This window comes from Lissotriton helveticus, chromosome 6, assembly GCF_964261635.1.
Source record: "Lissotriton helveticus chromosome 6, aLisHel1.1, whole genome shotgun sequence".
NCBI lineage: Eukaryota > Metazoa > Chordata > Amphibia > Caudata > Salamandridae > Lissotriton > Lissotriton helveticus.
Window position 1 is genome coordinate 1,245,724,350 of NC_136067.1, and position 72,089 is coordinate 1,245,796,438.

Genomic DNA, 72,089 nt, shown 5'->3' on the forward strand with positions numbered 1-72,089 from the left:
CCGGAAGCTTGTTTCCTTTCCAGTAAAGAATTGGCTTGGTAGTTTGGTCTGCCCTGTTCCCATGATGCACTGGGCCAGGGTCAGACTAGTTTGCATGTAGCCAGGTTCTGAACTGGGATGGTGCAGTGAGCTAAAAAACTGTGATGGATCAAGCCCTGATCTTTTGACTGGGTAGGAGTGTTCTGCTTAATTCAGATACTCTGTCCATCACCACCCCCCTTTTTGAATCGTTTTGGCCACCACAAGTGTGGAAGGGTATGCTCAGATGTGAGTCCCTTGCTCACTGCACCATCAGGATTCAAGCAAGCCGGGCCGAAGACGGCTGTAATGCCAGAAACCGGTCCCCGGAAGCTTGTTTCCTTTCCAGTAAAGAATTGGCTTGGTAGTTTGGTCTGCCCTGTTCCCATGATGCACTGGGCCAGGGTCAGACTAATTTGCATGTAGCCAGGTTCTGAACTGGGATGGTGCAGTGAGCTAAAAAACGGTGATGGATCAAGCCCTGATCTTTTGACTGGGTAGGAGTGTTCTGCTTAATTCAGATACTCTGTCCATCACCACCCCCCTTTTTGAATCGTTTTTGCCACCACAAGTGTGGAAGGGTATGCTCAGAAGTGAGTCCCTTGCTCACTGCACCATCAGGATTCAAGCAAGCCGGGCCGAAGACGGCTGTAATGCCAGAAACCGGTCCCCGGAAGCTTGTTTCCTTTCCAGTAAAGAATTGGCTTGGTAGTTTGGTCTGCCCTGTTCCCATGATGCACTGGGCCAGGGTCAGACTAATTTGCATGTAGCCAGGTTCTGAACTGGGATGGTGCAGTGAGCTAAAAAACGGTGATGGATCAAGCCCTGATCTTTTGACTGGGTAGGAGTGTTCTGCTTAATTCAGATACTCTGTCCATCACCACCCCCCTTTTTGAATCGTTTTGGCCACCACAAGTGTGGAAGGGTATGCACAGATGGGAGTCCCTTGCTCACTGCACCATCAGGATTCAAGCAAGCCGGGCCGAAGACGGCTGTATTGCCAGAAACCGGTCCCCGGAAGCTTGTTTCCTTTCCAGTAAAGAATTGGCTTGGTAGTTTGGTCTGCCCTGTTCCCATGATGCACTGGGCCAAGGTCAGACTAATTTGCATGTAGCCAGGTTCTGAACTGGGATGGTGCAGTGAGCTAAAAAACGGTGATGGATCAAGCCCTGATCTTTTGACTGGGTAGGAGTGTTCTGCTTAATTCAGATACTCTGTCCATCACCACCCCCCTTTTTGAATCGTTTTGGCCACCACAAGTGTGGAAGGGTATGCTCAGATGTGAGTCCCTTGCTCACTGCACCATCAGGATTCAAGCAAGCCGGGCCGAAGACGGCTGTAATGCCAGAAACCGGTCCCCGGAAGCTTGTTTCCTTTCCAGTAAAGAATTGGCTTGGTAGTTTGGTCTGCCCTGTTCCCATGATGCACTGGGCCAGGGTCAGACTAATTTGCATTTAGCCAGGTTCTGAACTGGGATGGTGCAGTGAGCTAAAAAACGGTGATGGATCAAGCCCTGATCTTTTGACTGGGTAGGAGTGTTCTGCTTAATTCAGATACTCTGTCCATCACCACCCCCCTTTTTGAATCGTTTTGGCCACCACAAGTGTGGAAGGGTATGCTCAGATGTGAGTCCCTTGCTCACTGCACCATCAGGATTCAAGCAAGCCGGGCCGAAGACGGCTGTAATGCCAGAAACCGGTCCCTGGAAGCTTGTTTCTTTTCCAGTAAAGAATTGGCTTGGTAGTTTGGTCTGCCCTGTTCCCATGATGCACTGGGCCAGGGTCAGACTAATTTGCATGTAGCCAGGTTCTGAACTGGGATGGTGCAGTGAGCTAAAAAACGGTGATGGATCAAGCCCTGATCTTTTGACTGGGTAGGAGTGTTCTGCTTAATTCAGATACTCTGTCTATCACCACCCCCCTTTTTGAATCGTTTTGGCCACCACAAGTGTGGAAGGGTATGCTCAGATGTGAGTCCCTTGCTCACTGCACCATCAGGATTCAAGCAAGCCGGGCCGAAGACGGCTGTAATGCCAGAAACCGGTCCCTGGAAGCTTGTTTCTTTTCCAGTAAAGAATTGGCTTGGTAGTTTGGTCTGCCCTGTTCCCATGATGCACTGGGCCAGGGTCAGACTAATTTGCATGTAGCCAGGTTCTGAACTGGGATGGTGCAGTGAGCTAAAAAACGGTGCTGGATCAAGCCCTGATCTTTTGACTGGGTAGGAGTGTTCTGCTTAATTCAGATACTCTGTCCATCACCACCCCCCTTTTTGAATCGTTTTGGCCACCACAAGTGTGGAAGGGTATGCACAGATGGGAGTCCCTTGCTCACTGCACCATCAGGATTCAAGCAAGCCGGGCCGAAGACGGCTGTATTGCCAGAAACCGGTCCCTGGAAGCTTGTTTCCTTTCCAGTAAAGAATTGGCTTGGTAGTTTGGTCTGCCCTGTTCCCATGATGCACTGGGCCACGGTCAGACTAATTTGCATGTAGCCAGGTTCTGAACTGGGATGGTGCAGTGAGCTAAAAAACGGTGATGGATCAAGCCCTGATCTTTTGACTGGGTAGGAGTGTTCTGCTTAATTCAGATACTCTGTCCATCACCACCCCCCTTTTTGAATCGTTTTGGCCACCACAAGTGTGGAAGGGTATGCTCAGATGTGAGTCCCTTGCTCACTGCACCATCAGGATTCAAGCAAGCCGGGCCGAAGACGGCTGTAATGCCAGAAACCGGTCCCCGGAAGCTTGTTTCCTTTCCAGTAAAGAATTGGCTTGGTAGTTTGGTCTGCCCTGTTCCCATGATGCACTGGGCCAGGGTCAGACTAATTTGCATTTAGCCAGGTTCTGAACTGGGATGGTGCAGTGAGCTAAAAAACGGTGATGGATCAAGCCCTGATCTTTTGACTGGGTAGGAGTGTTCTGCTTAATTCAGATACTCTGTCCATCACCACCCCCCTTTTTGAATCGTTTTGGCCACCACAAGTGTGGAAGGGTATGCTCAGATGTGAGTCCCTTGCTCACTGCACCATCAGGATTCAAGCAAGCCGGGCCGAAGACGGCTGTAATGCCAGAAACCGGTCCCTGGAAGCTTGTTTCTTTTCCAGTAAAGAATTGGCTTGGTAGTTTGGTCTGCCCTGTTCCCATGATGCACTGGGCCAGGGTCAGACTAATTTGCATGTAGCCAGGTTCTGAACTGGGATGGTGCAGTGAGCTAAAAAACGGTGATGGATCAAGCCCTGATCTTTTGACTAGGTAGGAGTGTTCTGCTTAATTCAGATACTCTGTCCATCACCACCCCCCTTTTTGAATCGTTTTGGCCACCACAAGTGTGGAAGGGTATGCTCAGAAGTGAGTCCCTTGCTCACTGCACCATCAGGATTCAAGCAAGCCGGGCCGAAGACGGCTGTAATGCCAGAAACCGGTCCCCGGAAGCTTGTTTCCTTTCCAGTAAAGAATTGGCTTGGTAGTTTGGTCTGCCCTGTTCCCATGATGCACTGGGCCAGGGTCAGACTAATTTGCATGTAGCCAGGTTCTGAACTGGGATGGTGCAGTGAGCTAAAAAACGGTGATGGATCAAGCCCTGATCTTTTGACTGGGTAGGAGTGTTCTGCTTAATTCAGATACTCTGTCCATCACCACCCCCCTTTTTGAATCGTTTTGGCCACCACAAGTGTGGAAGGGTATGCTCAGATGTGAGTCGCTTGCTCACTGCACCATCAGGATTCAAGCAAGCCGGGCCGAAGACGGCTGTAATGCCAGAAACCGGTCCCCGGAAGCTTGTTTCCTTTCCAGTAAAGAATTGGCTTGGTAGTTTGGTCTGCCCTGTTCCCATGATGCACTGGGCCAGGGTCAGTCTAATTTGCATGTAGCCAGGTTCTGAACTGGGATGGTGCAGTGAGCTAAAAAACGGTGATGGATCAAGCCCTGATCTTTTGACTGGGTAGGAGTGTTCTGCTTAATTCAGATACTCTGTCCATCACCACCCCCCTTTTTGAATCGTTTTGGCCACCACAAGTGTGGAAGGGTATGCACAGATGGGAGTCCCTTGCTCACTGCACCATCAGGATTCAAGCAAGCCGGGCCGAAGACGGCTGTATTGCCAGAAACCGGTCCCCGGAAGCTTGTTTCCTTTCCAGTAAAGAATTGGCTTGGTAGTTTGGTCTGCCCTGTTCCCATGATGCACTGGGCCAGGGTCAGACTAATTTGCATGTAGCCAGGTTCTGAACTGGGATGGTGCAGTGAGCTAAAAAACGGTGATGGATCAAGCCCTGATCTTTTGACTGGGTAGGAGTGTTCTGCTTAATTCAGATACTCTGTCCATCACCACCCCCCTTTTTGAATCGTTTTGGCCACCACAAGTGTGGAAGGGTATGCTCAGATGTGAGTCCCTTGCTCACTGCACCATCAGGATTCAAGCAAGCCGGGCCGAAGACGGCTGTAATGCCAGAAACCGGTCCCTGGAAGCTTGTTTCCTTTCCAGTAAAGAATTGGCTTGGTAGTTTGGTCTGCCCTGTTCCCATGATGCACTGGGCCAGGGTCAGACTAATTTGCATGTAGCCAGGTTCTGAACTGGGATGGTGCAGTGAGCTAAAAAACGGTGATGGATCAAGCCCTGATCTTTTGACTGGGTAGGAGTGTTCTGCTTAATTCAGATACTCTGTCCATCACCACCCCCCTTTTTGAATCGTTTTGGCCACCAGAGTGTGGAAGGGTATGCTCAGATGTGAGTCCCTTGCTCACTGCACCATCAGGATTCAAGCAAGCCGGGCCGAAGACGGCTGTAATGCCAGAAACCGGTCCCTGGAAGCTTGTTTCTTTTCCAGTAAAGAATTGGCTTGGTAGTTTGGTCTGCCCTGTTCCCATGATGCACTGGGCCAGGGTCAGACTAATTTGCATGTAGCCAGGTTCTGAACTGGGATGGTGCAGTGAGCTAAAAAACGGTGATGGATCAAGCCCTGATCTTTTGACTAGGTAGGAGTGTTCTGCTTAATTCAGATACTCTGTCCATCACCACCCCCCTTTTTGAATCGTTTTGGCCACCACAAGTGTGGAAGGGTATGCTCAGATGTGAGTCCCTTGCTCACTGCACCATCAGGATTCAAGCAAGCCGGGCCGAAGACGGCTGTAATGCCAGAAACCGGTCCCCGGAAGCTTGTTTCCTTTCCAGTAAAGAATTGGCTTGGTAGTTTGGTCTGCCCTGTTCCCATGATGCACTGGGCCAGGGTCAGACTAATTTGCATGTAGCCAGGTTCTGAACTGGGATGGTGCAGTGAGCTAAAAAACGGTGATGGATCAAGCCCTGATCTTTTGACTGGGTAGGAGTGTTCTGCTTAATTCAGATACTCTGTCCATCACCACCCCCCTTTTTGAATCGTTTTGGCCACCACAAGTGTGGAAGGGTATGCTCAGATGTGAGTCGCTTGCTCACTGCACCATCAGGATTCAAGCAAGCCGGGCAGAAGACGGCTGTAATGCCAGAAACCGGTCCCCGGAAGCTTGTTTCCTTTCCAGTAAAGAATTGGCTTGGTAGTTTGGTCTGCCCTGTTCCCATGATGCACTGGGCCAGGGTCAGTCTAATTTGCCTGTAGCCAGGTTCTGAACTGGGATGGTGCAGTGAGCTAAAAAATGGTGCTGGATCAAGCCCTGATCTTTTGACTGGGTAGGAGTGTTCTGCTTAATTCAGATACTCTGTCCATCACCAACCCCCTTTTTTAATTCATTCATCCAAGCACCCATTTGTTCATCCATCTATTTGCCTACCAAGCTCCATTTGTCAGCCTGCCTATTCATCCATCCAGCCAACACCCAAGAGCCATCCACTCATCCACTTATAACCACATCTATCCATCCAACCATCCATTTATTCATCCAATGACCTACACCTTCTTTATTCATTCGCACACTCCCTGTCCATCCACACCCTCTTCATTCATCTGGGCAGTGTGCAACCATCCACCATCTACAATTTCACTCACCCCCACAATCTCCAGCCATTCATTTACACCCTCTGATTTAATCTTCACACTCTTCAATCCATCCATTTACACCCTCTTCACTCAATCATAAACTCCCCATCATCCAGCCATCCATATGCCCAAATAATACAGCTATCCATTCACCAATCCACATTTTGTCCAGAGTAAAATGTTCAAGGAACTGTTCCTTGTTTACAGGCCATTTGAGGTTTGGAAGATATCAAACATTGTGAAATATTTTAGAGCTGGCTAAGAAATAATGGAGCATTTCTTTTAATTTCTTTTATTTGTTTATTTATTTTGTAAACAACTCCAATACAAAAGAAAAAAGGCATATACTTTACACACTAATACGCAATAGTAACATCATACGAAGCAAAAAATAAGAATCAACAAGAAAGCATGAAAATAAATGCAAAAACGCAATATTGCAACATTGTCAAAAGCTTAGAGGAACAGCAGGAGGGAAAGGAAAGCAGAAAAGAAGAAAAAAGGCTACAGTAATAAATACTTTCCAAAATACCAGAAACTTGAAAAATAGAGAATAGTGAAGAAGTCAGATAAGGTCAAACATACAATTTGCTGACTAAAGATTTAACCCTTCAGTTTGAAATGGCAGTGGCAGACCAAGTTGTGATAGGGGACCAGATTGTTTTCCCCTTGTCTCTTAGATTTCAAACCCCTGGTGGCATAGATTGCTGTCTCGTGGTTATAGACGCCCAAGAGGCGGGCTAGTCACATTTGGAAGCTCGGGGGGTCACTATCTTTCCAGCGTGCGGCAAGTATAATTCGGTGGACAGCAGCTCCGATGAAAAGCATAGCTTCCTCACTAGGATTCAGATTTAGTGTACCATCATACCCGAGCATGCAGATGGTGGGTGATTCAGGCAAAACTCGCCCAAAGACCTCCTCCCAGAATTCCCATATCATTTTCTTATAAAGTATAAGCTTGTCGCAATCATAAAACATATGTAGTAGGGTGGCCGGTCCACACTGACACCTAGGGCAGTGATCGTTGCTGCTTTTCCCCCATGAGTACAGTTTTGCTGGGGTGTAATACAGATTGTAAATTGTATTGTAGAGTTGTGCTTTTAGATTAGTGGAGAGCAATAATTGTGATGTCAGTGCCAGAACCTTGTCAATGTCTATGTCTGGGTGTTCAAGCCTATTTGCCCACGATACTTCAGTAGATTCCAAGTCATTTAGAGTTTTTTGGTGCAGGGAGGTATAGATAGTTCCAATTCTGGCGGAGGGCCTAATGATGTCTTCAATAAGAGGTATTTTATTGCAGCTTATACAGGGTAGATTAGTGTTTAAAATATTTCTTACTTGGGGGCGTGGCTAGCAGCCGAACATGGCGGCAGCATAGTCGTGAGGCTCCGGGAGTAAGGCGCCCTTCCCCGAATCATCCGCACACTAATCCGTTACCCGACAGCCTCGGAAGAGAGGGACCTGGGTTCAGGGCCGAGCGGCGTCCAACCAGAGCAATTTTGAATTGTGTCGCAGTCCGGGAGACGATAATCACAGTTCCCGATCGGTGAGGGCCTGAGAGTGATGAACAGCACCGAGCTACAGTGGTTCCTGACGCCGGGCGGAAGTGGCTGGAAAGCGGGAGGAGTGAAGCCGGAAGTCCCCCGGAAAAAATCACCTGCAACACATCGGCGGCGGAGGGAAGCAGAAGACGCTGACCCTACCCGTGTGGTGTCCTCAACACGCCGGCATCGGCGGGGACCGTCTGGAGGAGGAGACAGCGGTGAGGCGCTCTGAACAGAGGCGGGCACGAAGTCACGGGTACGCGCTACATAACGCTCCCGACTGCGGCGGCTCCAACGACTCCCTTGGCACACGATCCGAAGGAGCAGACTAGCGGAGCTCACGGGAGCTGCAGCAGAGGCATAGCACGGTCCCCCGACGGTGCGGTAAGGGCTGAACACGCACTGGAACAGCGTGCAGGCCTGCAGTTGACTCAGGGGGCCGGAGCACAACGTCAGGGAGAGGCCCCCATGCATCGCAAGAACAGGCGGCCTCATACCCACAGGCGGCAATCCTTTGGATCCCCCTGAGCATTGGGGGCCTCGGAATAAGGCACACGAATGGCTGGGCAAGCAGTGGGTGCTAACCGCACACAACATAGCGCCTAATCGCCAACCGCCCGTCTTTCAGCAAGCCAGAAAGGAGAAGTGGCGCAGGTACTGAAAAGCGCGAATTGGGACCAGACGGGGGCGTGAGTACCAAGGGACAGCACCTCGGCGGCGGGGGGGGGCACTACTGACGGGAACTATGGCAGGCAGAGGCCCAAAGCATAACTCGACGCAATCCAGATTAGACAAATTTGCATACGACAAACACCCCCCCCCCCAGGGTATAAGCGTGAGAGGACACTGAAACTAACCAAATTAGAATTGGCACTACACGAAGCAGACGTCGTCCATACGGCAGACCCGATGCCAGATACGTCTCACACGTTACTCCTATGTCAACAGCAGCATAAGGAACACCTACAACATCAGACGTCTGAGCGACTCACTGCAACTACGCATAGAGTATATGACGTTGGAGACAAGGCTGGGAAAATGCTGGCCTGGCTGGACAAGAGAGGGGAAGCACTAAGCACTAAGCACTAAGGGGATACAGCAAGTGTACGATAAGGAGGGAGTAGCGCACACATGCCCGGAAGAGGTAGTAAGGGCCCTTGCAGAACATTTTGAGGCTGTATACACCCCGGACATAGTAGTGACGCGGACATGGCACGCGCTTCGCTTAGTCACATTGTCACGCACACGCTACCGTTGGAGGCGGTCACGGAGCTAGAGGCAGATATTACGACAGAGGAAGTACGACGGCCATACATGAGGTAAGGGCAGGGAAAGCACCGGGACCTAACAGCATCCCAATAGAATGGTATCAATCTATGTCTGAACAACTCAGTGGGCCCCTATTGGCCATGTACACTGAAAGTTTGCAAACGGCCGAACTTCCGTTGGATCAACGGACGGCCACAATTGTGGCTATCCCCAAGCCCGGAAAACCACCTGTGGAGTGTACGTCTTACCGCCCCATCTCCCTTCTTAATGAGGAAGTTAAAATTTTGGCGAAGCTTCTGGCTACCAGGTTAATCTCCCACCTCCCGCAACTGATACATCCAGACCAATCGGGCTTTATGCCCCACAGAAATACCGCCCTCAACCTGGGACGGGTGCATGGGGTGTTGGCTAACGCACCGTCACACTCCGCCCCAGCAGTCATCTTGGCACTTGATGCGAAGATGGCCTTCGATTTGGTGGAATGGCAATACCTCTTTGAGGTTCTGTCCCATATGGGGTTTGGTCCTAAATTCGTAGCCTGGGTTCGGTTGCTGTACGCTAATCCCATAGCGCAGGTAGTGGCGAATGGCCACATTTCCCCTACGTTCCCCTTGGCACGAGGCACCCGGCAGGGATGCCTCCTTTCCCCGCTACTCTTTGCAATAGCGCTGGAGCTCCTAGCAACACTGATACGCTCGACTCCACTACTGAGAGGGATCACCTGGGCTGAGGGATGGGAGGATCGTCTCTCACTCTACGCTGATGATATGCTCGTCTACCTAACAGATCCGGACCGTAGTATACCGGAACTGCTGGCTTTGTGTGATGCGCAAGGGAAAGTCTCGGGATACACCATAAACTGGGCAAAGTCCAAACTGTATGTCCTGCGGGGACCGCCCCCCCGTCCTAGAGGCTGACTGTCCCTTACGACTAGTGGGGTCCTCCTTTAAATACCTCGGCATATACGTCACAAGAGACCCAACGGAATTCTTCGACAAGAATCTGAAACCGCCGTTAGAACGGTTGAAGCACGATGTCAAATACTGGGCGACATTGCCATTGACACTATTGGGCAGAGCGGCGCTCTACAAAATGATGTCGTTACCTAGATTTCTTTACGTCCTAGATAATACACCCTACCCGATATCGCCCGGATACTTCAGGCGGGTATCAGCGTTGGTATCCAACCTGCTATGGAGCAATCGCCCAGCACGTATAGCACAGGCTAAAATGAACAGGAGTTGGTACGATGGAGGGATTGCACTGCCGAATCTCCTATTATATTATTGGGCGGCCCAATTGAAGCCCATCAACCAGTGGTTGCACGCTCCCCAGGATGACCCTGCTTACAGGGTCGACAGAGCGCAGTTAGGTACCAATAGTATGCTAGCAGCCCTCTACGATAAACACCTCGTAAACAAGATGGTGGGACCCACAAGACTTACGACGGCACTATGGCATACAGCACAGGCTAAATTAGGGTGGAAGGGGTGAATGACTAAGCTCACCCCACTGTGGGATGCCAGAGCTTTGGGGAACCTGAGACAGTGCAAAGGCTTCACACAGTGGGACAACATTGGTATATCAGCGGTGGGAGACCTGTGGGACAAAGGTACAGTAATCCCCTTCACACAGCTACAACAGCAATATGAGCTAGGAGTGACGGAATCCTATAGATATGTGTAAATTCGACACGCACTGCTTTCAGCCATACCACCAGACTCGGAGGTCCCGGAGGCATCCCCCCTTGAGGACTGTCTCCTCACAGACTACATGCAGCAAAGGGCCACGTCACTCACTTACCGTAAACTGCTTAACAACCTACCGGACCCTACACTGATACTGAGAGAAAAATGGGTATCAGAAGTGGGAGACAAGATGATTCAGAATGGAATGAGGCACTAGCCTCACCGAAGGAGGTGGTCATATCGGCCAGGCTCCGTTTAGTGCAGCTTAAGGTATTGCACAGGGTATATTATATGAGAACAACACTACACACAATACAGCGGGCACACCATCCTTACTGTCTACGCGGGTGCGGGGAGGAGGGTACATTTCTACATACTATATGGCATTGCCCTCGTATAGTGGAGTATTGGAGACAAATAATGCGCACCATGTCTCAAGCGATGGGGCAGTCCCTGGTCCCTGAGCCGCGCAAATGCCTGTTGAATATCTGGGACCCGAACGATCTCACCAGGCAAGGCCAAACGTGGTCCACGATAGGCATGATAATAGCGAAACGAGATATAGCTCAGAAGTGGGGTGCGGCAGAGGCCCCCACGTTGGCACACTGGTGTACAAACATGGATAGGGTGATGATCACGGAGAGGGCAGTCTACACAGCAAGGGCTTTCCCACGCAAATGGAACAAGATATGAACCCAATGGAATGTATATAGGGGGAGATCTGCGAACCACTGCAGGAGGACGAGCAATTGACATCAGACGAAGAGGAGGAGGTAGAGTGAGACGGGAGGGGGAGGGGTGGGCGGACTCCGGGACCATATAATCCAACAATGAACTGCGACAAGGTTGGGGAAGAGGGCGGGGCCTGTTTGTTCGACCCACTACAGCGCTTGATTTGGGTCATCTGCCCGAGGGTGGGTTGAACACTAATTCAGTTGGAGTCGGAGTTTTCCGTTTACCCAAGGATAGTAACTATCGTAAGCAGGTCAGTACAGATGATGTGTGCTAACCAAGGTGTCTGCCTTACGGTGTGTATTTTTTTGGGTTTTTATTTACTTTAGATGGTTTCTACAAAACAGAAAACATGGACCTATATGTAATCCGGTATGAACATGTAGGTTCTGTACGCAAGATACTCCACCACACCGCCGGACCTCAGGGTTGTCGGCTGAAGGGCTGTGTAGATCCGACAGAATTGAACAGATTATATGCTTGTTGCGGCCGGCCCCCGGGGTTGTAGGCCATATGCTGTGTAAGTTCAGAAGTGTACAATAGAGGTCCTATAAAAAAAATAAAAAAATAAAAATATTTCTTACTTGATAAAACTTTACATAATCTGTGGCAGGTATATTAAACTGGTTCTGAAGGGTGGTGAAGCTAGCTTTCATATCTGTGCCAAGGAAGTCAAGAAGGGAGATAATACCCCGTCTTTCCCAGCTAGCGGAAATCGTATCATTCACATTTAGAGGAAGCAGAGTTGAGTGCCAGAGTGGAGTGTAGCGGTTTAATTTGGGAATTTGCATATGTTTAGTAATCTTTGCCCATACTTTCCATGCCCCAGTAACAGTTTTAAACGTAACTTTTTTAAATTAACTGGGCTCTAGTTGTCTTAAAAGTAATCCTCTAGCTTTATGGCCAAGGGCTAATTCATAAACTGATGGTATTTCCAACTCCTCCCCGTTTGATACCGGGTTGACCAGCGGGGCGAATTGTTGTAGAAAGGCTGCCTAAAAATATAAATGTATTTGCGGAATAGCGAGTCCACCTCTGTCAATGGCAGGGATAAGAATTTCAGCGATCCCCTAATGTTGCCGTATTGCCAGATAAATTTAGAGATCTGGGCGTCGAGGATTTTAATAAAATTGTCTTCAACTAATAAGGGGATTGACCGGAATAGATATAGTATCTTGGGAAAGATAGTCATTTTAACATAATTCCCTCTCCCTATAATAGATAAATGAAGGCTGTTTACTCTCGTTAGATCTTGTTTAATAGAGTAAATAAGTGGTTCATAGTTAATTTTGGTTATATCATGAATATCGGATATGCAAACCCCTAGATAAGTTGCTTTTTCTGTTCTCCTGACATCTATGCAATGAATATTCTCTGTACATAGTATGACAGTTTTACTTTTGTTAAGAGAGTAGCCTGAGTGAGATCCGAATTGATGTGTAATTGCCTCAATCTCAGTTATAGCTAGATCGGGGTCTGGTGTTAAAATTGCTACATCGTCAGCGTAGGCTAACACTTTTGTTTCAAATAATCCTGTCACAACTGGTTTGATTCTGGTGTTGTCGAGGAGTTTTAATATCAGAGGGTTAATGTAAAGGGCAAATAAAATCGGGGAGCAAGGGCAGCCCTGCCTCGTTCCTCTTGAGATGTTAATACTGCCTGATTCGTGCCCCATAATTTGGAGTTTAGCCTTTGGATCGATATACATAGCTTTACCTGACTTAATAAAACTGTGCCCAAAATTTAAGTGCTCTAAAATAGCCCACATGAATTCCCATGAGACTCTATCGAATGCCTTTTCGGCGTCGAGAAGAATCATTGACATCTGGCCGACGGTTGCTGATATAACATCAAATAATGAAATTGCTCTAAGGATATGATCGGTGGTACCTTTTCCTGGAATAAAACCGTGCTGCCATGGGCTAACCAGATGTGCAATGATCCCTTAACCGATTAGCCAGAATTTTTTCGTATAATTTTGAATCTGAGTTAATCAGTGAGATCGTGCGGTATGATGACGGGGAGTCGGTGGGCTTCCCCTTTTCGGCAAAGATAATATTATTGGTATCTTTCCAAGATGCAGGAGTATTTCCATTCCACTGTACCCCTTGAAACAAATCTAGTAGTAATGGTAGTATAAATTTGCCTAGAATTTGGTATATTTCCAGCGGAATCTTATCGGGACCTGCCGCTTTCCCCGGGGCTAGTTCTGCAAGTGCAAGTTCGATCTCTGATATTGATATCTCTTTATCCATATCGTCTTTTGTGGTATTATCTAGGCTACTGTCTGAACAGGTTAAAAAATCATTGAGAAATTCCTTAATATCTTCCTTGCTTGAGGCGACATCATCCTGATATAAATTCTGATAGTAGCCTTGAAAGACCTCCACTATATCCTCTATTTGCATGTACTCTAGGTCGTTCACTTTATTGGATGAAATTGCATTGCAGGAGGCCCTTTGTCTTGTATGTAGAGCTAGTTGCTTGCCAACCTTTTCCCCATTCTCATAAAGGTTCCTTTGATGAGTTCTAAATGTTTCTGCAGATTTCTGAGTGAGTCCTCTATTCAGGTCGGTTTTAAGAATTACGATCTGACGAAGTAAGCTTGACCCGTCTGTTTTTTGAGCAATTGATGTTGTATGAGCGGCTTCTAATCTCGCTAGGTCCCTTAACTTCTTGGTATATTCAGCGGTCTGCTGCTTCTTGAGTCTAGCTACATAACTAATGGTGACTCAACACGCTCTTGAACGGCCGCCACTTCGGCCTCGTTAGCTAGGGTTCTTGCCTCAACCTCCGTCAGTCGATCCCCAAATGAACCACAAGTTTTGACCAGTTTCCGCACTTCTCCTTGTACTTTGCGGAGGGCTGCTTGTGCCCTGCGTTTATCCTGCGCAGTTTCCTCGCGATGTGCAGCTATTGCCTGCAAGACCGCGTCTAAAGATGCAGGTGCTGGAGTTGTAGGAGCAATTGGAGTTGCTGGGGTTAGCTGCTTGGTATGAGTATGGTCCTAATCTAGACCTGCCCCATGAGGCTTGTTCCCCCGCTTGCTGACAACTTTTTGTTTAGGTTTAACAGTACGTGGTTCTGCGCCTGCATCAGTCAGGCTATCTGATTCATCCGTTAGATATGAGGCTGAGGAGTCCCCTCAATCGACTTCGAGTTCTGCCTCATCGGAAAATGAAAAAAAATCGCTAGCTTCCTTTTCGTGGTCATTGTGAGCAGCACTGTCTTTGTCGGGGATACATAGAGTGTTAGTAGTTATGCCCCCCTCGGTATTGGACAAGTCTTGATCATAATTCAAGTCGGGGATATGATCATTGGCTGTACCCCCTGATGGGTTCGACCTGCCTTGCTCCCTTGTACCTGGACCAGCCTGTGGCAATGTTGTGGTGCTGGTTGACCCACAGTCTGCGCCAGCGCCAGCTTCAGAAATTGCACCAAAACCAGAGTCTACCGCTATTATTGGGGGTGTCTCATTGCCATACTTCTCGACAATGTTACTGTTAGTGCTAAGTATTGTTGAGGGGCTCACCTCGGTGATAGCCGGAGTCTGTGTTGAAGTCAGGCTGCCTGCAGCGTTATCCTCGCTCCTGGAGGCTCCTTCATCGACGTTGGCAGGTGTAGTCTCAATCAGCGCCGTTCGGGGGGCCGGGCTGTTAGGCAGACTCGGAGCCGGGCTGCTTGTGCTACCGGCTTGTGAAACCTGACGCTTCCCCCTTTGGCCCGGAAGCGTATTGCGTCCCCGCTGCATGAGCTCCACAACTGACGGCCCTCCGGCGTCCTTCCGCATATCCTTCTTCTTCCGGGTCACGGCCCCCGACTTGGCAGAGTCGAGCTTTGCTGTGGTCTCAATCTTGTAGAGCCGTGTGGATGCACCAGCCTTCTCCGCTTTCTCCTGAGCGGCCGTCAATCTTTCGGCCCCACGACTTTCGGCTGCCTCGCATTGCGTTTGTCTCGCGGCCCTTGCACGGGTGGCTGCCGACAGGACGGGCGTAGCGGCGATCCTGGGAACTAGATCTGAAGCTTGCATCCCGGCGCCCTGGGTCTCTGTGGACACTGCGGGGTGAGTACAGCTGACTTCCAGGTCAGATTTGTTTTGCGGTGTTGCCGATCTTTGAAGGATATGTTTGATGACAGCCCAGCCTATGTAGGAGTAGCAGACCCAAATCGTATAGTGAGTGGAGGAGTTGAGATCCATTCACTTGCGCTCAACTACATTTGATTGCCCTGTGTCAGCATAAGGGTCTCCGATCACTCCATGGACAGGAGTATTTCAAGTGGTGATTTTAGCGGGGTCGCTTACTCCATAACTGCTCATTGTGTTAGAGCTCCTTCGGCATAGCTGGTCAGGAACCTGGAGCGTGAGCACTGCGATCCTAGTCAGATCGCCATCTTGCCTCCCAAATGACACCCCCGAAATAATGGAGCATTTCAATGCAGAAATTAGTGTTTATTTGTACTTTAAGTACAACGCAAAAAAGAGAGGATCTCGTTTTCTTAACAAAAATGTATAATGTAATACAAGGCAAAGCCAGACATCAGAAGCCTAACCTAACTAAGCGAAAAATGGACGCCTTTATGTAAAATGAATACATCATTTAGTGGAGTTAGCGCGCAGAAATAAAAAAGGCTTAAATGAAAATGTTTTTTTCTCGGGAAATAAAGAACACATCGAGATTTGCGATTTAGTGGAAACTTTCAGATCATTTTGGAAAAGTAGAAATTTGCCCACAAATTTGAATGAACATCTGACTTCGGTCAGTAGTACATTTTCTGAGGGAGAGTTTGCACAGGTCAAGGAGCCTGCTATATTTTTAAGTGTTAATAGGGTGTCTACATGCATCTCTTCACAGGGAGGGATGTGTGTCCAGCTCTCTGAAGACGACTTACCATGCCTTGCTTCAGTTCCTTATGTGGGGGTCGGGTTGAAGAGAGGAACAAGTGGCTCATCCACTCCTTCCCATTCTCTCGCTTCAGCTATCTGAACATAAAGGAACTCAGACAGCAGTCAACACTCTTTAAGGAGCTTTTAAAATGTTTTAAACCTTAAGCAACCTCTATATTTGTAACAGGTGCAGTACTGAGGTTGGGACTTTACAGCATCTGCTGAGGACTCCATTCAAAACCTTTTAAAAAAAGTTTGCACCTGTGTTCCTGTCTGGAGCACAATTACTTAGGCTGAAGCTAGGCTCCTCCAAATACAGTGCTTGAGCCGGGGGTTTCCGGTGCTCAGCACGGGCACGTAATCATCAACACCAGTGCTTGGGCAAAAGTTAAGGACACATTCATTTTGGTAGGCACAGGGAGATTAAGTGAGTCACCCAGAATCACAGGCTGTTGAGCCAACGCCGAGACTCAAACCTGATTCCACAGCCCCGAAATCGGCAGCTCTTGCCATTACACCACATCCTCTTCCCACTTGTAGGGATTCATTGTTAGTAGTTGGTTCTGTTTTAGGCAGCGCCAACAGGAGAAACTGGCTGGTCGAAGCTGCCTCCTGATGAGAGCACTTACATTGTTACAAATTAACCATTGTCCAAATAGCAATGACCTACTAGGTAATGGCTGCTTATTGATGCGTGGAAAACCAAAGATTCAACAGAAGCAGCAGGTCTCTGAGTGACAACAGCACAGCTTTCGGGATTCTGATGTGGAATATCAGCTAAGTGAGAATGGTATCAGAACTCGCAGTTCACTGAATCCTCCAACTATACATTCTTCTCAGTGAGTTAAGGACCCACCCGAGATCTACCTGTAACCTACATGTCAACCTTGGCTTAAGTGTACATTTTCGGAGAGCGATGAAAGGTTGCATTGGTCTACCCAGCATATCTCTCCCTCAAGAAGTGGAAGATTGCACTTGCTGCTTTCTGTGAGAGAGGGAAGTAAGCTTTCCTACTGCCAGGCCGCCCCAATTCTGAGAGGAAGCAAAATTTGCAATGTTGGTGCCCAATCTGTCCGTGTCCTGCGATGGGAAAATATTTCATTGCTGCTGCACTACCTGTATCTGTCCTCTGAAGGAGAAAAGTAACGTTTCTGCCCAAGGTGCACCTGTTCTATGAAGACGGAATGATTCCATTGCCATTGGCCCATCTTACAGCCCTGACAAGTTTTCTGGAAACCTTAGAAATTGACTGAAAAACAACATAGGTTTCAGTCATGTTATAGCTAGAAATTAGCATTTAAAAAACCTTTGAAATTCACTTAAAAAACCATACGTTTCAGACATGTTATAGTTAGAAATTAGCATTTTAAAAACCTTTGAAATTCACTGAAAAAACCATAGGTTTCAGGCAGGTTATAGTTAGAAATTATCATTTAAAAAACCTTGGAAATTCACTGAAAAAACCATTGGTTTTAGGGAAAGTTATAGTTAGTTGGACATTTCACTTGTACAAAACCAGAGAAATTCCCCCGTTATAGTTAGTTCAGCTAACTATAACTCACACCCCCGCACTACACTGCTGATGACGTCACATATTACATCACTCATGACATGGTCAGTGACATCACTGATGACATCTCAATGACATCACTGATGACATCATTCATGTGATAATTTGATGCATCTTCTCACACCCTAATATAACCTTTGATACCCTCACTCTAAATTACAGACTGCCATTCTCAAAACCATAGACACTCCAAAATCAATAACTACATACCCACTCACTGATTCTTAGGTTTACACGCATATCCACTCACTCATCCGTGCAGTCACTCATACTTATGGTCACTCAGTACAGGACTATCATATGCATTCATACACCTATATAGACACTTACACACCGCCAGTCATCCATAGAGGTACTCACACACCTAGTCAGTCATGCAAATAATCAATCCCACTGCCATTTACTCACCTATACAGTTATACACACACCAGCTCACTTACTCATACAAATACTAGCACATTCTTACGCTGTTATACAATAATTGATACAAGCACACACTCATCCATACAGCCACTCTCACAATCACACACTCTCACTTATAACCATTTATAACCATAGAGCTATATGTAGGACCCGTGCAGCTTACTACTCTCAAGAGTGCAAGAGCAGCCCAAACCCCATGAAGTTGATCTTTAAGGTCCTTAAAGATCTGACTGCCAAAAGAGCTCCCGCAGCGGAAATCTGCTCGGTGTCTCACTGTGAAGACCTAGCGGCTTTCTTCCTAGAGAAGGTCCAGGCGATCTATCGCTCCTTTACCAATACTCCTTCTCCTTGTGAGACTCCGACGCTCAGTGTCAATTCTTCCGGGGCTCTTTCTCTTCCCTCCTTGCTATGTCAGCGGAAATGTTTGACAGGCTAGTCACTAAGGTAAAATCGGGATCTCCGGCTGACCCCCTCAGACCGGCACAATTTAGAGAATTATCGACTCTCTGTCTCCCTCTTATGCGGCATCTAATCAACCTGTCTTTGTCTTCAGGTTTAGTTCCGATTAAATGGAAGCAGGCGGTGGTCACCCCTATTCTCAAGAAGCCTACACTGGACCCCCTCAAGTTGGAAAACTATCGTCCGATTTCACTCTTTCCTTGGGCTGCGAAAGTAGCCGAGGCTCATGTTAATGTTCTCCTCTCTGAACACCTCCAAAGAGATAACATTCTAGACCCCTCACAGAATGGTTTTCGTGCCGGCCACAGCACTGAGACTGCCCTTTTCTCAATGACGGAACACCTGCGGGCCGTGCTCGATTCTGGTCATACAGCGGCACTGGTGTTACTTGACCTCAGTGCCGCGTTCGACACGGTCTCGCATTCGATATTGCTGCAACATCTTAGAGAAGCTGGTGTCTCTGGCCTGGCACTAAAATGGTTCCAGTCTTTCTTGATAGATCGTTCATTCCGGGTCGCCACTCCGCCTTTTGAGTCCAAATGCTATCTGTTAGAACTGGGTGTGCCTCAGAGGTCGGCATTAAGTCCCACACTATTCAATCTTTATGTCCACCCGTTGGCTGCGGTCGCCAAGCAGTGGGATATGACCATCGTCTCCTATGCTGACGATACGCAGCTGGCAGTTGTTCTGAGTGGGAAGTCCGTCCTTGAGGCCCCAAGGTTCAGAGCGGGTCTCCTGGCGGTGGCCGACTGGATGACAGCCAACTGTCTTCAGCTGAATGCTAAGAAGACTGAGATATTGGTTGTTGGTAAGCATAGTAATATGTGGAGTGATGAATGGTGGCCTCCAGAGTTAGGTGCTACGCCTATTCCGGTATCGGAAGTTAAAAACTTAGGGGTATGGTTAGACTCTGCCCTCAGTTTCTGTGCCCATACAAAAAAAGCTGCAGCTACCTGCTTCGGGATCCTTCGAGGACTGAGACCCATTTTGAAGTTTTTTGATGCCCCTACCAGGCAGCTGATCATCCAGGCCACTATTCTGTCTCAGCTTGATTACGCCAGTTCGCTCCTGCTAGGGGCGAACCAGGCGGAAATCGCCCGGATGCAGCGCGTTCAGAATGCTGCAGCTAGAGCCCTGGTGGGACTACCAAGGTTCTGCTCTGTGAGTGCAACTATCTGGTTTCTTCACTGGTTGCCTATGGCGCAGAGGATTGATTTTAAGGTTCTCTGTCTTTCCTTTAAGATCCTTAAGATGTCCTCTCCTCAGATTCTTGGGAATCTTCTTATTCCCTACGTTCCTTCTCGCTCCCTGAGATCTGCCTGTCAAAATCTAGTGGTAGTGCCTCGATTCAAGCTGTGTAGAGCTGGAGGTCGATCCTTCCGGGTTATGGCTGCCAAACTCTGGAACTCTCTTCCCTCCCACATCCGTGCACTTGACGACCTGCTTGCGTTTAGGAGGGCCATTAAAACGTATCTGTTCCCTAATGTTTTCTAGTCTCTCTCCCTTTCTTGCTTTGGTCCTGTAGTTTGTGTGGTGTTATGTGTCTATTTGTTTGTTCAAAAGCGCCGGGACGCCCCTTTGCTGGGGCAGCTGTGCGCTATAAAAATGTGTATAACATAACATAACATAACATAACATTTATATACTCTAACACACATATATACTGCCTTTCACATATGTAGTTACTCACACATGTACCACTAAGATATACATTCACTCACTAACACACCTATACACACCCCCACCCATACTGTCCATCACAGATGCACTCTTGAAACCATGCACCCAGTGAATCACCCACTCACACATCTATTCACAGAGTCACACACCTCCCACCCACACAAACACTCAGGCACCCATACAGATACTCAGACAACAATCAATAACCTATATAGACACTCATGTAGCTATTCAGAAACCCATGCAGCCGCTTACACACCAACAGACAGACGAATACAGACATTCACACAGTTTAGTTACTAACCAATGCATTCTGTAGGATACGTTTAATCACTCACTTATAGAGTCAGTCATGCACCTACTAAATCATCCATTCAGACACTTATACACCCACTCATTCTTCAATACGCCTTTCCCTATATATATTAAACATATTTAAACTTTACAAAAACACACATTCACTGGAAGATGTTATCAGTGATGTCATTTGAGATGGCATCAGTGATGTCATCAGTGATGTCACTGACCATGTCATGAGTGATGTAATATGTCACGTCATCAGCAGTGATTTGCCGGGGCGCGACTTATAGTTAGTTGAACTAACTATAACAGGGGAATTTCTCTGGTTTTGTACAAGTGAAATGTCCAACTAACTATAACTTTCCCTAAAACCTATGCTTTTTTCAGTGAATTTCTAAGGTTTTTTAAATTCTAATTTCCAACTATAACGTGCCTGAAACCTATGTTTTTTTCAGTGAATATATATATGTATATACATAGGTCACTACATAGTGTGCATATACGTTATTTGGTTAGGTGCTTATGTATATCTGTTTATTTATCTATCACAATATGTAAACATTGCTGTAACTATTTCCTCTACAAGTGCTTTACTATTGAAATATTGAGGAAAAAATTAAATATAAAAATAGGAATTGAGTTATAAATGCACAAATAAATTAGCTTCAAGTACAGCAACACATGAAAGTGTGTTTATACAATACAAACTTAAATCTCAATATATTATCTTCCTCAGATATATATACCCTTTCTATGTAGTTATGTATTTATATATGTATTGCTTTACTCCTGTAGAATATTAAAAAAAATACCCTTGACTCTCTCCAAGACTCTGTCACACCCTATACCTCTCTCAATATATCCTCTACCTCGCTGTCTGGATCATTCCCAAACTCTTTCTGCTATAACGATCTCAAAACAGCCATTTCTAGACTCTTGACCCTTCTATCCCTACTTTTACACATCCTAAACCTCATCTTACTATTATGATCTCCCAAATTTCATTTACTTTTCTTTTTTCTAGCCCTCCATTATCCAATTCAATCCAAGGAACAGACTCACAGTTCCAGTATTCAAATGAACTCATATTTCCCTATACTAATCCCCCACTAATCATTTTGGGTTCTGGAGTAGAGTGCTACTTGCTGAAAACGCTTTGACGCCTGATATAGGGTAGTAAGTGCTATATAAAACAATTACAGTACAATACAATACAATGCAATGATTGTAGTCATACTCCAAGCTAAATATTAATGAAAATAAATCTTGACATGGAAGACAACTATGGCTTCATAAGACGCCACAAACTCTATAATTTAGAATTACCTTTCACTTTCAGTTATTTCCCTACTCTTATAGTTCCATGGCTCTTCAACCTTCCTCCTTTTTAATTTTAAAATTCTCTGTACTCAAGAACATCGGGTACTTTGAAAAGTCACTAGTCATGGCCTATTGAGGTCATTCTGCTATAATAAAAAAAAAACATTATTGTCTACTACATATGTGATCAATCCTTAAACAGAGCATTAATTAACATATTGATTTTTTAGATTAATAATACGCAGGTCCATATACATTTGTGATATAAATAAAATCTACAGACATATTTTCCGAAAAGTACCTTCGCTCGACTCTAAACCTTCTTATATGTATGACTTGCATTGATTAAAAAATATTAGGTGAATAATAATAAAAAAGCGGTACGTTACTTTTAGCATCACATTTGTAATAGTCTGAGAAAACTAAAGTAAAAAGAATTTCCGACACATCTAAAAAAACGAAACCTCAATAAAACAGTGAGGCTTGATATTAAAGATTTCTTTCTTTGCCCACCAGATGTCCCCACAAGCCTTAAAATATGCTTGAAATGGTGTAACATTCGTATTTTCTTCACATGTGAGCAGCAGTAAAAAATATAAGTAAATAAACAGAAGAATTGAAAAATCAGTCCCATATTTATTCAACAGATCCTGCGATTTTCAAATGAAGACACACTAGTTTGAAACCTTTCATACAATTATACACTTTGGTCTAGGTTCCTAAAATTAAATATATGAGTGATATATTTGAATAGGCATTCTAATGTTCGACTAACTCAATAGCAGCGGCAGCACTCAGCGATTCACACACCAATGTAATCATGACATGATGATATTTGAACACATTCCTTTGTTGCTTTCCATCGGCTTTCGTGCAGTGACGGGCCAGACAGGGACATATATTTCCGAACCCTTTGTGACGCTCTGGTGGCCAAATTACAAAATCATGGAGCATATTTACAAGCCGTGTGCGACGACAGAACGTCACATTTTGTGACATTCCGGTGGCGCACGGGGGGTAGCCATATCTACAGGGCCACGTGAAGCCAACCTACGTGGCTTTTCATGGCCTTGTGGGTATATGGAGTGAAGCAATGCAGCACAAGTCTCTGCCTTGCCTTACTCTGCGGCAGAGGCATTCCATGGGTGTTGCTGTGGGTGTTCGCATGCAACACATATAGACTTTGATGCTTCCCCAAATTTACAATACCTTGTAAACCTGGGGCAGCTCCAAAACCTTGCGCCTCCCTAGACCGGGGTAACGAGAAGAAGGAATGTTCACATTCTCCCTCGTTTTTTCCTCTTTCCACGTGTGCTGCATTCTGCAGCAGACATGAAATGGGAGAAATTCTGCAATTATTGTTTTTGTGCAGGAAGTGTCCCTTTCGGCACAAAAACAATCTTGTAAATAGGGTGCGTGCCTGCCCTTTCGAATTGGCCAAGGGCAGTGCGGCAAAATGACTTTCAGCACAGCCCAACGCCAATTCCTTGTAAATATGCCCCCATATCTATGAGGCCAAGTAAAGCCACTATGCATGCCTTTGATTGGCCTCATAGATATGGAGTAAGGGAAGGCCTCTCAAATCTCTGCGTTGCCTCACTCTGTGCTCGAGTGGCAATCCTTGGACGTTGAGGTCGGTTTTCCCACACAACACCCATGGATTTTGACACTTCCCTAGATTTTCAAGAGCATGTAAGCCTGGGGAAGTGGCAAAACCTTACGCCTCCCAAGGTGAGGCATAACAAGAAGAATTATTTATCCTTTGTTTTTACACTTTCTATGTGTGCTACATTCACACATAGAAGGAGGGAAACGCCTCTTAGGATGTTTCTGTGCATGAAGGTGCATCTTCTTCCTGCACAATTCCCCATACAACACAGGCACCCTTGCACCATGGTGCAAGGGTGCCTGCATTGGTGCTAGACTGATGAAATGGTGCCAGCGTGGGGGGAAAGTACAGGAATACACCATAGTACATAAATATGGCACTCTTGCTGTGCTGCCCTATACCAAATCCCTATCAATAAAGGCCAGAATTTCAGATTATTTACATTTTAAATGTGGCTTGAAATTAACAATAGCATAGCCATTGTGTCAGGGGCTCTAGTACAAGAAAGGAAATGGGCCCTTGGCTGCTATTTGAACTGTGAAATGCAGCAAGTTTGATGGTCACTAGTGGAAGCTACGCTTTGGTCATTATTAAATCAGAATGGCAAAAGAAATAGCACTGCATATTGCCTCTGCTCCATTTGTGCTTTTTCAGCCCAGCCCAATCTTTCTTCTCCCAACTATAACTAGAAATGCATCACTGCACTGGAAGAGACCTGCCTGGAAGTCAGGCAGGCAGGGGCGTAGCTTCATCAATAATGTTAGGTGGTGTGAGCTCTAGATTTCCCAACACGCAGCCTAGTGTACCCTACTAAAAAGGACAGAGGCTGGGCTGGGGTAACAGAGGGTGAGCAGAGATAGGGGCAGGTGTAATGCTCAGTGTAGAGGCCTTCATTTATAGTTGATTGGTAGCAGTACTATATACTCATGGAGTATAATTACTAAGATTTACAGCCTGATTCATGAAAGGGCCGTTTTCCGAGTCTTTAATAGCGATTCATAAGGAATCGCTATTAAGGACTTGCAAAACGGGATTCATGTAGGAATTGCTAAATAAATTGCGATTCCTACACATTCCTTATTTGCGATTAGCAAATTGCTAATCGCAAATAAGGAATAACTCCCCATTCATTCCTATGGGCCTAAATGCCCATAGGAATGAATGGGGAGTTATTCCTTATTTGCGATTAGCAATTTGCTAATCGCAAATAAGGATGCGATTTCAAGGGTGCCAGGGGTGTCCAAAGGACACCCTGTAGCACCCCTGAAATGCAACATTACACAGGTGTTGCGCACACACATGTCCAAAGGACATGTGTGTGTGTAACATGCAAAAGAAAAAAATGCACTAAAGTGCTTTAATCTATTTTTTCGCTATTTACCACGAAGTCAGACTTCGTGGTAAATAGCGGCCAAATATTGCGAATTCGCAATTTAAAATTGGTTGATGAATTGCATTTAAGGAATCTCAATTAGAGATTCCTTAAATGCAATTCCTCGCACAATAGCGAATTCTATAATAGCGATTATTGCATTTGGGATGATGAATCCCAAATGCAATAATTGCGCTCGCAAAGGGCCAGATTCTCAGAATCTGGCCCTTTGCGAGCCGATTTTTATTTCATGAATCTGGCCGTAAGCTCCTTGTTTGCATCACAAAAGTGACGCATATTGATGCAAAATCTTTTTTCTTACTAATTTACTTTCCAACGCAAAACTTGTTGTGTGCTGGAAAATCACTTGAAAGTAGCGCAAAGTAGCGCGTAATGCTGTTTTGCATTACTTAGCTCCAAGGGAGCGTTTCATGGGTGGTGTATGGGTGTTCCCATGCACCCACCCACAGTTTCTGATGCAAACCCCAGTGTACTAAAAAAAGGTAAGCAGGGTTTTGCGTAAAAAAAATAGTGCCCACTTCAATCAGGCACTATAATGAAGAAATGCCTTTAATTCTCCTTTCTTTTCAGCATTTGTTTATGTGCTGCACTTCACAGCACACATACAAGGTGGGAATCGTGCTAATGTTTGTCTAAGCATAGTATTTTGTACTGAAAGGATACCCTATGCTAGGCTCATGCAGACACTCTTGCACTTTGGTGCAAAGGTGTGTGCGTGGCAGCACATTTCTGTGCCGGTGCTATTGGAAGGGGAGGAGAGTGCCATATTTCTGAAAAATATAACGCTCTTCTGCTCTCTCCTTCTCATGCAGCGTAGCATTGCGGTTGCTACACTGCCCTGCATGATAATTTAGTAAATCTGGGCCTTGGTGACATAAGCCAAGACACAAGATGATACAAGACTCAGATAATTTCTTTGGAGAGTGCAGTATACTCTTACTAAAAAAGGTTAATCTCTACTTAAGGACGTTTCTGCATACTTCTAAACAGATACCAACAGTTTTGACTTGACAACTTAAATGCACTAAATTGATTATTTTCTACTGATCTAGTGCCATCCTATTTTTGGTACACTGGGAGTCCACATTTTGCATTCAACCAGCCTGTTGTCATTCTGCACTCATTTATGTATGAATTGATAGGATTTTGTGGTTTTCACACAAGAGAAGGAGTCTCCTTTTGCACTGTTACATTTTTGCTAAACTTGAATACATTTCTTAGATATATGAGTCAGAATTGCTAATGGTCTGAGAGCTGATTGTGGCAGAACTCATCCAAAGCAGCATAAAACCGTGACATTGTTTAGTAAGAATACTTTGGCTATGGCATCATGGCCTTCTGGTAGATGCAGTCTGTGCAGCTTCCATTATTTTCAGTATTTTCAATTACAAATGAAATCCTGATTAATTTATTTCCATTGTATTGAAAAAGTTAGAACAGAACAGTTTTAACAGGGTTAATCCCTTCAAATGTTGATACTTCAATTTTATGAAAGTGCTTCAGATGTACTTAAACGTGATAGGTGGTGCAGTACAACTTAAAAAGAATAATACCTAACTACCTGATTGAGTGAGCAAGTAACCCTGTGATGCAGACCACTGCCCATGGGTGCTGCACATATGATGGCAAGAAATTACTGAGGTGAAGATTGAACTGTGCTGGTTGAACGTGAACTTCTGATCATGGATGTACATACAGCCACAGTTCAAATAATTGAAAGATGCCTACAGTGCATATGAGGAGGGCTACAACTGGGCTTCATGCCTGAGCATGAGTTTAAGCCACCAGCACTTTGCATTCTGGGATTTGAAATTCCAGATGTCCCACAATATATAGAGACTTTAGTTTAAGTTAACTTCTTTTTGATGGTGTGTACTTAGATGTTTTAGACAAGAATTGTGTGAGTATAACTTGACTGTATGGACCGTTGAAGTGGAAAATGCTTAGCCAGCCATATGGCTCGTAACGTGTTATGCACGGGATGGTGCCAGGAGTAGTGTTTATTGTATGTTGGTGTATGCAGTGTTCAAGTATCACTCGATCTGGGCGTGCTTTTGAGTTGGCAAATGCTTAGCTTTCCATATGCCTGGTGCCATATTGCATGCAAATCCGTGCTGGTAGAAGTGTCTGATATGTACCTTGTTTGTAGGGTAATATGTGAGAGTGGCTTGATCTGGATGATCTGTTGAGGTATCAAACCCTTAGCAAGGAGTGGTTTAGAGATATTTTTGTGCAGGATGATGCCAGGAGTTGTGTCTGCAGGGCACTGCTAGTGTGGTGCAGGGGTTCTTAACACTAAGATCTGCTAGATGTGTGGTTGATCTATGGGAGAGAAGTATAAGGCGAGGAAATGTAAACTCTGGGGGCCTCATTTATGAGAAGTGACGCATCGCTGTGTGAAAGCAGCGATGCGTGACTTCTTAGTGCAACCTTCTTGCGACATGATTGATGCGTCATATTTAATGTATGACGCATCATGTCGCAAGGAGTTACAGATACGTCAGTATTTCTGACGTATCTCTAGGCGCAAAAGTCACGCATTGCTGGAATGTGTCACAAAAGTGACGCAACTCCAACAATGCGTCCATTCACATGGGGAAAGCCCCATGTGAAAGGGCTTGCTTCAGTCTTACGCCTGCTGTGAGGCAGGCGCAAGATTCTGATGCAACAGCGTCCTAAAAGTGACGCAGTGAAATCTCATAGATTTCACTGCGTCACTATTACGAGGCTTTTTGCGGGGGAACGCCCCCTCTGCATACATTATACCTGACGCAGGTATAATGTAGCGCAGGGGTTTAAAAAGTGACGCATCTGCTTAGATGCATCACTTTGTAAATAGTGCGCAACAGGAGGCATGTTTTACGCCGCCGATGCGTCACAAAAAGTGACGCATCGGAAGCGCAAAACTGACGCAAGGCCTCATAAATGAGGCCCATAGTGGTCACAACATAGTTACAACACCAGTTTTGGTTAGGCTCAAGACATCAGCAAGCATTCCTTAAATTAACAACATGTCACTGCTTGGGATGCGGCATCAACCAACTGGACAGGCATACCCAGGAGCTCTGCGCTCCAGAAGTGCAAAAGCTCCATAACTCCAAATCCATCTCATATGACGAGTGGTGCTAGCAAGCTTCCAGGAAAATTGTGAGGTATAAAAATGTACATGTACAGAGTCAAGTGATTTGGGTAACCAGGTCTCAGTAGGAGCTGAAAGAGGTCACCCTGCTAGGAGAACTGATTGGAAACTCCCTTCGTTGATGATAGCCCTCAATATTATGATATCAGAAGCCACTCATCTAAAGAGTGTCATCAGCATCTTGCTAAATAATAGCATGCCTCAGGAGACCACCAACTCCCACTGTCAATCACCATCAATACCAAGTCCATCAGGAGAGGCAGCTATGAAATGGCCATCAAGCAATACAGCCAGGGTCTCTCAAAAGACTATCAGTCAATCTCTGTGTACCTGCTCATACAGCTCTTATCCTCTTTGTCTTTGGAGATTGTTACTTTTGTCATACATATTTGCCAAGCTTACTGATATAGGAATTTACCTACAAATGCTTTTCCAGAAGATTGATTTTCTGGAGGCACTTCAATGTCTTTAGAAAGCTGTGAATGAAAGTGCTAAGAAGATATAGCTTGCTACTAGATCAGGCAGAGAAGTTTCAAACAACCTTCCGAAGAGTGTCCGATACCTTTAAATGCATGCCTCACTTGTAGCTACTGGGCTTCTTACATCACTGAATAGATAAGTTTAGTGGTGAACATAGTTGTAAGTGGGGTAAAGGCCAGATATGGTGTTCTGAATCAATCATTTATGTCATATTGTTTGTTGGAAGGTGGTTTATTAGTAGTTGCAGGTAGGTACCGTCACTTAGCTATACCACCACAATCACAAATAGGTTGTATGACAGAGGCACGCAGAGCTAAACCACGTGTGCCTCTGCTACACGGCCCCAACAATTAATGCGTCTTTACAATGCATTTGTAAATGCATACCACATATGCCTTTACCACACATGCCTTTACCACACAATTTCATGGTAAAGGCATTACTGGTGAAGGGAGGTGTTGTAAAGATCATATCCAAATGCTCTGAGCCCTAAACACTACCCTGACTCACCCGAACTCTAAGCACTACCCGACCCCCCTAAGCCCTAAACACAACCCGACTACCCTGGAGCCCTAAAAACTACCCGACCCCTTTGAGTCCTAAAAACTACCCCAACTCTTAAAAACTACCCCCACAACCCAGCCCCAGCCCCACTTACCTCACTGTGTCCTCTCCTGATCCTTCCTCGGCCCATCAAGCCAGTCATCTAGACCACGCACTGCCTTAACCACCATATGCATGTTTAAGGCTTATGAATGGTTAAGCTTGCCGGGTAAACTACACAAATGCCACTGCCCACATTGTAAAGGCCATTTCCCTCACAAATAAGGCCCAGTCAAGGTCTCAATAAATTAACCCTTGCTCAACCCTTGGTACTTTGGCTGCAAGCAGATGGGCTTAATTTAGGAGACAGGTGTGTAAAGCATTTTAATCACCAATACATTAAATAAGTAAGACACAATACACAATAAAAATCCAACACTAATTGATAAAAAATAGGTAATATTTTTATGATTACATTTACACCAAAATGACAAAAATCCAATGTAAGAAACTGGAGATATGAATTTTAAACAAATAAATACTTTCTAGTGCCTCAAAGGCAAAAGCCCCAACAAAGTTTTAGGCTGATCGCGATGGAGCATGGGTCGGATACAGTGAGCGGGAAGGCCCGGTCAAGTTTTTACCTTCTGACTTAATCACCTTTTTGGAGCTTTTTCTCTCGATGTGTAGCGAGGCTCCTCATCAGGCCAGCTTGTAACTCGACGACGGCTGCTAGCTTCAGCGTGAGGCCTTGGTGAAATCCTGGAGGTCTTGGAGCTCCGGAGCTTTCAGCGGTATGAATTTGAATTTCAGGCCCTGTCGCAGTTCAAAGTTGGTGGCTTGCCTCTCGACATTAGGTCAGTCAAATCATGGAAATATTTAACAAAAATTCTCAAAAAGGTCTCAAACTTCTGATTCTTGTTCCAGAAAGTTATTTTGGGGTCTTGAAGTATCCACAACACCAATCCAATGTTCTAAAAGCTCTGAGTTAATCCTTGGGAAGTTGGTACTACAAGACCCACAGGAGTGGCTAACCCAACCTTCAGGTGTTGCTAACTTTCCATAACGCTCCCATTCCAACCCCTCTGCTAAGTCAATTACAGGGGCTCTTATCTGCCTGGGTGTGCAGGAGGTGGGTGTGGGCCTAGGTCCTGTCCTAAATGCCTTACCCTCTTTGAAGACCAGTTTGGATACCCAGGCCCCCTCCTGACTTTTGCTCCGCCACTGCAGATCTCTTCCTTCTAGATGTCTCTTTGTTTCATTTCAGGCCACTTCACACCTCATCAGAGCAGTTTGGCTCTGCCTGTCGAAGGCTGGCCATTCAGAAGAGGCTGCTACAGGGCTGAATTCAGGCACATCAAAAAAATTAGTACTCAGTCAGAAGTTCTTTATTTCGGCCCTTACGGCCATAAAATCACATATTAAAAATACAGTACAATTCATTCTTTCAAATATCCCAATATGACTTTCATTATTCGAGATACAAATAGCTTAATAAAATTCATGTGCATTACAATATTATTTATAAAAGTCCTTTAAAAATAAAGGTTACAAATAGAATAAATAAAATCAAAATGCACAAATACACCATAAAAAAATATTACTTGATAGAATTAAAAGAGACCAATCACAGTAATGGAATAAATTAATCAGATCAGGCAGACCCTAGCTTTAAACTAGCTCGACGTGCACACCACATGGAAAATAAGTATTGAGAAACTGAAAACGCAATAGGCATAGTAGTATCATATTTTAGTATCCTGAAAGCCTGAGCGCAACGGTTCGTTCCGAGTTTTCTGCATAACTCCAGTAACCATCGGTGTCTCGCCTTCTTATATGCAGAACAGAAAATTAGTACATGCTGACTCGTCTCCGGTTTATTATTGCATGCTGGGCATCCCTGTGTTGGTGTACCCCTCAGTTGTTTGTAAAAGCACGTAGTGGAAGTACCCCATATCTAAACTGTAAATAGAGCTTTTTGACAAGAGCTGACTGAATATCATCGAGTAAGGGTTCAATCTTGTATTGATGTTTTATCTCTAAGAATGCTGCGGTCAGTGCACCTGTCGCAGAGTTCCTTTGTAATTGGGTGAGTTTCTACTCTCTGAAGCTCTTTGTCAAGGCCTTCCTAGATATTGTCCGACAGCTTTCTTCAGCACTAACCCACAGGACACCCAATTCCCATTGCAGCTAAAGAGTTTTTTAATGTAAGACAGCCATGGGATTTTGCTCACTCCCTGTAAGCTTAGCACTTCCTTCAGCTCTTCCCTGTATGCAGCTAATTCTGGAGTGCTCCATAAGCATCGCCAGAATAGAAGGGGCCTAAGGGCAACGTCCTCTGCAATTGGTCCAATCCCAAGATGCATTTGAAGCGGCATAAGTGGTGTGCTCATTGGAAGACCCAGGAGCTGCCTGGCAAAGGAATTCTCAATTTTAGATAAGGAGTCAGGTGGCCCCAGATTTCTGCCTCATATAGGGCCGTGCTCCTGGCTTGTGTTTTATAAATTTCCATCACTGGTCCAGCTTTATTATGGGTGCATTTCCTGTGCATCTTAGCTTACCCCCCAGTTGTCTGTGCCAGCTTTAGACATGCTTTCTTCATTTGAACAGCTGAGTCCATTTTTTCATTGAGTGTGGTGCCCAGGTATTCAAAGACAGTCACTCTCTCTAATGGTTTTCCATCTAACTGTGGATTTGGTTATGCGCTATTACCTTCATTAAATACCATATATTTGGTTTTCTGCAGATTGATCTATAGCCCTCTGAAGTACCGAAAAAATAATTACAACCCAATAGAGCTATACTTACAAATAGCCCTAACACCAATTACTAATAACCAGTCTGTTGGCAGTGTAGAAGGTTCAATCATTTATTCAACAAACAAACTCTGCCAGAGGAGCCTCTCGCGACCTAACCCTTCGAGGTCCGCCGAGAAGACTGCTGGCACATTATCAACAGATCACATATATACTGTTACATTTCGAAACCGTTACCTAAGAAGGAAAAATACAAGTTGGTACAGGTTGGTGCAAAGGAAAGACCAGATATGGAACACAAAGCGTCCTTAGTTTAGTTCAGCTCGTTATAGCAAGGTCGAGGAGGGTGACTCCCTTCTGCCAGCGCTAGGAGAGTCTGCACAGCACCTCCTGGAATGTGCTTATCCATTCAACCCCCACCTACAACCTTGACGGGCCTAACGGGCAGAAGCAGCAGTTGGCTACATTTGTCAGCCTATTTCTTGAGAGAACGATTCTTATTAAATGCAATGGTAGGTTTCCACTACTGATGCAAGCAGACTAGGCCACAAAATGGCGCTGGTCGAGTTAATCTATATTGCTCGCAATAAGGCAAATAACTAAAATAAGGCATACATTGATCCCTCAACTATTACATGTGTGAGGTTACTAACACTCGAACACCTTCAGTAGGCTAATAGATGCATCACGCTAATTTCTTGCTGAATCACTACGTTTTACTAGGCCTAATTCAGATTTCAGTTCCTCAAACCCTCCTTTTAGCATGATGTAGCTAACTAAAAGAAGTACTAATCCTGAAAGACGTCATCATCAATGGCCCTCAACTCACGGATCTCCTGCTGGAGCAACTAAGATTTAGAAGGGCCGGGAGAAGGGACGATCATAGCTGTCAATTTGGTAGCACAATAAGAGCAACAGGCCGGACCGTATTGCATGCAAAGGCAGCAAGTAAAGACAATACCGGCAGCTCCAGCAACTATCATCAATAACTTCCAACCCCAGGTAGACAGAAGCCCCCAAAATCAGCTAGACAGTGACCAGGACCCATTTTCAGTGTGCTTTTCGGCAGCAATACGGTGCAACTTCTGGATAGCTAAATGGACCGTGGGGGCGGAGTCTGGAATGTAAACACAACAGGAGCTGCCGATCACCCGGCATGCTCCTCCTCGATCGGCCAAGATGACGTCAAGAACCATCCAGTTCTGAAGAGAAACGAGCCTCGTCGCCTGAAGCTCCTCAGTTATATTGGTCATAATTTCAGTAGTGATATTTATGACATTCTCCACTATTCTGGACAATCGCCTTATCTCCCTACTATTGAATATCGGTCCCCAGAATGGGACCAAACCCTTAGTAAAATCCGTAAATTGTTGCAAAGAAGTATCAGTTTGGTCGACTTCAATCATCCCGAGCTGTCTGCGCTGCCTATTGGAAAACACCTTCGTGTTATGGAGTTGATGTGTTTTATGGTAATCTGACGGTGCTATATATACAGGAGGGTATAGAAAGGACAGATAACATTGGCCTGCCCACCCTCGCGGCAACCAGGTATAGGCATTTTCCACACATACAAAATACACATTCGTAGGCGTTAATAATGGAGGGCTACTAAAAATCTTCATTCTATATGTATAATTGCAGATGCTATTCCCAACCTGTACACGCCCAATCCCCTGCACGCAAAAGATTGAGGAAGTATTCAAGATAGGGATGGGCAAGACACGTTCACTAGTGACATATCTGGTAATGAACTGCTGAAAATACTGAGAATGGTTAAAACTACAAAAATCATAAAGTTCATCCTTCAACCAAGTACTGTTTTCATTTTCCGTATATAAGTTCATACAAGCTTCTGGGTCCAATGATCCCTCCCCCCCATTTCCTGCCAGATCAAAACCTTGGTGCATTTCAATATAAGCTAAGATCATATTATAATCTTTTTCTGAGTATTGCTTGGGGTTTTCCACATAATGGTTATACATGGCTGAGAACAGTTGGAACCATGCCTCACAACTACCTAAATATGATAATGGCAGAGAGAGAAACAAATCATGTTTATGCATAACTGATGGCAGAAGTCCACAAACCCAACAATCGGTCATATTGGTGGCGCTATGGGTTTGGTGGAGCATTTCTACGAATACATTTTTAGCGTAAGTCTGATGATGTCTCTCCTTATGTGGGGCTAAGGTAAACATCAAATGCTCAGGTGGGGCAACGGTAGTGGGCATCATCGCCTGCATCGGGTGCTTGTACTCTAAAAATACGAATATACTCATAAAAATGGCCAATATAATGGCTAATACTAACACAAATGCTATTTTCACACGCTTGGTCCAAGTAGAAAACATTGGCTCATAAAATGGCAAATATCGTGGTGCAAAAGGGCGTTCTTCTTCAGGTACAATACGACCAAAAGGGTACATTCCTAACTAAAAGTCCAAAGCTAAACTCGGGTAAAGCAGTCGTCCTGCCAGAGGGTTCTTCTCCCTGTGTCCGTCTAGAGTCTCACAGGCAGACTCTTATTGTGCATCTCAAGAAAATGAAACACCGTCGTCTTAGAAATCCGATGTACAACCTGGCCTTTACATGTGACAGTTTTTCTTTCTGAACAGAGCACAATACCAAAGTTCCAGCTCTCAACGAGTTCAGTCCAGTGTCTCGCTCAGTACCTCAGACACAAATCTAGCAAACTCTGTTTATTCAAGTCTTTCCTTATCTCCTAGCCGTGGTGTCTGAGGTACCGTGATGTTTTCTTGGCCGCAGGTTGTATCGCACATGACCCGGAGTTTCCTGATCACAAAACAACACAGGGGAAAGCATGTTTCCTTCATCAAGGCCCCCGTTTACTGGAGTACTGGTAACAGGGTTAAGGGCAATTACGGGTTCAACTGAGGCCGTTTCGCCCGTTCCTGTTACTCCTTCTTCTTGCCTTGGCTCTGTTTCGCGGGCGTCAGAAAAAGGAACAAATGTAATGGCTCTCTCACTTTCCTGGGTCAAAATTCCATCAGGGTGTTGCTGATCATAAGGAAGCGGGAGTGGTAGCCGTTTGAGGTGGGAAACATGAATCCAGTGCTTTTTCCCATCCACCTTTACGGCCGTCCGCGTGGCGAGAAGGATTTGATATGGCTTAGATCATCTCGGAGCCAGGCTGGTGTTGAGGTTCCGTAAGAAATATTACGATATTCTGGGCATTGCCGAATATGGACGAGTTTGGTATCTACGAACCGCAAATGACGAGTTCGGCAAGTGTGCGAAATTTCGCTACACTACCTGCCAGGGTTCGTCTAATATTACGTGTTCTTCATCTGAACCCTCGGGTTCCATTTTAGATACGGCATCCATTTTGTTTCTTGCCCTCACGTAGTCAGCAAGCAGGTAACTGTTCGCCCCTTGACCCTCTAGTTCCCAAGCCTTGCGGAAGACGCATATTCCTTTCATGCGTCTTTATGGCCGGAGGAATGACACAGCAAAGGCAGATGGCACAGCTTGAGGGTAATCTGGTTGTACCGGTCTATTGTGACAGCCTTGCAGGCGATGGATACAACTCTTTTTGATCCCACGATCATGCTTCCGATATTACCCCCACACTCTTTTCCCTACACGTGTCTGACTTCCTTGCAGCTGCTCTTGTCTCTTCTTCTTTGTCATTTACAACTTTAATGGGTGCGCCTAATGGTGGGAAGATGTATTTTTACAGTTGAGAACCGGCATGGCTATTGTAATGATGTTCCGGGATTCTGAACACATGAAAGCGACCCTTTTGAAACCTACTGTGGGAACCGGATTGTAATCTTTTGTCCACATGTTATGCAATGGTAACACTTTGTATAAAAGAGAGCGACGTACAAACTCAATTTGAAACAGACTCGCAGAACCTACATGTCGTGTACTTCTTATGACTCTTGTTTCCCTGCAGTAATAAATGCTGATCTTTGACGCCGAAGGAAGTGTCCCGTGTCTCTGTAGTTTGTGCGCCGAAACAGGTATCCCATGAAGGTTATAGGTGTTGTTCCCTGGCACCGCTGGTACTGTTAAAAAGTCCAGTCCTTCAGTTGGCGCCCAACGTGGGGCGACTTCAGCGGTACCGGTCCAAAGCCTGATGATAGTGAGGAACTTCGTGTGAAATCTCCGAGGGAAGGTGCACCCCGCTTCATCGATCCTGTTGTCGAAATAAGTGGCCCGAAGTTTTTCCCTGCGAAGATTCCCGCCTCCTGACGGCTGCGACGGACCGATGCCCTGACTGTCGACCTGTCTTCGACGCCCGGTGCAGACCTTACGTACAAGCGAGACGACAGACGGGCCTTCCTGGTGACGCCATTGAAGTTCTGAGTTAAGTATTTGTGGGTCGCTCCCAGTCCTTAGTGGTTGTTCTAGCTTTTTGAAAGCTTTGTTGTTAGCCTTTAAGGTTTTGTTGTAATAGCTCACTGAGCTTTGTAATAGCCTCCTCAGGCTTTTGTGGTTAGCTCTCCGAGCTTTGTAATAGCCTTAAGGCTTTGTTGTATTGCATGGTTCCATTGCATTTGTGGTTCTTAGTATTGGTCCTTAGTATTATTTGACAGTTGCAATTGCCAAAAACCGAGGGTTTTGACTTACACGAGGTTCTATTGCTTCGGTAATCCTTGAAGTTTGATACTAGGTTAGTGTGCATGATGCCTAGCCATAGTGGTTTGTTTCGTATTTTCCAATGTTGCGCAATGGATTCCCGGTTGGAGGACTCGTGTCCGATACCTCCAGTTGGAACTCCGATACATGATCTTTATAGTCGACATGGGGTGGGTCCTATAATATATAATGATTACTGGGTTCGTTATACAAAGAAAGACGGTGACCTTAGATGGCCACCACATGGAACTTTTGAACTTTCGATTTTAGATAATCTTGAGGCTAAATTATTTTTGAAGAAAGCTAGGCCAGCTATGTTTGATTCCTTTCGGATATGGCGTAAAGAGGCCAAGCAGAAAGAAATCAAACAACTTAAAAAGGATCAAAAGCAAGGGTTTGTTCCGATAATGCAAGCTATACGAGAATGTAAACAGGACAAAGAAGAAAAGGAAATGGAAATTTCTACTAGATTGCATCATATGAAAATAGATAAATGTTACCCGGTTTTACCGAATAATCTAGAAAAGAAAGAAGAAGATTTAAAGGAGGATTCCTTGTTATCATATTTGATGAAATCACCACCTCCTTATGTACAGGGTACTACTGCTCCTGTAGCTGCTCCTGTTATTCCTCCTGTAGTTCCCCTTGTTGCTCCAGTGGCTGCGGGCCAGCCCGTTGTTAACCCTACGTTTGTTCCACCACCTGTCCTTGTTCCTACTGCTCCTGTACTTGTACCTTCGCAGACTGTTGTTTCTGCTACTCCAACTATCTTGTCAGTTCCTACTATGCCTTCCTTCACCTCCAGTGTTGTTGCCCCTGTTTTTCTTTCCCCTTCTGTTCGTAAGCGTGTTCCTAACTCTGTTGCTACCCTTTATTCACCTCTTTCTGGTCCGTTATTTTCGTCTGATTCATCTGAAACTCCTCAAAGACGGAGTCAGATCCCTAGTGGTAGGGAGAAAGAGACGTTAATAACCATGGCACATAGGTGGATAAGACATCCTGCCAACTACACTCCACGTGTAGTCTTCGATACGTTTTCTCAGTTTAACGAGCCTACGCAGAGATTCGTATTTGAGGAGATGTGTAACTTTTTGAGGGAAGAATGGTATAATGATGATGTAGATAATATACCGTCCGACATAATTGAACTTCAGAGTCACTTTTCGAACGGTATGATCATAGGTGAAGATGTACGACGTGCCGTGGAACGCTTATTAGCGTTCAGATCCACAGCACATTCTCGGGCGTCAGCAGATGATACCACCGAGAATTGGAAAGCGGTTCCTGGTCAGTATCCTATGAGAGAGGTTCCTCCACTGTGGGTGCCTGGTGATCCTAATGCAAACCCTGTGGTTCTACCGCATTTTCGAAGGGTATGGATACATCTTCCATGGAAACGATCGGAAGTTTTGCAAGTGAAGCAATCCTTACCCGATCCGCGTAAAAATCCGGCTGGTTATTATAAGGAGTTATCACAACTGGTGGAAGCTTCTATTATGAACCTTGCCGACATCGACATGTTGTTTGGCAATGTTGTACCGCAACCAGTTTGGGCCAAAATTCGTCAAGCCAACCACGCAGTTGAATTAGGGGGTGATTGGGCTGCACTGCTAGCGGCTGATGCATTACAAGTTGGTGGGGCTAAGCCCGACCAGCTAATCTTAGACTTGCCGCAGAAAATCATTACGCTCATGAAAACTATCATGCCAGCGATGAAGGTGAACTGGGATAAGTTATCAGCTTGTAAGCAAAAGAAAGACGAGAGTGTCTCGGATTTCTTTACAAGGTTTGAGGAAGCGTTTGTCGACCACAGCGGTCAGGACATGGGAGCTGAGGGAGGCCAGCGGTTATTTGTTGACAAATTTGTGTCGAATTTGTTGCCTGAATTAAGCAAAAAATTGAAGAATTCAGAGAGTGCGTGGGCAGTTTCAACCCCTGCGCAAATACTAGCAACGGCTCAGTATTATGAGAATAGGGAAAAGGAAGAAAGTGATCGTGTAGAGAAGAAAACAAAGGAGCTCAAAACGAAGGTTTTGTTGCAGCAAGCATACCCTCCACGATCAAACCAAAATGATTCACAACAGCAGTATCGACCACGAGCACAGCCTGATAGGATGCAGCCGCGCTCTGACAACTTTGATTATAGATCTTCACTTGGGTATAATCAGTGCGCATATTGTAGAAAAGAGGGACACCTAAAATATGATTGTCTTGCCTTACGGGACCGTCTGAATGGTGTGTCAACACGTGGAAACCGTGGTGGTGGTCCTCAACAGGCATCACGAGGTAGAGGTCGTGGTTCATTCCACAATCAGATTGATCGTCATCAAAATCAATCAGATGCGAATAATTGTTTTGACCAGCGAAATACAGGGTCAGTCCGATCTGCACAGTATAATGTGGATGATTATTACGCAGAGCATGAGACTGTTGTAAATGACCATTACTAGGACAGCCAACGACAAAGAGAGGGAGTAGTGTCAGTTCCGGTCGATCAGAGTGGGCCTTACGTTGCAGTGACTACATCGGGTGTAGTTGAGCCTTTTCTGTTAGACACTGGTGCGACGAAAAGCTCCATCATGCATTCGAAACTCCCTGGCGCACCTTTGTCTGGCTTAACGAACGTTTCCGTTGGATTCTCCGGCGCCCCTGTTAGCAACCCAGTTTCTAGTCCTTTGCCCCTTATGATTGGACCTCGTGAGCTAACGGCTCCACTGATTCTATCTACAGGTTGTGGTGAAAATCTTTTGGGCCTGGATTTGTTGAAACGATTATATGCAACATTGTATTGTTCCCCCGAAGGAGTGGAGCTTACATTGGGACGGAGAGTGATCTCTCCTATGTACTTATCAGTCGATAAATTCCCACCGGAATTGAGTTCCCTCCCTGCGTCCTTATGGGCCACAGGTCCCAATGATGTGGGCCTGTTAGACATTCCACCCTATGTAATTCAATTGAAACCAAATGCGCGGTTACCGCGTTTACCTCAATATCGTATTTCTCTTGAGGGCGAACGAGCACTGTTGGCAATCGTTCATGATCTCATTGGAAAAGGTGTTGTTGAAGAAACTCGTGGAAACATGTGTAATAGCCCTGTATTACCAATTCTGAAACGAACTGACCCAACTAAACCTCCTGTGTATCGTTTTGTAATAGACTTAAGGGAAGTAAACAAAATAGTGGTTCCACAATTTCCTGTGGTTCCTGACATTACGGCTTTACTAACAATGATTCCGGCATCTGCCTCCTGGTTCACAGTGATCGATCTAAAGAATGCTTTCTTTAGCATCCCGATTGCAGAGGAAAGCAGAGACCTATTCGGATTCTCATTAGGTGGTCGCAGTTTTAGGCTAAAACGCGCTCCACAGGGATACTGTGAGAGTCCGTCAATCTACAGCCAAGCACTTAAAGGTCAACTTGATGCCTTTATTTTACCTAAAGGTGCAGCTTTGATTCAATACGTTGACGATCTATTAGTGGCAGCTGATACAGAAGCTATTTGCAAAACGGCTACAGTATCATTATTGCATTATCTACATGACTTACATCACAAGGTATCGCCTTCAAAGCTACAGTATTGTTGTCAAGAAGTTACCTATCTAGGTCACTTATTGTCAAGAGAAGGGAGAAGGTTGACCCCAGAGAGAATTGCAGCGATTTCCCGAATGACTGTGCCAAAAACCCAGAGAGAAGTTCGTGCCTTTTTAGGTATTACGTCCTACTGCAGACAATGGATTCCAAATTTTTCATTGTTGGCGAAACCATTGATAGCCCTTACGTGCAAGGATGTCCCATCCCCAGTACCTTGGTCTGAAGAATGTCAGAAAAGTTTTTCGGAATTACGTGATGCGTTGTGTTCGGCTCCTGTGTTGGGCACTCCTGACTACAGTAAGCCGTTTACACTATACGTTCACGAGAGGAATGGTTGTGCGTTGAGTGTTCTGACACAACCTTTTGGTGGTAAGCAACGCCCATGTGCCTATTTTTCTTCGACTTTAGACCCAGTAGCAAGAGCTTTGCCAAGTTGTTTAAGGGCAACAGCGGCAGCTGCGGCGTCCATTCGACAGTCCGCAGGTTTAGTTATGGATAATATGCTCACGGTAATGGTTCCGCATGCAGTTGACACTCTATTGAATCAAACGAAAACTCAACATCTGACGAGCGCAAGATTGTCTGGATATGAGTTGACGTCGCTGGCCAGTCACATACGGATAAAACGATGTAATGTGTTGAATCCAGCAACATTGCTGCCGATCGACACAGAATCAAGTGGTGAAGCAGTACATGACTGCTATCTCAGAACTGAGGAGGAAACTAAGGGTCGTATTGACCTAAAAGATACTCCATTGACAGATCCCGATGGTACTTTGTATGTGGATGGTTCTTGTTTTAAGTTGCCGAACGGTGATGTGACGACTGCGTATGCTGTAGTTACATTGAGAACGATTGTGGAAAGCGAAAGACTAAGTCAGAATTCGGCTCAGGCTGCCGAGTTAATCGCTTTGACGAGAGCGTGTGTGTTGTCTAAAGATAAACGGGTGAATGTGTTTACAGATAGTCAGTATGCGTTTGGTGTGGCACATAGTTTTGGACGACTGTGGAGAGAGAGAGGATTCCTTACGTCGCATGGCACGAAGATTCAACATGGTCAGCTTGTAAATGATCTTTTAGATGCACTCACATTGCCCAAACATGTGGCCATAGTCAAATGTAGCGCACATCAGAAAGTAACGGACGATGTGGGTCGTGGTAATGCGTTTGCGGATGAAACGGCTAAAGAGACGGCTAAAGATTTGATGAACAGAATGTATGTTACGAGCTCAGTGAGATGGCCAACAGAGACTGGTATGTGTGAAGACACATTTGACAGTGTGAAAGGAATACAGAATGAAGCCACTGAGACGGAAAGGACAAAATGGAGAGAGAGCACGGGAAGATTGGATGAGAATGGATGTTGGGTTGATCTATCAGAGAAGCAGAGATGGATGTTACCGGATGCGTATGTGCTCGCTGTTGTTACAATGGCTCATGGTATGGCGCACATCAACACGAAAGGTATATGCAAGTTGTTGTCTCATGTATGGAAGAATGATGGGATTACTAAGTGCGCCGAGAGAGTGGTTAAGAATTGTATGGTGTGTTTGATGCACAATCCCGGTAAGGGCACCCCCACTCCACCTGGCCATTTTGCCCCTCCTACGTACCCTTTCGAAGTTATCCAGTTGGACTTTATCCACATGGACCGATGTAATAACTTGAAGTATGTGTTGGTTGTGGTGTGTGCATTCTCTAGGTGGATTGAGGCCTACCCCCTTAAGGATAATACGGCTTTATCCACGGCAAAAATTTTGCTCAAAGAGTATTTTCCCCGCTACGGAATGCCTCGGGTCATATGGTCGGACAACGGAAGTGAGTTTGTTGGGAGTGTGATGAAGAGTGTGTGTCGTGGTTTAGGGATTGTACAAAAATTTCATAGTGCAAACCATCCACAATCAGCAGGCTTGGTGGAAGGATATAATGGCACTCTAAAACTGAAATTGGCTAAAATTCAGGCAACAACTGGTTTATCATGGCCCGACGTTTTGCCTCTGGCTCTCCTGTCGACCAGGGCAACTGTACACTCTCGAGTAGGGCTCAGCCCATATGAGATTGTGTTCGGTCGTCCTGCTAATGTATGGGGAGTCCCAAGACCTAAGGAATTTGACAGAATTGAATACCCTATGTTGATTGATTATCTCTATGATCTGACTGCTAAATTGAGTTTGATTCATCAACAGGTCTTTGAGTCTCTGCCATCACAAACAGAGGGTCCTGGTCATCGACTTCAACCAGGGGACTGGGTCCTCGTCAGAAACTACGGACGAAAACGAAACCTTGAACCAAGATTTGTGGGCCCGTTTCAGGTACAGCTGGCTACGAGGACGGCGGTTCGACTACACGGACGTCGGAACTGGGTACATGCTACCCACACAAAGAGAGTCCCGCTTCCTCTGCCGTCGGACACCTGGATGAGAAGAGGTCTTTCTTCATCTGAGACCGACACTCCGCAACGTTTCGTTCCATTCAGTGAAGCTCGACTTGTATCTGACACCGTTGTTGATTCCCCTCAAACAATTTCCTCCACGTCAACCTTGGAAAATTTGACTGTTGAACAATCGCCTGAACAATTGAACACTCCTTTGTCGTCCAATCCACTGTTTGAAGATCAGACTCGCCCTGGAAGTAGCCGATATTTTCTTCGTCCACGAGTAAGCCACAAATAAAAAGATTTTTTTGTTTCTAGGTTCTACATTGCTCTGAAAACAGTGGACATTATATATTGTGTATCTTTTTCTTTTTTACAGCCGAGAACATTATTTAGCTAGAACCTGCCATCCAGGTTGACCGTAAGGCCGTGCGGGTACTTCCTTCTGTTTAGCAGCTATTGACACAAGGTTGGTTTCTATTATCAATTTCTGGGAACTCCTGGGAATTGATAACCGCTACTCAGAACGAAGTGCGTCAAGAACGTCGCGGACGGTCGTTAGGGGATGGAATCATCATTGTCTGAGCTGTCGAAAAGAGAAGAAATGTTGGCGCAAAGATCTACATTGCAGAAAATATGTCATACAAAATGGTTTTTCTCACAAGTAATTCTACTGTTTCTCACCATATCTATGCTATTGGTAGGAGGAATATATTATGGGTCTCAGTTCTTATTATCTTCTGCTACACCTACTCTTCCATCTCATGATCTATATTTCGTTTCTACTGTTTCTCCACATTCCTTTTATCCTCTGCCTCAACACGAACAAATCAGACGTGCGGAATTCAGAAACAACTCTTTTATCCAACTCCTGCATCAGCATCAGTTAGTGGTAAACACTACCAATTGTTGGGTGTGTGGGTTAATGCCACATACCATGGATAAGGGTATTCCGTACTTAGTTCTGCCTTATAGTACACAAGGGTCAGCTCGAGCATTACAAACTATGTTCCGTAGCGCACTAGATTCCTACCCCCATCGAGAACCACGCTCAGCAAACTCTGGTCCTGGCCCGTACCACAAGACTCTGGCGAGAGCTATTGCAGACTTAGATAGAGATATTTTTGACGCATCGCTCATCCCAGAGGAAGAGGTGCGAGCATATAAGGAACTAAGGGCCAGATGTAGGTAGGCTATTACCGATCGGAATCGGCCGAAAATACCGATTTCCGTCCGTTTCCGATCGGTAGTGAGCGTTCGATATGTAGGTGACCAAAAATAGGCTGAATCGGTAATTATACCGATCGGTATAATTACCGAGCAGTAAAATACCGATAATTGAATGTTACCTATCGGTAATGTTACCTATCGGTAATGTTACCTATCGGTAATGTTACCTATCGGTAATGTCACCGATCGGTAATGTTACCTATCGGTAATTTTACCTATCGGTAATGTCACCGATCGGTAAAGTTACCGATCGGAAATGTTACCGATCGGTAATGTCACAGATCGGTATTGTTACCGATCGGAAATGTTACAGATCGGTAAATAAAAGTAGGTAAAATTGAAAATCGAGATGTAGGGAGGCCCAGAAATACCGATTTTGCCTCAAAATCGGTATTTGAGAGTCGGAATTTACCATGGATTCAAATCAGGTGGTAACCAGGTGCAGCCTATAAAAAAGGACCCAAAATGCAATTCAGTTTGCACAATGGCGGCATTCTATGTAATAGCAAGATGTCTACGGCTACGGGAGGAAGGAGAGAGGGAATGGCTGAGACAGGAGCAGGTCTACAGGCAGAGGGTCACCCTGTTGATGCTGACAGAGGAGGAGATAGTACAAAGGTACAGGTTGGCTCCAGTAACCATCATGGAGCTCATCAGGGACCTTAAACCACTGTTGGAGCACCCCACCCCAAGGGCACATGCAATACCAGCACATGTGCAGGTGCTGTGCAGCCTCCACCTGCTGGCGTCAGGGAGCTACCAGAGCGTGGTTGCTGTGGCGGGAGGGGTGACCCAGAGCAGCCTCTCAAGGTTCTTCCACAGATTCCTTGACGCCATGTTGCACAGGATGGAGCATTATATTTCATTTCCATCCACCCATGCTGAACTGGTACAAACAAAATCAGACTTTTACCAGATGGCAAGATTTCCCCATATCATCGGATGCATTGATGGGACACACATCCCCATTTGTCCCCCTGCTGCCACCGAATACATTTACCGCAATAGGAAGTCAAGCCACACCATCAACGTCCAGGTGATTTGCAATGCAAAGTACGTGATCACAGACCTTGTAGCTAAATTCCCTGGAAGTACACATGACTCCTATATATTTCAGAACAGCGGCATCTATGAACGGCTGTCAGCAGGGGAATTTGGCGAAGGATACCTCCTAGGTAAGACAGAGTCTGCGACAGCATTCACACATATTGCAGTGAGACTTACAAGTATACATGTGACTAATGTACTCCCATTTCCCTTTTAGGAGACAGTGCATATGCCCTACGTTCTTTTATTCTCACTCCCTACCTCAACCCCTCCACACCCAGCCAAAGGAGGTATAACCGGGCACATAAAAGTACAAGGAATGTGGTTGAACGGACATTTGGCATCTGGAAGAGCCGATTTAGATGCCTTCACAAGAGTGGAGGCGCAAGGCAGTATACCCCCACAACATGCTGCAAAATCATAGCTGCCTGTGCCATGTTGCACAACTTGGCTGTCAAAAAGGGTACAGAGGTGGAGTTGGAGGAGTACGAGGACCATGATGACGACAATGCCGTGCCTGACATACAACCTGCTGGAGTCACAACACCAAGTGATGGGAGATACAGGCGTGAGGAAATAACAGCCAACTATTTCTGAGTAAGTAATGACACACAGACAGGTTGTGAATGGAAGTAAAGTATTTATCTGTTGGCACGAACTTACAGCACTTAGGTGCAACAAATTAACATGTACAAAGGTGGGGACAACATGTCCAGGGTTACTTCACCCAAACTTTTAAAGTCACTTTCTCTGCCGCTTCCCAGACACACTGGGAGTATCCCCACTGCCTTCCTCCAGGCTTGAAGGCTCAGCTGTGCGCCTCCGGCCCCTACGAGCAGGCACCACAGCACTACCCAAGCTGCTGCGGCTACTACTGTCCTCCCCTTCAGCCACATCCAGGGCAGGATTGTGAGCAGCATTACTGATCATCATTGCCTCTAGGGCACTGGTTATTTTGGCTATGCCCCTTGTGACCTCTGCTGTATTTTGTGTTAGGCTTTCCTGCATATTGTTTCCTCTCCTGCATAGCTGTGCAGTGGCAGTGGCAAGGCGATTCAGCGCCCTGTTGGTAGCGCGGGTGTCCCTGCGCCTTGTATTCTCTATGTGGTCCATCTTATCGCACAGCTGCGTGATAGCAGACGTAATACCAGCAACTAGGTTGTCATTTGATTTTACCATGTCCCTGCTGCAATTGGCTATATCAGTAATGCCCTTCCCCATCTCTCCTACAGTTTGATTGAGAGCACGGAATTGCCGGTGGCAGGCCTGGATGGATCTGCCCTGCATGCGCTGGATGCGCACCATGCTTCCCTCCAGCCCCCGGAAGACAGTGCCTTCTCCAGTGCCTCCTGCAGTGCTGTGCATGCGGCGACGTCTTGGCATGGTGTCTTCATCAGTGTTTGCCTGCAGTGCAGCATGAGGCATAGGTGGAGTTTGCTCAGCCTGATCTAATGCTGCCTCCATCAAGGGCAGTGTGGCCACGAGTCGCCTCCTGGCTGGTGGTGTTGCAGGTGCAGCCTGTTGCATTACTGGGGAAGTCTCCGGTGAGAATACCAATGCAGGTGATTGTGACAGGTGTGGGGAGTGTGGAAGGTCGGGGGTGAGGCCTGTCTCCTCCTCCTGTGCAATGCCACTTGTGTCCTCCTCATCTTGCGATGGTTGCACATGGCTTGGCCCTGCCTCCTCACTCTCCTCCCTCGCTGCTGCAGTCCCTGGTGTCGATGTGCCTTGCTTGGCTGATGGTGCCCCTAGGTGTAAATAAGCGTATGTACATTGATTGTTACTGTGTCACAGTGACTATAAATAAATCTTTACACATTTAACTTTCATGATTCTGCAATACTTTCACTGCCTTGCTGATGTCTGTTCAGTTATACATGGTCTAATATTAGCAGACTACATTTCCCATTATGCATTGCTCCTGTATAGTGCTAGCAGTACTGGACTGGGCTTGGCCTGTGCTCAGAGGTTTAAGGGATGCTGCTTGGTATGGGGTGTTGTGCTGCGCATGCATCTTACCTTTTGATTTGGCTCGGGCTGAGCTGTCCACTGCTCCCAGTCCCACCACACTGTCTGGCTCGATGGTAGACGCCACCAACTCCTCCAGCTCAGTCAGGGGGGGTGCTGGATTCCTGCCTCCTCCAGTGACACCAGCCTGTTTATGCAGCTCTGCAAGCTTCCTCTTGGTTTGGCTCCTGAGGTCATAGAATCTTTTCTTTAAATCCTCCATGCTCCTGCTGGTGACTCCCACTGCATTTACCCTTTCCACTATGTGCAGCCACAGCTTTCGCTTAGCTGACTCAGCCATGGTGAGGGAGAGCTTCCCAAATAGTTGGGTGTGCACCTTGACCACCTCCTCGACTAGGAGTTCAAGCTCAGTGTTGCTGAACTTAATTTTTCTCTTTCTCTCACTGCTGCTTGACATTATTCCTGGGTTTTCAACACAAACAACTCTCTTCCTGCTCCTCTCTCTGTGTGCTCTGCTCTGCCTGTCTCCAGAACTTTCTAATGAGTTGCACCTGGCTGGGCAGGCACTTCCTGGGAGGAAGGGGGAGGGTGGTTGCACCTGATTGGCTGTTGTGTTCAGTTTCACTTTTGTTTGCTGCACGTTTGTTTGTAATACCGATCTGTATTTACCGATCGGTATTACCGATCGGTATTTGCCGATCGGTATTACAGATCGGTATTTCCAATGCATTCCTATGGGACTTTTGGCCCATAGGAATGCATTGGAAATACCGATCTGTAATACCGATCGGCAAATACCGATCGGTAATACCGATCGGTAAATACAGATCACCCGTTACCGATTTTTACCGATTCGGTATATTTTTCCGATTTTTTACCTACATATCATTTTCCGATTTTTAAATACCGAATCTGTAAAAATCGGTAAAATTCGGTATTTAAAAATCGGTAAAATGGATTTACCTACATCTGGCCCTAAGTGAAGCTGAGTACAGCTTTTCAGTGGGTGAGAGGCAGCTTAAAAGCTCGCCACCGATATGGATTGTACCTCACCTTGGTAATTTCTGCTTGAAAGGTCTTGGTCGAAATCCGAGAGCTCAGTTTGGGGAGAGTGCTTGTACCGAGACATATGTCTTACCGACACTCTCCTCCCCTGTCTTCCTGCCTGCCAAGGGTACCTACTTTGTATGTTATGATCGAGCCTATACGTGGTTACCTCATGACTTCTCGGGTACCTGCTATATTGCAAATCTTTTGCCTCCAACCTTCACTGTGGCCTCTGATTATCACAGAAATAGAATTGTAAGAGGTGTGATTAGCAAAGAAGATACTTCCGGACAAGAAGCTGGAGACTTCTTTATGGGTTTCCTACCGTTCTGGGGACCGATGGTTAATAGCAGGAACCTGAGACAGTTAACTCGTGTAGTAGAATCAACTGCCAACATAACTGCAAATGCCCTTGGTAATTTGACAGCCGAAGTCCAGGCGGATAGACTGATGACGTTGCAGAACCGTATGGTTCTAGATATCGTTCTAGCAGATAGAGGTGGAGTTTGTAAAGTCATCCATTCGAGCTGCTGCATATTCATACCTGATAACGCTCCAACGGTTTATCAGGCCATCTCTAAGTTGCACAAAATTTCGGAGTCCATACACGTGGATGAAGGAAATTGGACGCTTCTGGGATGGTTTTGGGGTCTGATATCGACTTGGGGTTGGAAGATTCTGATGATCATAGGGGTTGTTGTGACATTTCTGTTCTCATGTTGTCTTTGTGTGCAATGTGGTCCTGCCTTATGTGGCCTTTGTGCTACGACGTGTATAAGACAGCCTGTTGTCACCAAAGAGGCATTGAAGAATAGAATAATGTATCAACAACATCTGAGTGATCTGATGAGTATCGAAATCGATTATGATTCCGACTAGTGCTTGCCTACATGAGGGCAAAAGGACCGTCTGAGGTTCCGTAAGAAATATTACGATATTCTGGGCATTGCCGAATATGGACGAGTTTGGTATCTACGAACCGCAAATGACGAGTTCGGCAAGTGTGCGAAATTTCGCTACACTACCTGCCAGGGTTCGTCTAATATTACGTGTTCTTCATCTGAACCCTCGGGTTCCATTTTAGATACGGCATCCATTTTGTTTCTTGCCCTCACGTAGTCAGCAAGCAGGTAACTGTTCGCCCCTTGACCCTCTAGTTCCCAAGCCTTGCGGAAGACGCATATTCCTTTCATGCGTCTTTATGGCCGGAGGAATGACACAGCAAAGGCAGATGGCACAGCTTGAGGGTAATCTGGTTGTACCGGTCTATTGTGACAGCCTTGCAGGCGATGGATACAACTCTTTTTGATCCCACGATCATGCTTCCGATATTACCCCCACACTCTTTTCCCTACACGTGTCTGACTTCCTTGCAGCTGCTCTTGTCTCTTCTTCTTTGTCATTTACAACTTTAATGGGTGCGCCTAATGGTGGGAAGATGTATTTTTACAGTTGAGAACCGGCATGGCTATTGTAATGATGTTCCGGGATTCTGAACACATGAAAGCGACCCTTTTGAAACCTACTGTGGGAACCGGATTGTAATCTTTTGTCCACATGTTATGCAATGGTAACACTTTGTATAAAAGAGAGCGACGTACAAACTCAATTTGAAACAGACTCGCAGAACCTACATGTCGTGTACTTCTTATGACTCTTGTTTCCCTGCAGTAATAAATGCTGATCTTTGACGCCGAAGGAAGTGTCCCGTGTCTCTGTAGTTTGTGCGCCGAAACAGGTATCCCATGAAGGTTATAGGTGTTGTTCCCTGGCACCGCTGGTACTGTTAAAAAGTCCAGTCCTTCAGTGTCTCGTTCATATTTCTTGACTAGCACCCACTGGCCGGGTTCCAATCGATGTCCAGGGCCCTCTGGCAGGGGCTGCAGTACAGATGCTACCTGCTGATGAATAGAACGGAGGTCTTTAGTCAAGGTATACAAGTAATCAATCAACATAGGATATTCAACATCTGTAAATGACCGTGCTCTGGGTACTCCCCATACATTAGCAGGCCGCCCAAAGATCACTTCATACGGAGAGAGACCAGAACGTGAGTGAGGGGTAACTCGTAATGACATGAGGGCCAGGGGTAAGGTGTCAGGCCATTTTAAACCAGTACTCTCTTGAATCTTAGCCATTTGTAGCTTCAGTATCCCATTATAGTTTTCCACTAATCCTGCTGACTGTGGGTGTCGAGCTGCGTAAAATTTCTGTTGTATCTGCAGCCCGTCACAAATATGTTTAATAGGAGCCCCAAGAAGTGCCCCCCCATTGTCAGACCAAATCAAACGGGGCACTCCATATCTTGGGATAAACTCCTTGATAAGAGCTTTTGCTGTAACCAAAGAGGTGTTATCTTTAGCTGGATAAGCCTCTACCCATTTGCTAAAAGCACAAACCACTACCAAAACATATTTTAAGTTGTTGACGCGCTCCATGTGGATGTAGTCCATCTGAAGCACTTCAAACGGTAAAGTCGGAGGTGCAAAATTCCCACTCAACACACTTAACCCTTTTCCTGGATTATATTGTAAACAGACCATGCAGTATTGGACCAAATGGACAGCCGTCCTTTGAATGTTGGGGTTATTCCATACTGGGTCTAACAAAGCACAGATACCTTTAACTCCAATATGAGCGGGACCGTGGGAAATAGTCAGCAACCATCTTTGTTTTTCTGTTAAATCAACCCAACAGTTATTTTCATCCAACCTTCCCACTTCCTGCTCCCACCGTGTCATTTCAGCTGGAGTGGCTTCCTTCTGTATTTCTGTCACACTCTCTATAGTATTATTGAACAAATCAGATTCTTCCACCCATCTTGCTGAGGTTGTTACATACATAGTTGATAACATGGACTGAGCCGTCTGCTTAGCAATCTGATCAGCAAAGGCATTCCCCTCGCCCACTTCATCCACCACTGCCTTATGGGCGCTGCATTTTATTATGGCTAGCTTCTTGGGCAAGGTGAGGGCAGCAAGTAATTGCAATACCAAAGGACCATTCATGTATTTTCTGACCATGGGAGGTGAGGAAACCCCGTTCCTTCCACAGCCGCCCAAAGCTATGGGCTACGCCGAAGGCGTATTGGCTGTCTGTATATATGTTAACCTCGAGTCCCTCACTTAATTCGCAGGCTCGCAACAATGCCACTAATTCCGCAGCCTGAGCTGATCGATAGGGAACTCGAGAAGTCTCAACTACCATTTTCAGCGTAGTGATTGCATATGCAGCTGTTGTTGTGCCATCTGCTAACTTGAAACAAGACCCGTCCACATATAATTCCCTTTGGGGGTCAGATAGAGGAATGTCAGAGAGGTCAATCCTCCCCTTTGTTTCTTCTTCAGTCCGAAATATGCAATTGTGTATATCATTTGTAATTTTCATTCGAAGGGAGCGGTAACAATGTGGCAGGATTTAGCGTGGCACATCGCATGATCGTAATATGCGGAGCTAACAATGTCAATTCGTAGCCGGCGAGGCGTGCACTTGTAAAATGCTGCGTTTTTGTTTTATTTAGCAATGCATCCACTGCATGCGGCACCATCACTGTTAGATTAGAATTTAGAACGAGCCCCTCCGATTGCCGGATGGCCACCGCAACAGCTGCAGTGGCCCTCTGACAGCTAGGAAGCACTCTGGCAACATTATCCAATGTGGCCGAGAAATAAGCGCAAGGTCTGTGCTTACCACCAAATCCTTGCGTTAACACTGAAAGCGAACAACCGTCGACCTCATGCACATAAAGTACAAAAGGTTTACGGTAGTCAGGAGTACCCAAGACGGGTGCAGAACAAAGAGCAGATTTCAAAGAATCAAAAGAATGCTGACATTCGTCAGTCCAGGGAAGAGGTTCATGCACATCTTTAGTGGTTAAATGTAATAAAGCTTTAGCAAGAAGAGAAAAATTAGGTATCTATTGGTGACAGTAGGAAGTGATGCCAAGAAAAGCACGAACTTTACGCTGGGTGCAAGGGACAGACATGTTAGAGATAGTAGTAATTCGCTCAGGAGTCAAACGCCTACCCTCCTTCGACAGTAGATGACCTAGGTAGGTCACCTCCTGTCGACAATATTTAAATTTGGACAGGGATACCTTATTACCTTTCGCCGCCAGATGGTGCAGTAACTTAACAGTGGCATCCTTACAACCCTTCTCGTCGTCGGACGCTATCAGCAAGTCATCCACATATTGCAATAGTGCATTACCCGCGGGCAGAACTAAATCATCCAGAAGGGCCTTAAGGGCCTGACTATAGATACTCGGACTTTCAGTATAGCCTTGAGGTGCACAACAAAATCTAAAGCTTCGGCCAGATAACGAGAACTCAAAGATCTGCCTGCTATCTGGATGAATCGGGATACTGAAGAAAGCATTCTTCAGATCAATAACCAAAAAATATTTGGCAGTTGGTGGGATCATTGTGAGCATAGTAGTGATATCAGTCACCACGCGGTACCACAATCTTATTAACCTCCCGCAGGTCTATTACAAAACGATATGCATCAATATTCCCGGGAGATCCAGAATCAGAGGATTTCTTCAAAATCGGGAGAATAGGACTGTTACAAATATTGGCAGCGGTTTCCTCCACCACTCCTTTATCAATTAAATCCTGAATATTTGAAAGTAAAGCTCGCTCGCCAGCTGGCGAGATCTTATACTGTGGTATTCGTGATAATTTCGCACCAGGTTTCAGCGTAATATGGACGGGAGGGATGTCTAATTTGGCGACATCCGCATCCCCTGTTGCCCACAACGAGTTAGGGATAGCATCGAACTCAGGGGGGAGAGGTTCAGTTTTAGTAAAGCACTGTTTCAAATTCTCTGTGTAGGGTTTTATCGTTAAGTAAATACCATCAGGGGAACAATATATTTTCGCATTTAATTTCTTCAACATATCCAGACCTAATAAATTCTCGCCACAATGTCAGCAAAAAGGGGGAATCAATTGTAGCGGGGCCAATGGTGAATGGGAGGGGTTTAGAGATGGGGTTTACCACCGAACTCCTGAAAATCCCACGGATACATTATTTTGCCCGGACAGAGCCGCCCCTGGAACCAATGATCGAGCAACAGAACTATTCATTGCTCCTGTGTCAATTAGAAAATTCTCGGAAGTCCCCGTCAATTCCCCTTTCACATAGGGTCCTTGCTGATTGACTGGGATCGACACTTGGCCCCTACTCTGTCCCTGGCTGTCCTATGGGTGAGTAAACCCATCCTGATCGCCAAATGCATAATCCTCATTAAAGTATTGCCTACCTTGAGGGTTATCAAAGTGGTTTCGTTCAGACCTGCCCTGAGCAACTTCCTCCCTACGCATATCGCTTCGGTCCGGGCCACCTCGACCATGTCCCCTTCCTCGGACAGCTCCGTTCTGGGCAAGCAGTAACGGACACTGAGCTTTCCAATGTCCTTCCTGTTTACAATAAGCACATTTATCCCTAACGACTGGGCCAGGACTGCACTACTTCCTGTCCCCACCCCTCTGGACACGGGCCCTCGGACTCCTCTCCCTCCCCCTTGTCCTCGAATGACGTGCTGTAACAATACCCGAGTTTTAAGATCCTTAGCCTTTTTCTCTACTTTATCCTTACTCTCATTTTCCCTGTGCTCATAATATTGGGCCATGCTTAGTATTACGGAGGGGGTAGAGGTCGTCCAGGTACTCTCTGCGGCTTGCAGCCGAGCAGAGACTTCAGGTATCAGGTTGGTCACGAAGCGATTTACAAACAACCGTACCCCGCCTTCTGTGGCAAGGTCCTGTCTACTAAAATCAATAAAAGTACCTTCAAATCGAGTGAAGAAATCAGAAACACTTTCATCTTTCTTTTGTTTACAAGCAGTCAATTTATCCCAGTCGACTTTGAGTGGGGGAATTAACGTGTGCATATAGGCAATTATTTTCGCGGGGAGAGTAGTAATTTCATCTCGGGCTTGTCTCCAGGCTTGCGGTCCTGATCCCAGTCTTTCAACTGATTCCAGGTTCCCCCTAATTATGCTCCATGATCGGTGTCATGAACCTGTCGCCATATATCTACAGGGACCAAAAGCCCGAAAAACAATTCAACATCAGCTAAAGTCATTACAGCTGATGCTGCGGCTTCAGTTAACTCTTTATAGTAAGCGGTGGGATTTTTACGAGGGTCAGGCAGCTGTGATTTTAGAGCAAAGACTTCACTTCGCTTCCATGGCGTATATACCCACTGTTTCTGAAACCGCGCATCCTCTCGGGCTCTCGTAACTTGGTTAGCATTATCACGTATTTCAGGTACCTCAGGAAGGAAAATAGGATGCACTTCCCTCATGGGATGTTGAAAATTCCAATTTGGACATTTCACAAACATTCTACCTCGGTATTTCACTAGCGTTTCTACATTTTTGTACACTTCTACCGGACTTAGATCGAACTTATGAGCTCGGTCCAAGATATCATACAATACTTGAGGGGCTAATCCGTCTTGGAAACATTGTTCCCATGCGTCAATAAGATATCGAGACATTTGATGCAAAGCATGTTGCTGCATGACCGGCTCGAGATCCTTTATGGTACTCCACAAATCGGCCACTGTGTATACATCCTTCCGCATCCACTTCACTGCCTGCTCTGCTATAGCTTCTTTTTCACTATAGCCCAGTGAAGCTCTCGTAAATAATCGTCTAGCGTTCATCCCCCCAATGGAGTACGATCCCTATCCTCAGGGGTCGCACCAGCAACTGATTGAGATGTCCATATGGGACTTGGTGCTGCTAAAACAACCCGGGAAGTACCCGAGGGCTGCAGTGTATCGGGAATAAGGGTAGCCGTGTCTCTCAATGAGGTAGTCGTGGCACGAGTAGCACCCAAAGGGGTGAGAGACACGTCTGCCTCAGGGGCGGGGCGGAAGGTGCCGTAGCCGCGTGTAGAGGTACAGCAGGATATATATGCGTTGTGGCACATATGGTGGGGGAGGTCGAACATCTAATACATCTTCTATTTCATCTTCTGCCTCATTTTGAGTCACATAACTTTTGTCCACCTGTAGTCTAAACTGTCTATCTAAACATTCAATATTTTGTTCAGTCTGATTCTTATCATGAGCAATGGCTTTCTGATTTATAGTCTGTCCTTGTTTTATCTTCACTAATTTCTCTGCCCTGATACGTCTCCTTTTTGCTTCTTTCTGCCACTTATTGAGGGTGTCAAACATGGCCTGTCTGCTGCGTTTGGCAAACAGACGGTCTTGCAAATACTGGATCTTTTTCTCATCAAAGGAGCCTGTCAGTGGCCACTGTAACTCTACATTGTCTTTGGTGTATTTATGCCATAGGGTAATGAATAAGAGTGGGACAATCCCATGCTTACAATACATATCATGGCTGGGGCTTCCCTCCGGAGGGGCCGGATGGCTTTCGTCCAGTCTCGTACCCACCGGCACATACAGCCAAAGCATAACTTACTAAAACACGGCATTGCTCCTTCCTATATATTCTAGATGCCGCCAGCTGAAAAGGAAAAGGTTATTTACAACACTCTCATACACATGGCCATGACTTACAATCAGCTTCGGTCATACACAAATAATGAACTAACGATACTCTTTACATCAACATAAATGACAAAACAACGTATTTCAAACAGAAGGTGGAGCCCGTAGACTCCCACCTATGGAGAACCCTCGTATTTTTCCAAATTAAAAAAAGATCAGAATCAAACAGTCTTGTCCTTAGACTGCCTAGAGATAGCCACACAGGTTTTAAACCACAGATCGAGCTACGGACCATCTGGCAGCCTTCATGGTTCACCTCCCGGACTATTCTGGCCGAGCCCGCTTTTTCAAGCGCCGCTCCAGATCTGTCCGAGGGCTACCCAATATCAGCTATCAGCGTTTCCGAGAGCAAACCGGCCGGGTGTACACTTATTCCACAAGTTACACCTAGGCGTCTGGGCACAGTCTCTATTGTTCTCCCAAATCCAAAACGGGAGCGTCTGCCAGGGCAGTCTCAATACTGTCCCGTCAGACCCCCCTTCTGAGTTCTCCGTGGCATGAAACAATCAAATACCAAATTCAAATCCAAAGGATATCCAACACGAGACAAAACAAATCACTCACTTGGTGCACTCAGGTTTGATTGCAAGCTTCTCCACTGCCAACTCCTGCAGACTCAACGTGGTCTATTCACGGGTTACACCCGTAGGACTTCGGCGTGGGGTCACTAGCAGCTTAGGCTCTCTCGACCGGGAGAGCGGAGCAACCATCGAATTTTCAGTCGGTCCTCCCCCCGTTCAAGATCACCCTTCCCAATGTCCCATTTCGTTCTGATTACAGAGGGATGACCCCAACGCGGAGTCCCGGCGAAGTCGCCAACTGAAGTACCGAAAAAATAATTACAACCCAATAGAGCTATACTTACAAATAGCCCTAACACCAATTACTAATAATCAGTCAGTTGGCAGTGTAGAAGGTTCAATCATTTATTAAACAAACAAACTCTGCCAGAGGAGCCTCTCACGACCTAACCCTTCGAGGTCCGCCGAGAAGACTGCTGGCACATTATCAACAGATCACATATATACTGTTACATTTCGTAACCGTTACCTAAGAAGGAAAAATGCAAGTTGGTACTGGTTGGTGCAAAGAAAAGACCATATATGGAACACAAAGTGTCCTTAGTTTAGTTCAGCTCGTTATAGCACGGTCGAGGAGGGCGACTCCCTTCTGCCAGCGCTAGGAGAGTCCGCACAGCATATCCTGGAATGTGCTTATCCATTCTACCCCCACCTACAACCTTGACGGGCCTAACGGGCAGAAGCAGCAGTTGGCTACATTTGTCAGCCTATTTCTTGAGAGAACGATTCTTACTAAATGCAATGGTAGGTTTCTACTACTGACGCAAGCAGACTAGGCCACAAAATGGCGCTGGTCGAATTAATCTATATTGCTCTCAATAAGGCAAATAACTAAAATAAGGCATATATTGATCCCTCAACTATTACATGTGTGAGGTTACTAACACTAAAACACCTTCACTAGGCTAATAGATGCATCACGCTAATTTCTAACTGAATCACTACGTTTTACTAGGCCTAATTCAGATTTCAGTTCCTCACCTCTACTTTTACAGAAAGAATAAAAGGTGTATAAGGCCCTTTGTATTCTATAAATTCCTTTCTGACATAGTTTAATAAATCCAACCTTGGCAGGTTGTTGTGTTCATTCTAACTATTAATTTGACACTTTGAAGTATTATTTTAACTCAATAGTTAGACTTTATTAAATTTTAATAAAGCTTTTCATGTTTCCTATGGAGCTAATGCACAATAATGCAGAAAAATTAAAGTGGCAGTTTTTCCCTCACCAGGGCTTCTAAAACATCTTTCATAATGTCCCTGTTTTTCTTAACATATCACCCCTTGAGGCACCTAGGGTTGAAATTAAGGGTGAATTATATACAGGTAAGGTAGTTAAAGAATTTGAAAGCATCTTTAATTCCACCTTCGAATTTGGACATAGTTTTAATTTAAGAGCAGCCAGCGCAGCAGGGCTGGCTTTAGAAAAATGACACAGGCACCACATTAGTGCACACCTCAGTGAATTAAATCTACCGGTCTTTAAACCTACATGCTCTACTATATACTAGGGACTTACAAGTAGGTTGTTAGTAACAATTGTAATTATAACTAATTACTATGTACCTTTTACATTGAGCACAGGCCTTGACTCTGGTTAGCAGAGCACAGGCACAATCAGAGTCCTAAAAGCAGCATCTATTTGGGGGCAAAAATGGTGGGGACACTGCAAAGCTCTGGTTTCTCATATTATGTATCTCTCTTGGTGTAATTTTGGATCAGAATCATAAATCCCACCTTAATTATCAAAAAGGATAAAGTGTTGGATGAACTCCCACTCTGTTGCCCGAATATGAAACAAGGACCAGCTAAACATGGGTCAATTGTCTCCCCAATAACAAGGCAACATAATTAGGTACCACATTCCCCTACCTATGCAGACCAGGTCAGTGGGTAACCTGTACAAATGACAGATGCATGGAGGGCAAGGAACCTGAGCTAGTGGCACACATATAAATGTGTCTTTGTTATTACACAGATTATATCAATTTACACAACACAGTACAAACTAACTTTTTTGTCATTTAATTACTTTTATTAATAACTGAAGCAATGTCATGAAACCAAAGAAGAAAGAAAGATTGAGCAGAAACTTGCAAGCATGCTAACTTGTGCCGTACTTGTTACAGACGGCTGTCAGTGAGCTATTTTACCAAGATTATGACATGTGACTCACAGATAATGGGTCACAGATATCCATAAGGATATCTTTAAGGATATATGCAAAAAATCTATCAGCCCACTGACATGTCTGTCTTAGAATACAAATCTGTGGCCAAATGTTAAATGGAGTGCATTGGAACTAACCGCCCAGGCTTTTTATGAGAATGCAGATATGGGATCTGAGATTGCACACCAGTCTGTGAGCACAGAAACAAATGCATAAAGTTACAGAGGAGCGGGAACACCCATTAATTACAGCACTTCATAGTGGGACTGTGGCTTGAAGTGCTACAGACAAAAATGATCATTCAAATGCCAGCTTCTGACTGAAATTAAACTTGTCTTTAGGTGGCAATAGGGTCCTCAGTATTGTACTGATGTTATCTGAGCTGTGATACCACTGTCGCTCAGTGTGGGCACAGGTGGGTGATGCAGCTGCACAGCTTGCGGGGGTAAGAAAGCCAGTTGGTGTTGTAGTTTGGATTCTCAGTGGTGAAGGATTGCATCCCGACCTGACAAATCCCCAAATAAGCCTCGTTTTCAACTGCACAATGATTTTTATAACAAATTATTTTGAAGGCACCGGTCATTTCAGCTGTCAAATACTGAGCCCATGTGTTGAGGAGATATTTATCAGTTATCAAGATGGCTTGCTGTTCTGCGCAAGTTGTGTCAATTTCACTCATGAGATTTGCACTACCGGTGTACAGGCTCGTTGGTTTGTCAAACTGTGCTAAATTTCACGTTTTAATTTTCTGTGATGCCTGCTTAATTCAAGAGTCAATTCTATTTTGAACCCATGTTCTTTGCATTTCATGGCATCCACAATATTCTCTACTTGTTTTATTTTGTTTTTCATTAATCACAATTGTTCAGGCACTCCTTGCACTGGACCGCACAGAAATGCCTAAGGTACTACATTACGCATAGAAGCTGAGGTTTTTCTTCAAATGCCTCCTGCCTGTCTCGTAGGACTGGCCTATTCTCTACTCCCACTGTCACTAATGGGGTTGGGAGAAGACAGTCACTGCTACAGCTGGGATAATCAATCTAAACCAGAGGTCTTCAAGGTTTTGATGCAGAAACCCCCTCCTGACAAAGAATTCTAGAACTTGGTCCTCATTATCATTGCCAACTATTGACAACCATAAACGCCCCTAATTCCCACAGTAAATCAATTTTACATTGGGGAAATAAATTATTCAGTGTTTAGCAAACCAAAGGTCAGTGATGGTGGAAGCGCGGTCAAAGGGTTGGCTAAAAGCAAAGGGCCTCATTTATGAGGCATTAGCGTAGGGCAGCGCAGCAAGACTTTTTGCTACGCTGCCCTACGCCAATGTGAAAGGGCAAGAATTCACCTTATTTATGAAATATGGTGCATTCCTGTCCTTTCTCCCTGTGCTGGGGCAAACATTGATATGTAGCGCAACATAGACAGGGTTGTTTTTGTGCAGAAAGGGCCACCTTTGTGCAAAAAAATAAAACATGAGAGGGGTTTTCCTCTTTCGAAGTATGCTGCAGAATGCAGCACACATAGAAAGAGGAACACGCACAGAAAGAGGAAAAAACGTGGAGAAATGAAAACATTTCTCCTTGTTATGCCTGCTCTGGGGAGGCGTAAGGTTTTGGTTTAGATGGTTTTACAAATCTGGGGCAGCGTCAAATTCAATGGGTGTTGCGTGGGAACACCCACCGCAATGACTACGGAACGCCTACTTGACATAGAGTAAGGTAACGCAGCGATTAGGGCTGCTTTGTCTTACTCCATATCTATGAGGCCATGCAATGATAAGCAGGGGAACTTTGCATTGCCACATAGATATGATTGAGACGATTGTGCCACCAAAGTTTCAAAAAAAGTTATGCTTCGGCAGCGCAAGCCTCTCATAAATCAGCCCTACAATATTTTGTTCGTTTTTTAGGGCTTTCAACATCAGGTAGCTACAAATCAAATAATGGGTAGCTAAAATGAATAATAAATGTTAAAAGTTACTTAATGGAAATGCACTGTAGTACATTATGAAACCTCTATTACTTAATGCACTGCAGAGGTCTGTGTATAAACAGATAGACACAGAATTATTTTGGGTGGTACAGTGGAGAATAGCAATTTGTGTATTTTTAGTGCTATTAGGTCACAGCCTGTGACAGAAAGCACTGTGAATGTGTAAAGCATTATTTTATACTTGCATTACACACATTATAAGATAGACTGCCACAAACCGTGCAAATAATTTTAGGATAAAATGGATCTTCCAAAATGTAGATTTGAGTGATATCAGACCATACGTAATGCATTTGTTTGCATAACTGTCCCTTCAACACCTCCCCAGGGGTACTAAGCGCTGTGTAAGTACATTTATGGTTAAAAGCATGCATGCTATTTCTAGAACTGTGTTTATGTGGTCCTACATTGCAATGTTCATCTTCCTTTATGATTACTGTCATGTTGATTATATAATGCAACCTAAAACCCAATAAACAAATTAAAAAAAAAAAAAGCATGCATGCCACATCCCAGTTGTTAACTCTTTGTACCACCATGCAAAAATAAACCACATCTTTGCCATCTCAATGCGTGGAGTGATTCGAGCAATTAAAGCCAGAACCAATCCCAAGCACCCTTTAGATTTGCAGATTAACTCCTAGCACACATTTGCATGTCATTCAGGCAAGCACTCACCCTGGCATGAAGACTTGTTTGAAGGATTGTTTTACCTGTCTGCTGGGCCTCTTCGTTTTACAGCACATGTAACTCAGGGGCATATTACCAACAACTAGCGATAATTATCGCTATGTTGGCTTAGCGGCAATATTTATATCGCCGAGCTGCGGCGATTTTTATCGCTTAGGAACCTTGCTATCATCAAGGTTTATCTCCTAAGCGATAAAAATCGGCCAAAATGCATGAATATCGCTGAAAAGTCAGCAATATTCATGCATTACCGAGCTAATGCTCTTAGCCATGTTATCCACCTCCCATTGGATAACATGGCTAAGAACTGCTCAAGGGCAGGTGTTAGCTTTTGGAGATAATCGCGCTTAGCGCGAATATCTCCAAAAGTTGGTAATAGGAGATAGCGATGTTAGCGACTGTTTCCAGTCGCTAACATCTTGGCACGCCCACTTTGCATGTCATTAGTGATAAATTTCACTGACATGCAAAGCGGGGCCCAAGATGGTCGCTGTCTCCCACTAACTGTCGCTAACTGGTGTTAGCGACAGCTAGGTAATAGGGAGATAATTTTATCTCCGCTTTCTTGGCTTTTAAAGCCAAAAAAGCAGAGATAAACCCCCTTGATAATATGCCCCACAATTAACTTCAGAAGGAGAATTTTACCAATCAGAATGAATGGTCCGGGGCCCTTGTCTTTGTTCAAAAGGAAGAGCACATGTTTTGTATTCCAGGCAGAACTTTGGCCTGGAAATGCGCGACCCTCTTCCCAGGACTCCAGGGTCCCCCTGGGGGTTGCGCCCCACAGATTGAAGACTGCTGATCTAAACACTTAGGAGAGCAGAGCCAGTCTCTTCTAAACCCCTGCATATTTTTTATGAACTCCGCTGCAAAGCTGCCTCCAAAGTCCTTGCAGATCTAATGTAATCTAATTCAGTGAGCCTCATGTCTTTCTCATGCTCAGTTCCTGTCGGTAACATCTGTTGGAGTTGTAGTCTCGGCGTCCCCTCATCATCCTATGATTCTGGGCAAATCACTTAATCTCCCTGGGCCTAAAAAAGAAATGTGGCTTATGTAATGTAACAAGTGGTCAAAATAAACTGGTGGTGCTCATGCACACTGCTCCAATACTTAGTTTGTGCTATATAAAATGAAAAATTTCAGGCAGTATGACGCGTAAAACAACAAATCTAAATCAGCAGAGGGCGAATGAACAGCAAAGATTCAGTCCTACCAAGTTTTTGTTTTCGTGGTTCAAGTGTGAGGTGGTGCTCAAGTCTAGATTTTTTCTTTAAATTCTAGGACTTGTACTCTTACTCACTCCATTATAAAACAGGACTACAACTCTCAAAATTCAAAGAAAAACCCTAGATTGGAACAGAATATCACAGCTTGAAGGCTATGAAGATTGTGTTTACATTGTTTAAGATCACTTTATATCACTGGTATTTGTACAGCACTTTCAGCCATTGTCATGGCATCATAGCACTATTTCCATCTGTGCAGAACAAATGAGACTATCGTTTAATAATGTGTGATGCGATTTTGATTGTTTTCAGGTGTTAGTTATTTTATTCTCTCTTTAGTTTCAATAGGAATTTGTGAAGCAGCACTGTGTAGTGGTCTTTAGAGTCACATAACAATCACATGAACTCTGGTGCCACGCGGTAAACGATTCATATTAATTATACATACTTCAAGCCTGAGCACATATGCAATGGGTCTGTGTGTGTCACGATTAACTCAACGTGTCACACATTTGGCTTTAGAATGTCACTCCTGAGTACACTGTGAAATTATGGAAATGTCACATGAGATAAGTGAAAACTTGGCCGCTATGTAATCTTCTTTACTTTGGCTTCCTAATTTAATTTACTTTTTTGGAGCACGTCATTCAGCCTAACGTTACAGCTTAGACCTCTGCATTGCACAGTGAGTCACTGTCAGCAGTGAGATCAGGTTACAAGGATATCAGCTGCTTTGCAGCCGTTTTTAGATCTTAGAGATTCTCCTTGCTCAAATGGGTGTCATTTGTGATATTAGTTTCCCTTGTTTTTGGTGCTTGACTTTTCTCCCAAGAAAGTGTAACTCAGTCGTTAAATGTCACTCATAATTACAATGAAATTAAAAAAAGTCACACATAAGGAATCTGAAACCTTGGCAGCTATGTTCATCTTGCTTTTTCCGCCCCTCCCCCAACCAGTCCTTGCCGGCCGTTGGAGACAAGAGGTGGATGGTAGGTGCACGTGTAATGTTAAAGACTAGTTGGCAAAGAAAGACAGGTTTGATTCTGGTCTGAAGCAGTTCCTTAAGTAGCTGACCTTGCTGCCTCTCCCCGACTCGCCACTTTCTGTATTTTGGGGCTGGGGGAGGGGTTGGGAAAAGAACAAATATTGCTGGGGTATGTTCAATCTTTCTCTATCCCTTGCATATTTCCCAAAGCTCTACGGGGCATATTATCAAGCCTGTGGAATTCCAATCGAAGCCCATGTTAGATGTGAAGACATCTAACATGGGCTACGATTGGAATTCCATAGAGCATATTATCAAGCCCATTATCGCCCCTTTATCGGCCGTTTTCGGCCGATAAAGCGGCGATAATTTTATCGCACAGGCTTGATAATATGCCCCTACATTCTTAAAAGACATTGCCATTTACATCGCCAATAGCTCTAACTCCAAAAAATGCGAGACCTATTGCATTTCTAATGCTTGTTAATTACAGTTTGCTGAGACCCAAACCGCGAGCCAAGCTATTAACACTTTGGCACACAAAACCTGCAACAATCACTGTGTGAAATATGATAAAAAATCTTTAAAATCTTTTTTTATTTTTTTTATTTCTTTAACATCTGTTTCAAGTTAATACTTTAGATCATATAACTACGTTGAGTGACAATTAACAAGTAATACCTTTTAGGCAATAAAACTGCAATAGGGAAAAAAGTAGCAGGGACTGGGGTACTTGGTCTGGTGGACTCAATTTTGGCTTGTCAATTCCCATCGAGTCGAAGTGCAAAAAGAACAGATGATACGGAATACTGAACAAATCAAACATTCACCACGTCACAGATCCTGAATAAATCCATCGTTTTTTTGCTCTCCACGCTATTCCAGTTTAGCCCAAGCCATATGCAGTGCGGTATGCCCAGATGTGGGTCACATGCTCACTGTGCCAGTAAATTCAAGCTAGCCTGGCTGATGAGGGGTGATCCCCAGAAACCGGTCCCAGGCTGCTTGTTTCCGGTCCAGGGAGGACCTGGAGAACCTTGAAGTACAATCGTTATGCAAGGACCTTATGTCAATGAACTTGGTGCAAAAAGTGAGCGCTCCAACCCATCAACTGGGACACATTCTAGATCCAATATTTACCAACTCACCTGAGATTGAGGTGGGGATGCCATGGGCAGACCCTTGGTCAGACCATCACTCAGTGTCCTTTTCTGTACCATCTCGTAGGCACACCACCGTTAAGCATAGGCAGGTAATTACACATAGGATGTGGACAAGGTTTAACCCCAATACTTTCTCTCAAGTACTTTTGAATAATAGCCCCAAACTTGAGCAGGATATCAACATAGCAAACAGGGATGTGGAAAACTGGATAATGGATGCACTTGACGTAGCTGCACCGTGGACCACACTGAACACTAATAGGATGAGGGCATTAGCACCCTGGTTTAATGACACTCTAATGATGGCTAAAAAGAAATGCAAACAACTAGAGCACAGGTGGAGGAAGGACTATTGCACTAAAAGGAAGGATAATTATTAAAAATAACTAAAAAAATATCATGCTCTTACTGGGAGAACGCGCTGTGACTTTCTACCGACATTTTTTTTAAATGCTAGTAACTTTTCGAAAGAAATGTTTTCTATTCTGAAAACTCTCAAATTGCCTGAACGCGTAACTGCCCCGATGTCTATCTCCTTGGAAAACTGCAAAAAAATTGCTGACTTTTTTGCAGATAAAGTTGCAAAAATCTGATTCGTTCCCCGTGGAAGCATGTCAGAGTGTGAATTCAGGGTCCATTTCCGCAATAACATTTGAGGGAGAAGTTCTTGTTGAATTTGGGTGCTGGAGATGGATGATCTGAAGAGCATGGCCAGGGCAATTGAACCTGGATCTCCCCTGGACCCAGCCCTTCCAACAGGGCCGGACTGAGAACCACAACCGGCCCTGGCAAAGTGCTCGGCTGGCCCCCCCCCCCCCACTCGGGCTGGTTTTCGGCCGATTTTCGGCCGAATTTGGTACAGGGCCGCAAAAACGGCCCTGTAACAAAAACGGCCCCCAGGGGCCCAAAACCGGCCCCCACCCGTGCAGCGCACCGGGGGATTGCCCGGTGCCCGCTATGGCCAGTCCAGCCCTGCCTTCCAAAGATCTTAATGCAAGGAGGCAACGTTATTCTGCCCTATGTTTCACAGCTAATTGCTCGTTCCTTCCACCTGGGAGGAGTTCCTCAAAAATGGAAACAAGCAATAGTGAGGTCATTGCAGAAAAAAACATAATAGACTCTTCTGTCTTAGAAAACCTGCACCCTATTTCACTCTTACCGTTCTTTTAAAAAATTGCAGAGAAAGTAGCCAACAAGCAACTAGTTAATCATATTAACCTGAATGACTTGTTTCACCCTTCACAATCCAGTTTTAGAGCCGCTCATTCTACAGAGTCAGCTCTACTCCTTGCTACGGAAACTTTAAGGAAATGCGAGGATGCAGGGCAGACTGCTGCGCTGATCCTGTTGGACCTCAATGGGGCATTTGACACCGTATCTCATAGTCTTCTTCTCCAAAGACTATGCAACTGCGGGGTCACAGGTTCAGCTCTACGCTGTATGACGTCCATTCTCTCATCATGGAGTTTTCAAGTTGCTCCACACCCTAATACTTCCAAAAGCATTCCCCTGTTGCAGGGGGTCCCAGAGGGCTCAATTCTAAGCCCTACGTTGTTCAATCTCTATATGGGTACTCTTGCAGAATTAGTGGAAGGACACAATGTGACTATTGTATCATACGTTGATGATACACAATTGATTGTCAACTTATCTCAGAATCCGGCATGGACAGCTGATCAATTCTCTCTATGCTTAAAGGAGCTAGCCGCATGGATGTCTAAACACTGTTTGAAACTCAATGGTAACAAAACAGAGGTGCTAATAGTAGGAAAGGCCCCCTCGATATGGACAACAGCATGATGGCCCGAGACATTAGGGCAAATACCTGCCCTGAAAGAGGAAGTAAAAAATCTTGGAGTCTGGCTTGACTCTAAACTAATGTTTGAAAGTCAAATCCAGAAGGTGGCAGGGAATTGTTTCGGGACTCTTAAAGTCTTACGGAAACTCCTTGACCTTTTACCTATCACTGCTAGGAAGACACTTGTACATTTCTTGGTCACCTCCCAGACAGACTATGGTAATATCCTCTATCTGGGAGCATCTAAGAAAGGGCTGACCAAGCTCCATTTGATCCAAAATGCCTATTTTTGAACCTCCCTATAAGAGCAGTGGCAGCGAGGGCTCTGGCAACCCTGCATTGGTTGCCTGTGGAGAAGAGGATCACATTCAAGGCCATTTGTTATTGCCACAGACTTCTGTGGAAAAAAGGACCACAGTTTTTCCAGTCTATGATAACTGTTTACACACATGCCTGTAATCTAAAATCTAAATGCATTGTATTGGTCACTGTGCCTAGAATACAGAAAGCTAGGATGGGAGGGTGCTCCTTTGGATATCTCGCAGCTAAAATCTTGAATATTCTGCCAGTGGGACTAAGAACTGAACATTGTGAAAACACTTTGCGCAAGAGATTAAATACATTTCTGTTTTCAGCTTCAAACTAGTACCCTGATCTTCGACTGACGTCTTATGTTCCTGGACACTATTCTTAAATAGTTTCCCTGCCAAATTAACTGAGAGTTTTCACCAGCACGGGGACACACCGGTGGTTTAACCATGCACTTTATATATTGATAAATAAATAAATACATCAATAAAAAACTAACAATCATTGGCAAAGCCAATAATCCTGGCTTGTTGTAAGTTAAATGTTACATGTTGTATTATATGTCTGGATACAATGACAGAAGAGGCAACATACTAGTTGGGCAGCACACTAAGCTAATCACAGATTTTTAGCTTAAATGTGTTAAACCATGCCCTTAATTAGATTGACCACACCAATTTGAGAGACCCCCCAAGTTTTTTCTTCCCACCTAAACTCCCTGTTGGGTTCAAAACTGTGTTGACCTGGTGAGCAAAAAAAAATGGATGGATTAAACCTAGATCTGTGATGGGGGATGAATGTTTGGTTTGTTCAGCATTCCATCCATAATTTGTCCTTTTTCTTTCATTGATTAGAAGTGGCACAAGCAATGAAGCCTATGGTAGATGGCCATAATTCTGCTTTTCAAAACGGCACAGAATGTTTTATGAGAACTGAAGATTGGAGTTAGGCTGGAGCAGTCTTGTTTCATTCTTATGAGCTTTCTGCAGATCTTTATCTAGAAAGGCATCAAGCAGGGACTGGAAACCACAGTATCCACTCAGTATTCGATATCTTCACTGTGATGGACTTTTTTCTAGATAGTGATGTTTTAAAGAAAAGGTTTGTTGGGGAAAGTTTTGAAATAAACACTCAATAACCTACCTGTGTCAGGTTTATCATTCATCAGTTGTCAGCCTACAAATGCTTCTTCAGTTTCAGACTTTGTCTTTCTGGTTGTTCTCCCTGTTTTGGGGTATGTAATGGACACGGTGGAAATGTCCCTGCCCATTTGTGCACTGTAGCCTGCCAGGATAAAGAAAGACACACATGCACTACTTTCATATTGTTCATCTGCACACACATCACAGGCCACAAGCTAGTACTTTCCATCTGATCCAGAAATTTTAAAGCCAATAGATCTTCTATGAGTCAAAAATTCTCAATTTTAATTGTACTGCACTTGCCCATCCAAAAGTAAAGCATTCTAGCAAACACGTTTAGTTCCAGCGAAGTATATTCATGAAACTTGGAAACCTTTCTTATGCTGCCTGGCACGTTGGGCATATGGATCAGTACATAAAATGTAACCAGACCTATGACTAAAGAGCAGAAACCTGAATGTGGGAATCCAATACCTTAACACACAAGTCTTATTAATACCCAGGAGATGAAGAGTATTAAAAAAAGTATGGGAACTGTGATGGCGCATGTAATGGGGGCGGGGTCAATGAGCATGGGGCATGGTCAAAGGCTTTGCTAAAAAATATTCTGTAACTTTTTTCAGTCTTTCACCTTCAGGTAACTACAAATGAAAAAACATACAGCTTCATTGAAAAATAAATCCAGGTTAAGTTAATCAGTGAGAAATGCACTATTGTTCACTATAAAACCTCTGTTAGCTAATGCAATGCTGAGGTTTGTGTGTGTAACCAGAGAGCAACAATATTGAATCCTGTTTGGTGCAATGGAGAATAGTGACTTGTCAAGTCAAAGTCAAATGGTCTTTATTTGGATATAAAATATCCATAAAAGTACAAGTCATCACTGCCAATATACATATAACATACATTCATCAATATCAATAAGAATACAAAAAGATTAAAAACGGGATAGGACAATAATCTGACAATCAATAAATAAATAGCATAAAACCAGATGTGCAAGGTGTAGCAATAAAGTGCAAATAAGCGCAATTTTTAAGCCTACTAGCAGCATTATTGTGCAAAAAGCAGATGTGTAAACTGTGGACTAAGTGCAAAATAAGCCATTGTAAACATCTGAATAAATAAACTATCACATATATGCTAAATCCAAATCGAGGAGCAATTACAAATGTATAACAATTTTAAGGTGCGTTCATGGAAGCTCGTGAGCGTACTACTGCTCGTAGAAATGAGCTCACTCGAAAAATCATATCGTCACAACCCAGCTGTAATATTTCCTGGTATGCCAAAGAATAATCAGAAATCACATTTGCCTTAAAATAGGGGATTAAATATTGTTTAGTGTATTTTACATAGAATTTATAAGCAAACAAGAAATGTAACATTGTTTGTTTACAACCATTGCTACATGGGCAGCATGTCTCCTCCAGGTTACTATTAAAACCAATCGGGAAGCAGATGGAATATTTTATGCTGTTATCCCTGAGGCGAAAAAGCAAACTCCTGTTCCATCTTCCAATGTTTTTCCTAAGATAATCCTGTGGCATCTGATAATTATTACTTAATGTCCTCAGGGTAGGAATGTATCTAATAATTGAGGGTTTACAAAACTAATTTTTCCTTCTTACTTCACAATACAGATCATATAGTGCCCCTCTCACAGCTTTTAAATGTAAACCGTCTGCAGTTAAAGGAAGAAGAAAGGCATACTCTAGTTGAACGCTGGCCAAACTATTTTGCACTCCGGACAGCCAGGGTATACCTCTACCTCAGTCACGTTTAAGGCAGTCTGCGATAATTTCTTGGGTTAAAATTGCAGCTGGAGTTCGCCATATCTTTAGCCAGAATAAAGCAGGTCGTGATTTAATAAAATCCTCCACATAATGTAAATTTAGTTCTTTATGGCATATGAAGGTAGGTGATGAAATTTGAGCCCCTAAAATCTTTCTACAGAATCTATTTTCCTCCATTTGTATTCCGTTACAGTTTACATGCCCCCATACTTCGGCGCCATAAGTCGCCGTAGGCAGACATTGGGTTTTATAGATCTGTAATAATGGCATCACCAATTCTGCCTTCTTGGGCTGTTGCAGGCTAATAACAGAATTAATTGCCTTTCCAAGTTTACTCCTACCTTGGACTATATACGAACGCCATGATCTTGATTCAGAAAAAACTAAACCCAAATACGGGAAAGTGCTGGTGCTTCTTAAAAGGTCACTTCCGGCATTATGTGCTTAATAAAGTGCTTTTTTGGTCCACAAGACATTATAAATGATTTTTTAAAATTAGTGCAAAGTCCTAAATCCGCCATGAAGGATACAAAGCCTGAGATTAAAGTGCGTAATGCATTTGGTGTGCGGCCCATTAGGACCGCATCATCCGCATATAAAAGTACGGGGTAAAATTGACCATTAATTTTCGGTACATCCCATGTTAATTCAGACAGGGAGTTATTTAATTCATTAATGTAAATAATAAAAAGCAAGGGGGCTAAAACGCACCCTTGTCTCACCCCTCTGCCGATTAGTATGTCCCTAGAAACCTCTCCTTCATTATTGATCCTCACCCGTGCTTTCAAGTCTCTGTGCAAATATGCCAAAAAGTGCACAAGTGCAGTGTGCAACCCGTAATTTAAAAGAATCTCCCATAAACGAGAACGATTAACAAAATCAAAAGCGGAAGTTTAATCAATAAAACCTAGATATAAAGGTACTTTTTTTAGCAACAGTATATTTTCCCAATATAAGACTTAAATTTAGGCACTGTTCAACAGTTCCAACACTACTCCAAAACCCAACTGTCAACAATGTACTTGTCCTCTGCCCAATTCCTGATTTTGTTTAAAACAACCCTGCCCAAATTTTTTTAAATATTATCAATCAAGGATATTGGGCGATAACAACCAGGGTCGGATCTATCCCCTTTCTTAAAAATGGGCACAATTATACTTGTTGACCAGGTTTTTGGGGTTAGGGTGTTGGGCAAATTATTAAAAACATTGCATAAAAGAGGGGACCAAAAATCCTGTTCAGATTTAATAAGATCCATTGACAAACCATCTGAGCCTGGGGCTTTATTCCCTGCGCTTTGATGTATAGCATCTTCCACCTCAGCTAAGGATATTGATACATTAGTGACTGGGGGATAGCTATCAGTGCTTGCTATATGGCCTGTATATATTCTTGAAAATTGTTCCTCCCATACCTTACTAGATATATTACAATTTAGGGGAGTAATGTTCAGACCCATAGCCCGCATTAATTTAACCTCTTTCCAGAACCCAGTTACATCTTTGAGAGCAGCTGCGCAAGCAAGGGAGTTCCACCGGTCCTTTAGTACCTCCTCTGCGCGTAATTTAGTAGCTTTCTTATAGCGTTCTCTCAATAATCGGACTAATGCCATGTACCTGGGTTCGCAGTCTAATGCGTCGCGGAGAGCCCCATTGGCCCGAGAACAAGTACCATCAAACCATCTAGGGTTCTTGCCCTGACTCATGACAGGTTTAGAGATCTCATGTTTAATCCTGGCACATAGCTCAGAAAAAGCCTGAACTATCTCGGTTCCTGAACATGTATTCGATAAACATGTTTCCACTAACAATGGATAAGATTTTATGGTACGGTCATGTAAGGCTTTGTTGTCTATGCCCTTCCAAATTACTTTCAATTTATCTGTGGATGCCTCCAGATTTTTCGCCCCTATTTCCACTCGTTTTTCATGTTTGTTAAAAAATCTAACTATTGGTAAATTGGATTATGGTCACTGTAACTTGTGCCTAATACTTCAGTCTTGACTAAGAAATCCTCAAGGGATGAAGAAATAAAAACGTAATCTATAGTAGTTGAACAACCCCGTCCTCTATAGGTAGGCAATACACATTTATCTGATTCACATCCTACTTTGTCCATTACATTGACCAGATCGTGGGTAGACAAATAACTAGACAATTCCTTCCCTCTTCTGCAAGGAATTATCCGGGGAGATGTAACAGCAAAATTATCTGTTCTTTCGTTTAAATGGGCATTGAAGTCCCCCCCCAGTCAAATTCCATCTAATTTGCCATACCTTTCCTCATCTACTAGATTATCAATAAATTCAAATAAATTGTTAAAATTCTTATTGGGCAGTGATGTAAAATCATTATTATAAAAATGTATTAAACACAAAGTAATTCCTTGTGTAAAAATCTGAGCCTGGAAATTCCCATTGTTCGTCTCTATGGGTTTTATATTACTGTCCGCAGTAATCTTTAGACATATTGATAATCCCCCGCTTGGTCGGCCAAATTCGGGACTGGGTACAATCTTGTTATGGCAGGCAAACCCATCAAGCAACAAGTCTCTAGTGCACCAGGTTTCTTGGAACATTAGGATATCAAATTGGCTAACAAAGTTGATCCACTCCATTATGTTTAATTTAGCTTTTAAACCTGCGATGTTCCAGCTAATTATATTTAAATTCTGATTTAAGGATCGTGGTTCAGACAAGTTGCCCGAGGATTTTACCGGGCAGATTTCTTTGGGGGTGTCTATCATTCTAGATTCGGCAGTGGCCGAACAGTTCAATAATAATCCCACTTGCCCTTCTACTATGTTCAAAGATCTATTTGATGGTCAATCCTGCCTCTCCAGGTCAGATAAAACTGTGTAGCTATTATATGAGGAGTATAGTGGGGTGGCAGGGTTGTATGCTCTCTGTTGAGGTCTGTAGAAAAAGCCAATGGTACTAAGGTGATATTTGTAGGACCATTAAACAGATCAAACTGAGCTTTTAATAACCATTTCACCAGTGAAGGATGCCACAAATTCATGACTATACAGTCGCCCATGATGTTTTTAGTCGAGGATCCCACCCA

The 72,089-nt window shown here is 44.6% G+C and overlaps 1 protein-coding gene across 1 annotated transcript; it reads right to left on the reverse strand.

Moving 5' to 3' along the window:
• Positions 1–16,123: 16,123 nt before the first annotated feature.
• LOC144762665 (uncharacterized) lies at positions 16,124–47,043 on the reverse strand. The gene is made up of 3 exons (XM_078647903.1): positions 46,638–47,043; positions 46,023–46,366; positions 16,124–16,195 (listed from the first exon to the last, which is right to left on the reverse strand). The coding sequence occupies exons 1-3, from the start codon at positions 47,041–47,043 to the stop codon at positions 16,124–16,126; spliced, it is 822 nt and encodes a 273-aa protein (XP_078504029.1).
• Positions 47,044–72,089: the final 25,046 nt, after the last annotated feature.

What these genes read in the sequence shown, in the direction of transcription:
- LOC144762665 (XM_078647903.1), bottom strand. Translation starts at nt 47,043, where the DNA reads ATGTCAAGCAGCAGTGAGAGAAAGAGAAAAATTAAGTTCAGCAACACT. An exon ending in AGCCCGAGCCAAATCAAAAG is followed by an intron (nt 46,367 to 46,637) that starts GTAAGATGCATG and finishes ATTTACACCTAG; the next exon opens with GGGCACCATCAGCCAAGCAA. An exon ending in TGCCTCATGCTGCACTGCAG is followed by an intron (nt 16,196 to 46,022) that starts GCAAACACTGAT and finishes CTTTATGTTCAG; the next exon opens with ATAGCTGAAGCGAGAGAATG.